We start from the raw sequence: 70,931 nt of genomic DNA, 5'->3' as shown, positions 1-70,931 counted from the left end.
GCCATCTGAAAGCCCCAGCGACCCAACCCTTGCCCCGGTCACCGCAGCTGTGTGTAAACAGTCACACCAGGACTGCTGTCTGTCTTTCTGATGAGGCAGGGCTTTGCGGTAGCCTACCCCCGTCTGAAGCTGACTGTGTAGCCCGGGCTTGCCCTAAACTTTTTCATCCCGTTGCCTCTTCCCCCGTGTACCCTTCAGTGCTGGGGTTATGTGGATCAGGCTGGTGAACTCACATAAATCTGTCTGCTTCTGCCTCAAGAGTGCTGGTATTGAAGGGTTAAAAGAGTTCCTAGTCGTGGAGTATGATCTCTGTCCCCCATGGCCTTCCTGTGTAATGTCCACTGATTCCTTGTAGTGGGCCTATTGGGGGAGGGCTGCTAGATCTGGAGAAGCCTATTTGAAGCTCTGAGGTTAAACCACACATCCAAGGTTATACAAATAGAAATAGGAGGTGGCGGGACCACGGTGAACCCTGAACATGGACCTCGCCCCTTTAAGGAACTGGAATGTAGCCTAACTGTCTGGCTGGTTCTGCTCTTCGTGCTTGTCAGGGCTCTGCCTGCAATCTGTGTTTCCTGTTTATTATTCCTGTGTCCTCTGGTTTCATTTTATGCAACTTGCAGTGCCTTGTAGGAAGCTGTATAGAAATAGCCTCCCCATAATGAATGTGATACCTGCCTCTGTCTCGCTTACCTGGGCGTCTCAGGAAGAAATGATTGGGACCTGGTGTGGTTGAGAAGACCCACAGCTGGAAGGGGAATTCTCCGCTGAGGCCTGGGGAAGGGTTTAGTTCCCTCTTCTCATTCTGAGAAAGAATTTCCTCAGTAGGATAGAAAGGTCAGCATTTAGACTCCTGGTGGCCATCCCTGGCCTTCAACTCTGGCCCCAGGGAAGGCCAGGGAGCCCAGCTCACCTTCTTTCTTGTGCTGTTTTTCATAGGCAAGTGGAGGTGAGACACTGCCCCAGCATGAACTGTACGCTCAGAAACAGGAAGTAGAAGCGGGAGCAGCTGCCTCTTTGCCATGGCCTGTGAGCCTCCCACAGACCCTGGTGGGACAGCTGGTCCCCTGCCCACCTCCATCCTGGGCTGCAGCACCCTGCCTCAAAGGAGCCCTCCTGACTGGGGTCCAGGTAAGGCCATGACCCCTACCCCATGATCTCCTTCTCACTGTGTCCCATTCTGTGCTGAACTCACACCTATAACTGGGGTCTCTGGATAACTGGGTGTCTTTGGGATTCAGCTCCAGGCCACTTTCTGTCATTTCTAGCCTGTTCTCAGTGCCACCACCTCTTGTCACCACCTTTCCTTCCCACTAGACAACCTTTTTTAGATGTGCAGCCTGCTGGCACGTTCTGTCCCTGGCCTACCATGGGCATGTTGTGAAGTCCCATCATTCCCCAGGCCAGCCATAGCTCTGCCTGCTGCCCTGTTCGCTGTTCTTTGCCAGGGCATTCTGTCTCAGGACCTTTGTACATGATGTTCTTTCCACCCATGCCTTTTTGGTACTTGGTTACCATCCATCCTTTGGGTCTCAGTTCATCCTTCCTTCCCATGACAAATTATTTGATGGCTTAGCCTTAGTTGGGATTTTCTGATGTATTCTTCCTGCACAATTTATTTAGTATACCAATTATCTATGTGATAAATATTGAGTGTCCAGCCTCCCCACCATAATGGAAGTTCAGGGAGGGTAGGGCTGGGTACTGTCTCACCCTTCCCATGTCTGCAGAGCCAGCAGGAGGCCTGCTCCATTCATTGTGCTGAATGCAGGGATGGATGGCAGCTGGGTGTAGCAAGGAAAAACAGCACTATAAACTGTGGGTGTTCCATAGAAGTGCGGGGCTTAGTAGTGGGCCTGAAACTCTGTTCAAAAACGCTGTATGACCGTGCTATTAATTGTTATAAAGCAATTTAAATATCTATCCATGCTGTAGTAGAAAGGAACAGGATGAAGTATTTTTTTTCTTCAAGACTTGAAAGGGATCCCTCTGCTGAATTTTAGTAAGCTCCCTCTTCCTGCTTTGTACATATTCTCTCTCTCTCTCTCTCTCTCTCTCTCTCAGCTTTACTTAGCTTAGGTCTAGAAGCAAGCATTTCTAAGTGCAGATCTCATATTGCCAAGAATCCAGGAACTCCTAGTAGAAAGGTAAATAAGAGACTCAGTGAAAGGTCTTTGTAGGGTTTGGGCAAATGCGTGTAGCCCAGGGTGTAGCTGTCTGAAGGTTCCAGACTCTTCTCGGGGAGGCTCATCCCCGAGGGCACCAATGGGAGACATTATGGGGTGGTGGCTGTGTTTGGGCACCACCTCTTCCTTTTGTTTGTTCCATCTCCGTCCCCCCAGGTCAGCTGTGTAGACTCTGCTCTCCAGGGGCCCTAGTTCTCCAGTAGGGGTCGAATTAGCTGCTCTGGTTTCTTTTCTGTCTCTCCCTTTCCATTTGAGTAGTCTTCAGTTTAATGTAATACTTTCATCAAGATGGGAGGTGGGGCATAAAAGATATATTAGTGTTGTCTTATCAGGACTTCTGAGTTCTGAACAGCTTGTTTCCAAGTTATGATCCCACTGGGGTCAGTAATTCACACACTGAGGTGACATCCAGGCTGTCCTCGGAATGGCTCACAGTCTTCCATGTTGGCTGTGATCATTGGTAGGTAAGGAAATAATTTCTCCTACACTTTCACCTTGTTAGTAATAGACGGGTTCACAGTGTGATCCCTCAAGGTTTCCCCTGTATTTTATCCACGTACTGCACTCCTTTCAAAAAGTAAGGGGGAGGGCAAAATCGAGAGTTCTTATGGAGAGGACCTAGAGTTTAGAATTCCATGATGGAATCTTTAAGAGTGGGAGTGCTGTTCCTTCCTGATCCAGACTGTGAGAAACCTATCAAGGTTGAGGATCAGAGTCCTATCATACTAACTCACTTATGTGCCAAACATGTATGCAAGGCACTAAACCAGCTCAGGCAATTTTATGATGAGCAGACCAGCATGGAAGCATGGCGTAAAGGAAGGGCTCAGTCTGAACAATTACACACGCGTATACCCATTCTCTCTGTGTGCAGACTGAGGCATTGGCAGGGCAAGGCTCTGTGTCCTTTCTCTTCCTCTTCCCAGTGGTACAGACTACCCACAGTGCTTAGCTTGTGACTCCTCCTCCCGTGCTCAAAGCTACAATGGTGTAGATCTGGTGACCTGCCTCCTCTTAAGGGCCATTGTGATTCCACCAGCCCCACTGGGTACTGCAAGCTGCGGTTCCTGCTACGGCCAGCTGATCCGCGCCCTGCATTCCATCTGCAGTGTTTGTTCCTCTTTGCTCTGGTAGCAGTCTGGGATGCAGGTGTGGCCATCTGGGCCTGATGTTTCATGGTAACTATTTAGATCTGATATTTGGCTCATTGCTGGGATTTAAATTCTTCAGTTGGACTTCGTGTTCAGGGTTTGCCCAAACATCAGGCCCCTGGTGTTTTTCAGCCTGTTTCCAGCCTGTGACAGGGACTCAATACCACCCACTCTTTGCTTGATGTCTTTCTGCTTTGGGAAGTTATAAATTATATAGTTAACCAGTGTGGGTCTTACTTTTGCCTCCCGGGGACTTCCCAGTCAAGCTACCTCCTTAGGCTTGCAGGACGGCTACCGTGTTCCTCATCATGAGGAGGTGTGATGCCTTCAGTTCTGAGCTCCTCCAGAGGTGCTCTTGCTTGGTCCATGATCCTCTGATCTGCTTGCAGAGCTGCACAATGGCCAGGTCCTCACAGTCCTCCGGATCGACAATACCTGTGCACCCGTCTCCTTGGACCTGAGCGCTGTAGAAGAGCAACTGCAGGCCTGGGGCATCCAGGTGAGTGCTGGCTGATTGAGTCTTTCTGTCCGCCTGGCTGTGTGCCCACCCGTCGGGCTCACCTTTACCTGTGCTGGCTGTGGTCAGGCGCATAGGAAAGGGTATTAGAGATATCTTTCCTTCCCAGCGTGTTCACTCAGAATGTGTGTCTTGGGGTTCTGTCCAGGCCTTGAGCTGACTGAGCTATGCACAGGTGACCAGGACCCAGTGCAGGAGCTAGACATGGACCAGTAAGCAAGGTCAGCCAGGCATGGATGCTACAGTAGAGGACCATGCCAGGTACTGACGGCATAGGAGGAAAGCTTTGTGGAAGGCTAGACCCTGACAGGGTTGTTGAGGGTTATATTAGGAATACTGGGCAGGAGAAAGACTGTTCGGAGGGAACTGTTGTGACAGTTCCTGGAGCTACCACATAATGATACCTTCAAACAGTGAATCCAGGCCTGCGCTTCACAGACCCGCTGTGTGGATATGGACCCAGGCTTGCTCCACGCTGCCTGTGTGACTTCAGGCAGGAGACTTAGCCTCTCTGGTCTTCACTTTTGTCTGTAAGAAAGGGTGATGTTAAGGCCTGGTGTGTAGGGCTTCCATTAGGATTACGTGTGTGACGCCAAGCACATTTGTAGATGTTCTGGAACATAGCAGGCTCTCACTTGCTGTTGTTGTGAAGGACAACGGTGTGGTCTCCTCCACAGAGCCCTCAAGGTGAGGTCTTCCCTGGACTAGCCAGGAGGGACTGATCACAGCCAGGGGTACAGGCAGCTCAGTACCCCGAAGGAAGACTTTGCAGACAGCACTGAGCCTTCCCTGCTCTGAATGGTTTGCCTTTGCCTTCCACGTTTTCATCCCATTTTTGTGTAGAACTTCCCCCTCCTCATTTTCTTCTCCCTCTACCTGCTTTCCTTCCTTCCTTCCTTCCTTCCTTCCTTCCTTCCTTCCTTCCTTCCTTCCTTCCTTCCTAGCTCCCTCCCTCCCTCCCTCCCTCCTTTCCTCCCTCCCTCCCTTCTTCCTTCCTTCTTTCCTAACTCCCTTCCTCCCTCCCTCCCTCCCTCCCTCCCTCCCTTACTCCCTCCTTTCTTCCTTCCTTCTTTCCTTCCTTCCTTCCTTGTGTGGTGTAGCATGTGTATGTGTTCATATGTATATGCATGTGCAGGTCAGAGGTCAATGTATGGTTTACTCTATACCTTGTTTATTGACACAGGGTCTGTTGCTGAATGTGGAGCCGACTGATCCACCTAGACTGGGTGCCAGGGATTTTGCCAAGGCACCCAGCTATTTAACACGGTGCTAGGAATCGAAACTCAAGTCCTCAGGCTTGTGCAGCAGATTTACCTACTGACCATCTCCTCAAACCCCAAATCTTTCCAAAGTTATTATCTTGAGATTAGTGAAGAGAGTTTGTGTGTATATTGTTGCACTGTGTTCTTGGATGACATATTTTCCACTTGGAAAAAGAATGTATTTATAATGATGTTAACATGTGTATGTAGGTGGATGGTGCATGTATGTGTGTGCCAGGGTGCGTGTGTGGAAGTCAGGACAACTTTATGACACCTGTTCTTTCCTTCTACCTTTCTCTAGATTCTGGGGGATGACCTTGGGTCATCAGGCTTGCATCATTTACTGGCAGGCTCCCTTACTCCAGAGTCCTTGAGAGGTCCCATGCCAAGATGTAATTCTTAAGTGGCTGGCGTGCTCTGCAAACACTCTGGTTTGGACAGGAAGACATGTGCCCTCAGTGTTTGGGATTGTGTGTGGAGTGTAAAATGCCAGCAGTGAGAGGCTGGCTCTGGGTGACTCTCACTCTGCCCAGTTCCCCTGTGCACTGCCCCACTGAACATGCACCCAGCCCCACAGTGCATCCATCTCTCCCTCATTTTAGAGAGGAGGAACCCAAGGTTCAGAGAAGGGTTCACTTGACCCAAGTCACCCAGCACTTGAATGACGTGACCGGAGTTTGGCCCAGGGCCTGTGTCTTGCCCAAGACTGCCTATGTTTCTTGGAAGGTACTGAGACTCAGGCTGTGTGGCTCCTCTGCAGGATGCCCTCATTCTCAGGCTCCTGCAGTTGGACTGAACCCAGGATTCCCAATCTACGCTCAGAACCTCCCTTGCTGCCTTCCATGGTGCCTTGAATTTGCCTTCCCTTCCTCCCACGGGCAGTCCTGTGAACTGGGAATGCCTTACTTGCTGGCAGGAAGGAGATGGGAGTGGCTGTCCTGTAACTGATGATCTCTTTATCTTGGGTAACATAGGTACCTGCTGAGCAATACAGGAGCCTGGCTGAGAGCGCTCTCTTGGAGCCTCAGGTGAGGAGGTACATCATCTACAACTCGAGGCCCATGCGGCTGGCCTTTGCTGTGGTGAGTAGTAGCTTAGGCCTACACTGCCTTCCTCCTCGGCCTCAGGCACACCAGATGCAGCAGTATGTTCAGGGATCCAAGTTGCCTTTGAAAGCCCCGTGGCAAAGATGTGGATTTGCTGTAGAAGGGGTCAATAGGGATGGGAGTAGGGACTGGGAGCCAGGCTTCTGAGTCAGTGTTTAACCTTGGCCAAAGCTTTTCTCCCTGGGACTTGGTTTCCTTTTGTTCACAGGTCGGTATGCTTCCTGTGTTCATAGAATGCACACACACACAAATGCATGCATGTACCTACCTACCTGTATGTGCATATGCTTGCAAACATATACCTGTGAATACATATCCACACACAGAAACATGTACATATGTGGCTAAGCAGTGTGTGAACCCAGGCTATATAGTTGAACCCTTAGCTATTCTGTTTTCTGGCTTCTGTATGTGTTTATGGCCCAGCTGACCCTGCCTCCCATTTCAGGGGAGAAAGGAAGGAGGGGACTAGCATTTAACAACCCCCTAACAAATACTGGACTTTGAAATGTTACCCTGCTAGTCCTGGGAAAGTCCTGTGAAGAAAGCGTGATTATTCCCAGTTCACAGGTGGAGAAACCCAGTCTTGGAGAGGTCATAGCTTGTCCCAGGCCATGCGGTAGCAAAGATAAAGGCATACCACAAGGGGTTAGATATAGAATTCTTTCCAGCCCTGCCCTTTTGTGTTTCATCTAGAATTGGGGTCGGTCAGGAGGATTTAGGAGTGAGGGGCTCAAACTTGAGTGCTCACACTTTACCCCAAGTCAGTTGTAACCACCTGTCTTCAGTAGGCCAGCTAAAGGAACTATACGGAAAGTGGGGTGGAGAAAAGGCGGCTCATCCAATATGGCCACAGTGGAAAGTGGGAAGTGACGGGGAGATCTGGCAAACACCCCAGAGGTCCTGAAGGGAGAGCAAAGTTGAAGTAGATAGCCAAGGCCATGAACCTCTGAGCAGTCCGTCACGATATGGCCCCTCCCACCACTGACTCATCTTTATCTGGGTCTCAGTCTCATCCTGTGAGGTGGTCTGAGAAACTGTGGTGAGCTGTGTAAAATCTCTTTCTGGGAGACAGGCCTCCTCTGGTGCCATTTCCCAGCATGAGATTCCTAGCAGAATTCCCATTTCCTTGGGATCCGTAGTTTCAACAGCCTGATAATCAGATTGAGAGACACAAGTGTCTCTAGAATACATTTCTGCTAGGCCAGTTACAGCCTGTTGTCATGGTTCACTTAATAAGCAGGGAGCAGGAGCTCAGTCCCAGGGTTGACGTGAATCCTCCCTGGCCCTGGGAGGCTGTTTGGCCAGTTGGGGCTGGGGGTCTCCAAAGGGGTACCCATGAGTGGCGCTCCTGTCCCTGACAGCTCCGTGCCTTCCTGTGTCTTCTGCAGGTATTCTATGTGGTGGTGTGGGCCAACATCTACTCCACCAGCCAGATGTTTGTCCTGGGCAGCCAGTGGGTAGGAGTGCTGCTTGCCACCCTGATTGCTGTCAGCCTGACCCTGACTCTTGTGCTGGTGTTTGAGAGACAGCAGAGAAAGGTGAGATGTGGGGCCTGTCTGCCCCCTTCAGAGGGCTGGGCAGTCTGATGCTGTAAAGGAGCTGCTCCAGACAGCTTTAGCTCCCTCATGGCTGCACACCCGTGACTAATAGAAATAGGGACACGTGAAGCTCAGTCCTCTTAATTGTCCCTCCCTCCCTCCCTCCCTCCCTTTCTTCTTTCCACAGGTTCTTACCATGTAATCCCATAATTTAGAACTTGCTCTGTATAGGTTGGCCTGCCTCTGCCTTCTGAGTGCTGGGATTCTAGGCACATGCTCCCACATGTTGCTCTTGTTTTGCTTCTTCTTTTGAGGTGGGGTCTTGTTATGTAGCCTAGGTTGGTCCCAAACTCATGATTCTTTTCATAAGTGCAAGGATTATAGGCTTGTGCCACACCATTTTCTTCCTTCCCTCCTCTCCCTTCTCCTTTGCTCCTTTGCTCCCCCAAAAGGTATGATTGATAGAATACAGACACGAGGTGTTGGCGCACGCCTTTAATCCAGTGGTGCAGGAGAAGTGTCTGTATTTTGTCAATCATTTCTTAAATAAACATTGATTGGCTGATAGCCAGGCAGGAAGTATAGGCGGGAAAACCAGACAGGAAGTAGAGGTGGGGCCATGAGAACAGGAATATTCTGGGTAGAGGAGAGCTTAGCTGAGAGTCCTGCCCAGATCATGGAAGAAGCAGGATGTGACCTGCCCCGCAGAGAAAGCTGTGGGAACTGGGTAGGACAGAAACCCCAACAAGCAGGCCCCTCATGTTACAGGTCAGGAACTGAACTCTCAGTGAGTGAGTTTCTGAAGAGGCGAGCGAGACCGCCCAGAGTTCTGATCAGAAACAGTGGAGGCATTCCAGTGCACTGTGACCCCTGGTGAACCCACAGTGGAGGCATTCCAGTGCACTGTGACCCCTGGTGAACCCATGTGTGCCTGGGAGTTAAGATGACATGCTGGAGAATTCTAGAGAGATTTCCTACCTCCTCCATGCCTATGATAGTTTTTCCATGCCCAGGTATGTCAGAGGACAGGCCCTGGGCATGTAGAGCTTTTTCTTGGGCCAGTCCTGCAGTGGGAGGCATGTTTTGGCCACCCTGACCCTTCTTTACAGAGTGCCTGTGCTGTCTGTCTGTGTGGCCATGGAAAAGCCCTGCACATGTCCAGTTCCCCGTGGGGCCTGCTCTTTGTGAGCACTTCCTTCGGCTGCTCTAGGAGTTGCTGCTAAAGACTTGGAGGGCCTCTTCCCCAGGCCACTGCTATGGGTCTGTCACACCTCACTGGTGGGAGTTGGAGGAGACAGCTTCTCTGAGGACTGCGGACCTGTTAGCTTAGCACGTGGCCTGGGAGAACACGCCTCACCCGTGGCTTGCTGGAGGCTAAGGCCAGGGGATCTTAAATTGGAGTTCCTGTTTCAAAAAAGAGAAAGGGAAAAAAGTAGGTGTGTTGTTAATAGAGTTGGTTCTGTCCATGCAAAACAGACCATGTGTCCCTTGCATTCCCTCAGAGACCACTACACTAGGGTGTCATCTAGCCTGGGGTAATAGAGACTTCCTTCACAGCTTAGTGAGCTCTCCCCTCACTCCCAGGAGGCAGGGGTGTGCTCTTTTATTAATCTGCAGCCTAAGACAGGGAGCCGCACTGGAGGGACATGGGCGGTCCAGCCAGGAAGCCAGAGCCAGGCTTTGTCTCCAGCTCTTTAACACCAAATTCACTGTAGGGGGAGAATGGAGTTGTCTTGAGCGTGAGGATTGATGTGTGGCCTTTAGGAGAGGGACAATTATAATGTCCATGCCTGAGGAGCTCCTGGGAACCTCCGTGGAGGTCAGCCTTGGGCCGGGCACTTGTCTTTTAGGCTAACACTAACACAGACCTGAGGTTGGTGGCCGCCAATGAAGCCCTTCTGAGACACCGGGTGCTGCTCGGGGTGACAGACACAGTGGAAGGATGCCAGAGTGTGATCCAGGTACTGTGTCTCAGAGTGTCCCCTCCTGGTGGCCCACTTGCAGGTGGCCTTGCGTTGTCCTGGCCTGCACTGTGAGGTCCAGTGTCTGCTGTGCTGCTGTGAGTGGCCCTGAGGTCTCCTCTGTGCTGAACCCTGCGGTTGGGCGCTGTAGGAATCAGTGTCCCTGTCCAGTATAAACCCGCATACCCATGAAGATGACAGCACACAGTCGCAGTGGCTTTAAAGGGACTGTGGATTCTCATGGTGGCCTAGGGCTGCAGACAAGTGACATGGTGGCAGGAGAGACGAGGCTGGAGAAGCTGTGTGATGCTCGGTAGCTTTCTGTGTCCTGCCTGCCTCTGCTCAGCGCTGAGTGCTTTCGGGCGTCCAATGTAAAGGCCTGGTAAGATCTCCCCTCCCTCTGTAGAGCAGCAGTATCCTTTATTCTTAGTCTCCAGCTGAAGAGCAGGACTTAGGGAGGGACACAGCCTCCATAGCCAGGAAGCCGAGCTGGTGCCTAGAGTGTGTGTGCTCTAGGGACCGAGGAGATGTAGCCTTCTGTGAGTCTGACAGATGTTTGTTGCACACTGCGCTCTGGGCAGAGCTGGGCTGAGGACACACGAGTCTTGGTTTTGTGGAGCTGATCACACCTGGGCTAGCATGCAATCTAAAGTTATCTTGCCTGGGATATTGCACAAGATACCTGGCCGTTCAAACAGGACTTTTGCGTCTCTCAAGTCTACAGCTCCTTCCTCACCTCATTCATTTTCCAGTCTTCCCTGTCAGCTGATGTGTGGGAGGGACCTTGGGATGTCGTTGAATCTGCTGGTTTCCAGGTGACTAATGAAGGGACACATCTTTTCAGAGTGGTTACTTCCATCATGACAGTGCCCTCTTGGGGTGAGATAATACAGTGTCTGGAGGTCTTTTAGGGTCCTTGGGGGTGCTGGGTGATGTGATGGGCAAGGAGAGAGGTGGCGCTCAACAGGGTGGGCATGAGTTGAATTCTTAAAGGAGGGTGATAGAGACTCCCATCTCCTGTGGATAGCTGAGATTTTTTCACAGTGAAAAGACTTTAAAAAGTTATGTGGACAGATCCTCCTTGGGGTGAGCTGGAGAGAGAGACTATGTGTCAGGAGCTGTGAACTTTGGTCTTATGGGTCAGTTGCCCTGAGCAGGGAGTAAGGTAGTGGATGCAGATGTTAGACTTTTCTGCAGAACTTGATTATTGTGAATGTGGCACCATCAAGGCATCTCAATGGATATGGAAACTTTGGGCCTTGTAAGGATGTCCTGGCCAGGGTCTTCTGAAGCTGAGGTGGAAGGGAAGGCTGGGAGTATCCCCAGGACATCTTTCTTACCTGCGCTCCTTTCATGAAGAACACTGTGTTAACATCTTTGAGTTTAGTTCTGGTTGGTGAAGATGTCATTTGTGAGGGCTTTTCTCCTTTGTGTATTTGGGTCTCAGACAAAATGGTACCCATACTCCTGAGGGTCCTTTGCTCCAGTGGACATGTGAAGGCCAAAGAAGTTGGGGTCCACCTGGGATTCTTGTGGGAGATGGGGCCTCGCCATTTTTTTCATGGTTGGACATATTCTGAATTTGGTTGCAAAGCCATTTGGGGGAGGCTGGGGGTGACCATGTAGCTTAGTGATAGTGTGTCCCCCTAGCAGTGTATCTTGGATTCAGTTCCAGTACCACCATTCTTACCCTCTGCAGCCATACAGATGAGTGCGGTCATACGGCCAGGTGGTTGTCAGAAGGATGGGCCCCGGGTGAAGGGCGGGAGCTCAAGGATAAACTGCTGCTTCTCTCCACAGCTCTGGTTTGTCTACTTCGACCTGGAGAGCTGTGTGCAGTTCTTGTCTGACCATGTTCAGGAAATGAAGAGGAGTCAAGAGGTAAGAAGACTGGCACCTTTCCCTGGGATCAGCCGTTTCCTGGGGTCTCTGTATCCTGAGGTCAGGATTGCCATGGCACCCTGCTCCTGGCTATCTAGAACCTGTGACTTCAGACAGGGTTTGCCCTCCAGGACCTTCAGCAGCTTCCCAGGACCCTGGTTTTGTGGGGAGTAGTATGATCTCACTGGCGTGGCTCACTGAGATCAGCTGTCTGGCTCTCTAGCTGGTTCCATCCTTTACAGCCTGCCAGACTCAGACCACACCTGTGTCCCCTGTGTTTCCTTTGTAGTCCATGCTGAGAAACAAATTAAACCAGCTCTGTGTTGTCATGGAGACAGGAGTGATGCCTGTGGTGGAAGGGCCCGAGGACTTGGAGGATGCCCCGCTGCTCCCCAGCACTCCCGGTCCTCCGGAGAGACCACTCATGCAAACTGAACTCTATCAGCTTGTTCCAGAGGCTGAGCCGGAGGTAATGGTACCACAGCAGCTGGTGTGGGCCTCCCTTGGGGCCCGTGTGTGGTCGTGATCTGAGCGCTGGCTCAAGGTTTAGGTCTTGGGTTGTAGCTTCTCTGAGTTGCTATGGACCATTTTACCTTGTAGGTCAGAGATGTCTTTACATTCCTTCGTTGTTGTTGTTCACCCCAACACGTATTTTGGTTTATTCTGACACCTTTCTTTTTTGAGACAGAGTTTTGCTTTGTAGCCAAGGTTCTGCCCTCGGGTTCTGTGTGGGAACTGGTTCCTTCCTGGTAGATATGTGAATTGTGAGGACAGACCCAAGTGGGGGGATGACCTTAGGTGGCATTTTCAGCTTTGGCGATTACTTGACTTTTCCTTTCCTTTCTGGGATTCAGAGAATCAAGGTCTAGCCCAACCCAGCCCCCCCTTTTGCATTGGTGGGATTCTGGGGCTTCCCAGAGGGTTATTTAAGAGAGAAAATGATGGGCATATTAGTCACATGCCTTATTCAAGGGTTTGTGTGTCTGGGTTGGCATGCAGTAGTTCATGAAATATGGCCCTTTCAAGTTCTTCTTTCAAATTTCCTCAAACCCTTAGAAACACAATTTCCTGTCCTGAATATCGTGTGTGTATGTTTCTGTATGCATGTTTTGAAAGTAGCTTCTCAGTTAGCTAGGGAAAATATAACCCCTACTCAGGTCTCAGTGGACAACTAGACTCCCTGTGTCTGCAGGAGTCCAGAGTCTGTGACAGATGGAAAGAATCAGAACTGTCTCTCACATTTTTAAGGATTTTTACTCTGTAAAGAACGTGTCAGCACATCCCTGAGGTCTCGATGACCTTCCCTTCTTTGGTGGGCGGAGTGAGACTGGCCTGGCTTTCAGAACGAGGGCGGGTGAGGGCAAGAGAAAGCATTGGTTCTCACAGTATTGACCTTGGGCTGATTGGCGAGGCCAGGCTGAGCGAATGCCGAGGTTACGGGGGTGAGCCTGGCTTCTGCTCTCAGTGTTGGTGATGATCCAGTGATATTCACTGAACTGGCCTTGCCCACCTCACAGCAGCAACAGCACGTATTGCCAGTGAAGACAATTCCTCGGTCAGGCCGACACTTGTGCAGTGAGCGCGGAGTGGAGGAGCTGGAATTCCTCTGTCCTTGATCTCAGCACCTGTTTTTAATTACTGTCTGCACAATGCAGCCTCTCTGGACCCCACACCTGATGTGTTGTATCCCACACCGAGCAACACTAACCTCCCTTCTGCTTCCCCCAGAACCTGGGGCCACTGTGTCCTTTGTGCACAGTATTGTTCCTTTGTGGTACTCAGTTTCCATCAGCAAATCTTTATTACGTCTGGTAGCAGGATGCCGACCAGGCACCATGTGTGAACTGAAGGTCTCCTGTCATGGGATGCTTCTACTCATCCAGCCCCATTAGTGATTTTCTCCAAGTGAGTCAGTCTGAACTCGGCCTGTACAGATTCATGGGCTTTAGAAAGTGTAAAGAGGGTGTAGGTAGGGCCAGGGTGATACTTCTTCAGTGTTCTGAGGGTAGTGGTCTTCTGGGGGCACACTAACATCCGTGGTGCTTGGGATGGAACCCAGGGCATCAGGCATGCTAGGTGCATGATTTGCTTCCGAGAAGAACCCGTGTATCTTGTTAGTAAGACCTCCTTGGGAATGAAGCAGCCAGGGCCACAGAAGCTCCAGTGAGTTGCAGAATGGGGGTTCTTAGCCAGACTGCATCTTCCAAGAGCCCTAGGCACTGGTCTGAGCTGTTCTCCCCCTGGAGCATGCCTCCTGGGTAGGGCAGGAGCCCCGTCACCCCCAGGGCTGTCCGCTGTGTTCATGTTACTGTCGTGACTCTTGCAGGAGATGGCCCGGCAGCTACTGGCAGTGTTTGGTGGCTACTACACTCGGCTCCTGGTGACCTCTCAGCTGCCCCAGCCAATGGGAACCCGACACACAGACTCTGCAAAGGTCCCATGCCCCTGTCAGCTCATAGAAGCACACATTCTGGGCACAGGATGCTGCCCATTCCTGGCCAGGTGACCTACGGACAAAGAAGTTCATCTTCCTCCAAGACTGAGAAGTGGGGGAGGAGTCAGGAGCCTGGTGTGGTTGACCCTGAGCTCAGATGAGATCAGCATTTGGGGGATGTCCTGTCGGCACCACATGCTGTCCTGGCCTTGCTGAATCTGGTGACTGAGCTGGTGGGGTGAGGAGACCAGGGCTGGTGGTCACCAGCAGGGCACTTGGAAAAGAAGACCCTGTTGGTGCGGCTCAGACTGATTTCGTGGGCGACGTGCTGACTTGTGTCATGCTTCTGTCCTGCGGAGCGGCAATGCTTCCTCACACTCCACTGTTCTGGAGTGAAGTATGGTCAGACACGTGGGGTTTGAGTAGGAAGCTCAGAGACTCCCCAAGAGTTTGAAGACTGCCCACAACCCCATGTCCACACTCATTTGGTGTGGAGGTCCAGCTCCGAGTTCCCCACAAATCACCATCCTAAGTTGGAACTGTTCCCCGGACTGGCAGGGGCATTTGCTCCTTCGTGTCCCTTCGGCTGCTTTCTGTCTCATGGAAATTCCTAGTGTTGATGTTTGTGTTATTCCACTTTTTCCTGTACATACTTCTTTTTCTGTCGAGACTGTAAACTCCTCAGGGTCCAACACTGTACCTATCTTCCTTCTGTGAATGACCTGGACTTGCTTAAAAATACTGCTGAAAAGTCCCATGGATCAGTTGCCTTGTCCTCTCCACCAGTTGTGGCAAATGGTTCTGCAAACGTGGTTGAATGATAAGACCTGGGTCGTGATGGACCAGAGTCCTGGTCCTGAGCTGCATCGCTGCATTTGTCCACCCTCCACTTACTGGATGGTCCTGGTCATTTCCAGCTTATCCTGCTGATATTCTTCCCTCAGGGCACAAAGTGCTCCCCTCACCCCCTGGCCCCAAACTATCCCTTGGTGATACGCCATCACAGGGAGCTCTGGTGTAGCTAGTGACCTGGATTCTTCTTGCACATCTACCATCTGTAGGGCGATGTGGCCATGGCTGAGTGTTCTGCCTTCTCAGTGTGTCCACTGACTCCTTTTAGAGCCGTGTGGTGGACTGAAGTGGTACAGTGCAGGAGACCTGCTGGGTAAGACACATCCTACCTCTGCTTTTCCTGTGTCCAAGATGGAAGAGTCCTCAGCCATATCCTGGGGTAGCTGTGCTTAGAGTGGAATTTTTCACTGTCTTTTGACCCACTGTGGGCAATGTCCCTGAATTTGATCAAGGGAAGCCTGTGCTTGTCATCTGGGCATAGAACCCTTCAGTACAATGATGGGGAATAAAACTGTGTGGTGAACGACTGAGCAGCTCGGCTTGGCTCATGGAGGCTTGGTGTGGTCCTTCCACTTTCTCTCTAGAACTTCTGCCTTCCTGCTGTTTGGGGAATATGGGGAGAGTCATGGTGGACTAGCTCTTGTAGACCAGGCTGGTCTCAAACTCACAGAGATCCGCCTGCCTCTGCCTCCTGAGTGAAGATTTTTTTTAAAAAAATATTTTATTTTTAATCACATCTGTGCATGTAAGTGTGGGGAATTAAACTCAGGTCCTCTGCAAGAACGGTCCATGCTCTTAACTGCTGAGCCACCTCTACAGCCCAGTGCACCGAGATCTTAAGGTTCTATTTCTATCTGAGGCAAGGGTCCTGGACACTGCCATGCAGGTAGGAGCGTTCAAAATCAAGTCCACTCATCCTTCCAGCCTTCTGGTCTCTGCCCCGTCATTCGAAAGGGGAGGAGTGTTCTGCCTGGAAGATGGTTGCGAAAACGATTGGTGTTTGCAACACCAAGTTGCAACTGCAGCAGGAACTCAATAGCCTGTCATGGTTTCTTGGTTAAATTCTTGCTGTCTGGGTTCGTAGTAGGCGCCTGCTTGTGTTTAAGTCGCCTTTTGTCTCTCACCTGTTGTCCCATCACCACAGACTGTATAGGAATAAAGCTTGGTCAGATCTCACCTTCAGGAAGGGTCAACGGCCTGGCGAGGGAAGGACGGGGCAAGCTGTGACTTTGCAGCAGACTAGCCTGCTCTGTGCTTCTCAACTTCCTCTTCTGTCAGGACTGGGTTGTGTAATGATGACAGAGACACTGTCACGTGACTCAAGACCTGTTTCCTGGTGTGTGTGTGTGTGTGTATGTGTGTATGTGTGTGTGTGTGTGTGTCTGAGGTTTCAGCCCCCGAAGCTTCATTTCTTTGTGGTGCTGGGGCTGAAAGTCAGGCCTCTGGCATGGAAGACTGTGGAGCATGGGACTGTTGCTGAGCCACACCTCAGCCCTCAGGGGCGGCTTTTTTTCCTTTCAGTAGCTGCCAGATGGTTTTCTACTTGAATGTAAACACAAGTTTTTAACAGGCTGTTGAAATCTGTCATTAATAATTTTATTTAGTACCAGTGAGGGAAAACTCCAGTCATGACTATAGATTTTGCCTTTCTTTAATTTCTGCTTTTTCTTTTTTTAAGTTAGGGTCTCATGTAAATGCGAGCTGGCCTCACACTCTCTTTGTGGCTGAGGATGACCTTGAATTCCTAATCCTGCCAACACATAAATGCTGAGGTGACCTGTGTGTCCAGTGCTGGGGTGGAACTCAGGGTCTTCTGCGCGCAACACAGCCACACAGACTCTGCCACCTCTCCTGACTTCAGGCACATTGTGTATGTGCGTGCGTGTGTGCGCGTGTGTATGTGTGTGTGTGGAGTGGTGCGTGTGCCTGTGCACATGTGTGGCAAATGGAGTGTCAGGTGTCCTGTCATTCTCTGCCATGCTCCTGTGACACTGATCTCTCACAGAGCCTAGAGTTTGGCCTTTGGCGGCCAGCAAGCCCCAGCAATCCCCCTCTTCCCCCTTTACCATGCTGTCCTGGCTTTTTAAACATGGGTGCTAGGCCTAAATGGTTCCTCACAACTGTCTGTAACTCCAGTTCCAGAGGATCTGACACCTTCTTCTCGCCTCTATGGGCCCCAGGCATGCATGTGGTGCTTAAACATACAGACTGTAATGGATTAAATAAAAATGCTGCAGATCCCCAAGTGGCTGCAGCGGCAGAAACGTTGCAGGTCCCCAAGCATCAGTGTGGGCAGCGGTCCTGAGAGCAGCCAGTCCCAGACAGGGATGACACAGTTCCCTTAGTGGCTGCAGCAGGCCATGAGTCCCTGTCAGGGAGCCGCATGGTGGATGAGAGACCTCAATGGGGCAGCCAGTCTCACAAGGAGAAACAGACAGGCACACCATGAGACCACGCTGAAGGTCTAAGGCGGCTGGTCCCGGGCAGGGAGCCATGTGGTGGGCGAGAGACAGAGACATATGTGTTCTGCAGAGGGTATGCTGTGCAGAGTGAGGTTGGATATTTATTTAGTGGGTTATGAAAGGGAAGAGAGAGGAGAGAAGAGTAGAGAGGCAGAGAGAGAAAGAGGAGAAAAACAGAAGGGAAGGGGAGACGTGGGAAGAGACAGAAGCTGCCTCTTCTAAAGGAAGACAGAAAAGGAAAGGACTCAGGCTGGAAGCTGAAGATCAGCTTGCCTAGGTGGACAGGGGAGGGAGTGGGCGTGGCTTGTTTCTTAAAGGGACAGGACACTGACAACACACATAGAAACATAAAAAAACTAAAAAGAGAGAAAGCATGAAAGCAGATGCCAGGGATTCAAACTTAGGTCCTCAGTCTTGTCCTGTTCACTGGGGTGCCGCAGCGCGGGGTGCTGTTCACCAGGGTGCCACGCAGCACGGGGTGCTGCTTACCACAGGAAGCTCGGGGTGCTCACAAATCCCTCTGCTGTCCTCTCAATTTGACTTTGAACCTAAAGTGGCGATCGAAATGTCCTCTAGCAAGACAGTGATCAAACTGGGAAAATAAAGGGTGGGTGATATTTCTCAAGAGCTAAGGGGAAGCTTGTGGAAAGGGAAGCTCGAGAGCTTGCCCTGGCTTCCAGAGTCTCTCGTTTGGATCCTGGCATCCACATCAAGCAGCTCACAAGGTTCACCTGCTTCTTACTCCAGCTGTAAGGAAGCCAAAGCCCTCTGCTGCCCACTTCTGGTACTGCATGCTTGTGGCATATACACAAACATACCTACAGGTAAATAAAAATTAGGTCTAAAAAAAAAAAAACAAAACTTGCTAGAAATGAATATCAAATGTAGGCTCTTAGAAAGTGTCCATCTATAAAAAAGTGTACATGACTATTAGAAGCAGCATTGCTCTTGACAGCTACGGAGCCCATGCAGCCCAGCAGCTTAACAAAGTGTAGTATGTGTGGACAATGGAATAATACTCAGCCATCAAGAAGAACACAATTGTGATACATACGGCAACATGGATAAACCCTGCAAACATGCTACACAACAAACGTGCTGTCCACTGCATTATTCCATATGTGAAAGGTCCAGCGTGAAAACCCAAGACAGAAACTGTGTTCATGGCTGTCAGAGGCTGAGAGAGAGAATGTGGAGCAACTGCTGCAGGAGCCATTTAGTGGGTCATTTCAAACGGTGCGTCTTACGGGGTGTGTGTTATATCTCAGACATATAAGCAGTGTCAGAGGACTGCGGAGATGGCTCGTGTAATTCTGGCTGGACTGGAACTCACTATGTAGACCTGGCTGGCCTCAAACTCACAGAGATCCACTCGCCTTCTGCCTCTTGAGACCACACCCCACTGATAGATGTTTGGACATGTGATGGACACCTTATCCACTTACTTGCCTACTAAAGGGCACCCAAAATGCTCCTGGGTTTTAAGAATTATGAATGAAAGCTATTTTAAACATCCATCCAACGTTTGCTCCTGCCCGTACGGGAGCGTGAGTGTTTCATTTATAATAAAAGTATAATTAGTTTTGCCAGAAGCTGTCGAGTCGACTTGTGGGTTTCCCACGCTGCTTCCCATTGCTGTCAGCTGTGGATGAGCGTCCCTGTTCTGCTTTGTGGGTGGCATTTGGTGTCGTTGGTTTCCGAGTCTCGCTGTGCTGACAGGTGTGTGGTGACTTCCTGTTTTAACTTCCATTTCCCCTGGCTCACTCTCCACCTGCATGTCCTCTTTAGTAGGATGCCTGTGAAGAACGCTGGCTTGTTTTCCTAATGTGGTCCTAGTAGTTTTTCATATCCTCTGGACCACAGTCTTGTACTCGGTGTAGTGTGTGCAAATATTTTCTCCAAGTTTGTGTATAGCCTTCTGGTACAACCTTGGCACAGGGATTTCTTGACTCTAGGAGTTTCCTTGTTGGTTATTTGGGGTTTTCTACATCAGCACTCAGGCCACCTGTAAACAAAGTGATATATTCCTAATCTGTATACCTCTCCTTTATTTTTCTTATTGATATAGCTAGGAGAATTCCCAGTGTGAAGTTGAAGAGATGTGGTGGGAAGGAACATCCTTGTCTTGTTTCCCGTTAGGAAAGCTGCTGGTTTCTAAATATTGAGTAAAAGATGTGCTTTTCTTTTCTTTTTTTTTTTTTGATATTATACTTTCTCAGGCTGCTTACGTTTCCTACTTCTAGTTTACCAAAACAAATTCTCTTCTGACCTTCAGCTTCAATTTATCTGCATTCTTCCGTCTTAGGTGTCAGCACAGTGGGCATGCAATATCTGAACTGTTTAAGAAATACTAGGTCACTTAAAAATATGGTTTACTATGCTATGTCTAAAGCATTTGACAGAAGTGCACCTTTGGTCTTGCTACTTTTCTGTCTTTAGGAACAGCTTGAGGGTAGAAGGACTTGTTTCGGATCCTGGTTTGAAGGGCCAGTCCTTCCTGGTGGGGCACACCCAGCAGAGCTCTCAGTGGCTGGAGTGTGTCGCTAGGACTCTGCATGTCTTAGCATCCCAGGAAGCAAAGAGAGAGGGAAGCTGACACCCATCCAGCCTCTCTCTTTCCTCTGTTAACTATGGACCCTGTGTTGGTGGCACCCATATTCAGGGTGAGGCTTTCCTCCCTGGTTAACTTTTCCTAGAAAAGGCCTCATGGATGCACCCAGAGGTATGCCTTCTAGGTGATTCTAGAACTGGTCAGGTTAACAATGAAGATTAACTGTCACATAGGATCTCATGGCATTGCCCAGGCTGACCTCAAACTTGCGATCCTTCTGCTTGCTGGGATTACAGTCTTACCCCTGGTTAAAATGGACCATCTTAGTTTTTCTATTGCTTTGCCTTCCCTGAGTTGATCGCTTTCTTCTTCAGTTTTGTTTATTTATGTAAATATAAAAAAATAACTTAGCCTCTGTGAGCTACTTCTTCTAGTTGTCCCTGATTTCAGCAGTGGCCCTGGCTGCCTGAGGTCTGCCATGTGAGTCCTCACACTGGCCGCTGGGCAGACAAAGCCCACACTGTCCTTCACCCTGCCCCTGGGGCTGCCCTTTTCTGGGATCAGCTCTCAGACACTATTACAAATGCTGTAGTCAGTACTCATTTATGTTTAACCATGTTTCTTTTTATTGCTTTTTATCACCTTTAAAAACTATTGTTTTTATATTTCCAGCTTGTGTCCTATGTCTCTTTCTCCTCCTGGCACTAATTTTAGACATTCTCTTAGTACAGTGTAGGTAGGATATTGAGAATTCCCTGTAATAGTTTTCTTCCTATTTTTTTTAAGGATTTTTAATTTTAATTTTAAAACAATCTTATTTTACATACCAATTCCATTTTCCCCCCCTCCTATCCCTCTCCTCCCTCATTCACATCTGTCTGTTACATCACTTGAGGGAGGACCAAGGCCCTCCCCTCTGTTTCTAGGATGAGCAAGGTATCCCTCCACAGGGAATGGGCTCCAGAGACTCTGTTCATGCACTAGGGATAAATAAATACTGGTTCCACTGCTAGTGGCCCCACGAGCTTCCCGTGCCACACAACTGTCACCCACCCACATTCCGAGGGCCTAGTTAGGTTTTATGTTGGTTCCCCAGCTGTCAGTCCAGGGTCAGTGTGGTCCCACTAGCTAAGTCAGCTGTTTCTGTGGGTGTCACCATCATGGCCTTGGCCTCTTGGCTCATCACTCCTTCATCTCTATGACTAGACTCTAGGAGTTCGTCGAAGTCCTTAGCTGTGGATCCCTGCCTGTGCTTCCATCAGTTGCTGGATGAAGGTTTTGTGATGACAATTAAGGTAGTCATCAATCTGATTACAAGGGAAGGGCAGTTTAGGTATTCTTTCCACTATTGCTTGGGTTCTTACCTAGGGTCATCCTTGTGGTTTCTTGGGAGTTTTCCTAGTACTTGGTTTCTTGCTAACCCCACAATGGCTCTCTCTTTCAAGGTATCTCTTTCCTTCCTCTCTCTCTCTGTCCTTTACCTAACTTGATCTTCCTGATGTCTCATGTTCTCTTCCCCCTCCCCTACTACCTCCCCCCATGCTGCCAATTTACTAAAGGAACCTTGTCTACTTCCCCTTCCTGGGACGATCCATGTGTGTTTCTTGGTGTGGGAAGTCATTCTGTATATGTGTTGCTTTTATTGATTAATAAAGAAGCTGCTTTTGGCCAATGGCTTAACAGAATATAGCCAGGCTGGAAGAGTTACATATGGAGAGAGTAGGCGGAGTCAAGGAGAAGCCATGTAGCCACCCCCAGGAAACAGATGCCTCCACCTGAGCCCGCCGACACTGGGTAGGCCACGGCCTCGTGGTGATGCACAGATTAATGGAGATGGGTTAGTTTAAGATATAAAAGCTAGCTATCAATATGCTTAAGCTATTGTCCAAACAGTATTACAAATAATATAATTTCTGAGTGATTATTTCAGGTCCAAGCAGCCAGGAACAAACTAACAGCCTCCGCTGACAGTTTCTCTTAGGGTTGTCTGTTTCTTGTCTTCTCTGGGGTTGTGGATTGTGGGCTGGTTATCTGGTTATCCTTTGCTTTATGTCTAATATCCACTTATGAGTGAGAACATACTGTGTTTGTCTTTCTGTGTCTGGGTTACCTCATTCAGGGTATTTTTTTCTATTCCTTCCATTTGCCTGCAGATTTCAAGAAGTCATTGTTTTTCACCACTGTGTAGCACTCCATTGCATAAATGTACCACATTTTCTTTATCCATTCTTCAGTTGAGGGGCATCTAGGTTGTTTCTAGGTTCTGGCTATTACAAATAATGCTGCTACGAACATAGCTGAGCAAAAGTCTTTGTGGTATGGATCTACATTGTTTGAGTATATGCCCAAGAATGGTATTGCTAGGTCTTGAAGTAGATTGATTCCCATTTTTTTTTGAGAAACTGCCATATTGATGTCCAAAGTGGCTGTACAAAGTTTGCACTCCCAAGAACATTGGAGGAGTATTTCCCTTATTCTACATCCTCTCCAACATTAGTTGTCATTAGTGTTTTTGATCTTGGCTATTCTTACAGGTGTAAGATGGAATCTCAGAGCCTTTTGGATTTGTATTTTCCTGATTGCTAAGGATGTTGAGCAGTTCCTTAAGTGCCTTCGGCCATTGGAGATTCCTCTGTTTAAATCTGTGCCCCATTTTTTGATTGGATTTATATTTTGATATTTAGTTTCTTGAATTCTTTGTATATTTTCAAGATCAGCTGTCTGTTCAAAGTGGGTTGGTGAAGATTTTTTCCCATCCTGTTGGTTGCCATTTTGTCTTGTTAATTGTGCCCTTTGCCTTACATAAGCTTCTGGAGATCCCATTTATTGTAGATCTCAGTGTCTGTGCGACTGGGATTATATTTAGGAAGTGGTCTCTTGTGCCAATACGTTCAAGTGTACTTCTCACTTTCTTTTCTATGAGGTTCAGTGTGGTTGGATTTATGTTGAGGTCTTTGATCCATTTGGACTTGAGTTTTGTGCATGGTGATAGATATAGATCTATTTTCATTCTTTTACGTGTCAACATCCAGTTATGCCAGCACCATTTGTTGAATATTTTTTCATTGTATAATTTTAGCTCCTTTTCAAAAATCAGGTGTTCATAGGTGTGTGGATTATCAAGGCCTTTGATTTGATTCCATTGGTCCTCCTATCTGTTTTTGTGCCAATACCAAGCTGTTTTCATTGCTATAGCACTATGGTAGATCTTGAAGTCAGAGATGGTGATGCCTCCAGAAGTTACTTTTTTGTACAGGACTGTTTTGACTATCCTGGATTTTTAATTTTTCCATATGAAGTGAAATATTGAGGTCTTGGATTTTGATGCAGATTACATTGAATCTGTAGATTGCTTTTGGTGAGTTTGCCATTTTTATTATGTTGATCCTACCTATCCAAAGTATGGGAGATCTTTCCATTTTCTGATATGTTCTTCAATTTTTTTCTTTAAAGACTTAAAATTCTTGTCATACAGGCCTTGCATTTGTTTGGTTAGAGTTACCCCAAGATATTTTATGTTATTTGTGACCATTGTGAAGGATGATGTTGCTCAGATTTCTTTCTCAGCCCATTTATCACCTATATATAGGAGGGCTACTGATTTGAGTTAATCTTCTGTCCTGCCACATTACTGAAGGTATTTATCAGCTGTAGGAGTTCCCTGGTAACATTCTTTGGGTCACTTTATGTAAACTATATATCATCTGCAAATAGTGACATTTGGCTTTTTCCTTTCCAATTTGTATCCCTTGATCTCTTTTTGTTGTCTTACTGCTCTAGCCAGAGCTTCAAGTACTGTATTGAATATTTATGGAAAGAGTAGACAGCCTTGTCTTTTTCCTGATTTCAGTGGGATCACTTTGAGTTTTTCTCCATTTAGTTTGATGTTGACTGTCAGCTTGCTGTATATTGCCTCTATTATGTTTAGGTATGTTCCTTGTATCCCTGCTTTCTCCAAGACCTTTATTATGAAGGGGTATTGGATTTTGTCAAAGGCTTTTCCCACATCTAATGAGATGATCATATGCTTTTTTTTTTCAGTCTGTTTATATGGTGGATTACATTGACAGATTTTCATATGTTGAATTATCTTGCATATCTGGGATAAAACCTCTTGATCATGGTGGACGATTTTTCTGATGTGTTCTTGGATTGGGTTTGTCAGTATTTTATTGAGTATTTTTGCATCCAGACTGGTCTGTAATTCTCTTTTTTAGTTGCATCTTTGTGTGGTTTGGGTACTAGGGTAACTGCCGCCTTGTAAAAAGAGTTTGGCAATGTTCCTTCTGTTTCTATTTTGTGAAACAATTTGAGGAGTATTGGTATTACTTCTTCTTAGAAGTTCTGGTAGAATTCTGCATTGAAGGTATCTGGTCTTGGCCTTTTATTGGTTGGGAGACTTTCAATGACTGCTTCTATTTCCTTAGGGGTTATAGGTCTATAGGTTATATGTGTGTGTATGTATATTTAAATGTACACATATGTGAAGCACAATTAATAAAAGTTCAGAGAGAGAAATTGAGGTTCAACCTGAAGATCCAAAAAGTAAAGCAGCCAGCTACTGGCTCTTACCTCTACCTCAGTCCGAAATGGCAACCCTTCCTCCAGGAATCTTAGAACAAGACCAAGAGTGTGAGCTGTCTCCTTCCATTTTATATTCCTCTCTAGGACTGGGATTAAAGGCGTGCAACCACTGGGATTAAAGGTGTGCACTGCCTGGTTTCTATGATAACTAGTGTGGCTACTGGGATTAAAGGTGTGTGTTACAACTGCCTGGTCTGTAAGGCTGACCAGTGGGGCTGTTTTACACTCTGATCTTCAGGCAAGCTTTATTTATTAAAATATAAATGAAATGAAACTACACATATGTATGTATGTATGTATGTATATGTGTATGTGCATGAGTGTATGTATACGTGTGTATGTATATATGTATGTGTGTGTGTGTGTGTATGTGTGTGTATGTGTGTGTGTGTGTGTGTGTGTATTTAGAACTGAAACTCCTCCATGGTAATAATCATTTATATCACCCCACTCTGAGTATGGAAAGTTCTCAGCTTTATGGCCTTGTGAACTCTGCTTAGGGTCTGACAGTTGTTGTGACAGAACATCTCTCTGACATGTTCAACAGCTTTGTGGAGTGCTGTGAGCAGGGGGATTGGTCAAGCTTAGGTTACTTTGCTGTGATCCTGTAAATCGGGCTTCTTTGACTTCTGTTGGATCTCTTTACTGATATTTGAAAACCCTTCATATGCTGCACAGAACCTGATGGCCCTTTAACAGCCACAGGCTGGCAACGTCTTCACAAGCTTTTGTGGAGGCTCTTCTAAATTAAGAAAAGTTTCTTTAGTGTTCAGAATGCCTACTGTCTGTTGCAGGAAGGAAAGTCAAAGGCAGAGCCTGGGATGTGTTGGGAAAAGAAGACTGGCCTGGGAGATGGTACAGAGCGCCTCCCACCACTGCCTGATTATGAGACTGGAAAGGAAGAGGAAGCTGGCCCTCGGTGAGGCCCAGGGCAGCCTCTAGACTGCTAGCTCCCCTCACATTGCTCCCAGGCCATATGTCCATCTGCTTTCCTACAGCCACTGTTCTGGTCTGTCTTCTAAACACCCTCACATCCTTGCTTGTTTTCTGTGAGGTCTTGCTATATACCCCAAGCTGGTCTTTAAATTGCTGTACTCCTGTGTCTGGAATTATAAGCCCACATCATCATTCCTGGCTCTTTCTCCTTCCCTTTCTCCTCCTCCTCTTCTCTTCATCCTCTTCAACAATCCTTCTCCTCCCTTCCATTTTCTTCCTTCCCCCCATAGGCTCCTTCACCTAGACACAGCCCAGAATGGAACAATGAGTGTTGTCAGATTGTCCCCAACACTATGAGAACTCATTCTCTATTTTTTTCCCCACATGGTCTGGGCTAGAGGTCAGCTGTCTCCAAGAAACACTGTGACCAGGGCTTCTTATCCAGTCTCATACGCTGCTGCTGTCCCAATCATGCCCGTGAGTTTTTCCTGTCTGCTCTGGTTTTATTTCTGTATTAGTCAGATCCAAACCACACACAAACGTGATCAGAGGTGTGAAGAGTGTGGATAGATTTCCTGAGTCTGAGTCTCAGCCTGCCACTTACTATTAGCAAACCCTCTAATTTCCTCACCCTGTGCCAGCTTCCTAGGCTGTGACACCTGTTTGTTTTGCTAACCTTTTGTCTTATTGTCTTGGTTGAACTGTTTTTCATGGAGTCTTAGAAAGGGAAGCTGTAGCCAGAAGTTGTTTGCATGAATACACTCAAACTCACCATTCACACTAATGGTTAATCTGCACGGGTGGATTTAGATCTACCAAAGAAACACACCCTTTTAAATAAGGAGGGCACACTCTTAATGTGGGCATCACCTTTGCAGGGCCTGGGATCCGAGACTAATTAAAAGGAAAGAAGGAAGTGAGCGAAATGCCAGCCTTCACCTCACTCACGGTCCCACCCTGGAGCCCCCGATGGACTGTGCACCAAGATCACCCTTTAAGTTGCCTTTGCTGGGTGGTTTGTCATGGCATTGAGAAAGAGATGTGATTTTAAGCGTAGATGTGAACACAGTCGGTGACAGAGAGTCGAGTTTCTTTCTCTGAGGCGGGACAGACACAGGGTGAGCGAGTACAGGGTGTTGACTTCCTACTCACCTTGTGACTGCCCCCCAGGCTTCATGTTGAAGTCCTAACTCTGGAGGTGATGACAGAGGAGTTGGGGACCCCTTGGGATGGCATTAGTACTAGTGAGTGCCCTTATAAAAGCTAAGCAGAGACTCTCTATCCCTTCTGCGAGGACACAGAGAGAAGTGCATGCTTCCTTGCCAGATGCTGTGCCTGTTGGTGCCTCAGCCTCGCTTCCAACCTCCAGGGCAGGAGCAGTTCACATATTCCTGTTGTTTATGCACCATCCCTTCCTGGTGTGTACTGTCAGATACTGCCACAGCAAACTCCAGGGGCAAAGACCCAAACTTCTCCTCCCTCCCTCCTTCCCTCCCTCCCTCCCTCCCTCCCTCCCTCCCTCCCTCCCTCTCTCCCTCCTTCTCTTCCTTCTTTCCTTCATTCCTTCCTTCCTTCCTTCCTTCCTTCCTTCCTTCCTTCCTTCCTTCCTTCCTTCCTTCTTTCTTTCTTTCTTTCTTTCTTTCTTTCTTTCTTTCTTTCTCTTTCTTTTTGAGACAGGTAACTTTGTGCCTGTCCTGGAACTAGCTCTTGTAGACCAGGCTGGCCTCAAACTCACAGAGTTTCTGCCTCCCGAGTGCTGGGATTCAAGGCGTGTGCCACCACTGCCCAGCTCAAAGACACAGTATTTCAAAACCTACAAATCTGACTATGTCATCCTGCTTCTATATCCCCTCATTACCTTCAGGGCACCCTGGAATACAAAGTTTTTGTTGCCCATTTTTCCCTACATCACACCCCAGTGCAGAATTTTACTTGAGTTAGTACAGAGTTTGAAGCTTGCGACCCTTGCACCTCCCCAGTTCTGTTTCCCGGATTTTCTGATTTTGCTTCTTCTTCTTCTTGGTCAGTTCCCTTTCAACCTTCAGAGACTTCAAGTACTGACTCCTCCAGGAAGCATTCCCTGAACCCCAAAGTCAGGTGCAAAATGCTCTTTCTTCTTTTGCTTTCAAAGTTATCTTGCTGTACCAGAGTGGCAGGTTTCTGCCTGAGATGGGAGCCCCTGGGGGCTCCTGCATCTGGCACTGTGCAGCCCTGGGGTTGCTGATGGCAGGGTGTCCCATGATCAACATCACCATTCACTGTGGCTTTGTGAGCAGAACCATGTCCCCTGGCTCTAGATGTTTACAGTAGTGCCCATCTACACAAGCGTCCCTACTACATGACATTCCTAGGTACTTGAGGGTTGGTTGAGAGAAGCTTAAATGTTGTAGAATAGTAAAAGTACCTCTCCTACAAGAGATGGCAGGCACATCTTAGTCCACATTCATGGGACTCAGAAGGAGTCTGAGAAGTGGGCAAAGAGGAGGGACACGTCATCTGATGCGACTAAGGACTTTAATTGCAAGCAGCCCCGCTCCCCAGCTGTGTCAGGTGCTGGAGTGTCGTATGCTGGTGGCACAGGGATGTCTCAGACCTCTTCTTCTCCTGTGGTGGAGTTTCTGAATCAGTCTTCATGACTCCTGGCCACTGCCTTCTTCATCCTCTGGACACCCTCCAGCAGCTGCACAGCTCAGAGCCTACAGGATGCTCCTTCTAGAACCTTCAGGGTCTCCCAAGGTTACATGCCTTAAATATTGGCCAGTTATCGGAGAAGTTGAGTAACTGTTTCCTTTGTAAACCGTTTTGATGAGCACTTGCGTTCATATCTGAAAGAACAGAGGAGAAGACAGCTTGGACAAAGTTTTTTTTATTATGAATAAAAAATCTAATCATACTCTACTTAGGATTCCTATGATTGTTCATGATTCTGAAAACAGGCCTGGAGACATAGCTTAGTTGGTAGAGTGCTTGCCTAGCACAGAGAAAGACCTGGGTTCAATCGCCAACTCTAGGTTAAATAGGTTTGAAGGTGCCAAGCTGTAATCTCACCATGGAGATGGGGGCAGGGCAATCGGAAGTTCAAGGTGATCTTGCTGGTTAGTTTCTGTCCACTTGACACAAACTACAGTTATTTGGAAAGAAGGTACCTTGATAGAGAAAATGCCTCCATCAGATTGGCCTGTCAGCAAATCTCTAGGAGATTTTCATGGTTAATGATTGATATGGGAGGAGCCTGCCAGCTGTAGGCAGTGCCATCTCTGGGCAGGTGGTTTAGGTTGTATAAGAAAGCAGACTGAGCAAAGCCACGGAAAGCAACCCAGTGGGCAGCACTCCTCCTTGGCCTCAGCTTCAGTTCCTGTTTCCAGGTTCCTGTCTTGAGTTCCTGCCCTGACTTCCATCAGTGACAGACTGTAAGCTGTAAGCTGACGGCAAACTCTTTCCTCTCTAGTTTGCTTTTGACATGGTCTTATCACAGCAATAGGAAGCAAACTAATATAGTCAATCCTCAGCTAAATAGTGAGTCTGAGACCAGGCTAGGCTACATGACACCCATCTCAAATAAAATAATTCCCCAAATAAAAATAATAGATTTTGTTGGTTTGAGCTAAGATTGATTCCCAAATTATGCTAAGTACTTGAGATTTGATGGTTTGTTACCACAGCATAACCTAACTTATTTTGACTTATATACATACATGTAACTTATTGCGTGTTGTTTTTGTTTGGGTCATAGTCTAAGTGCTTATATGTCTCAGTTCCAACCACCTGCACAGTAGATGTCCCTTTCATTTTGCAGAGAAGGAGGGCTGTCAGCAGCACACCCAAGTGGCTGACTTTAGGCTTCCCAGTAGGGTGGTAGCTGGGGATCGTCGCTAAGACCCAGTAAGTAATATCAAATATATTATCAAATATTAAATTATCAAATTTAATTATCAATTAAAATTAATTATCAAATATAGTATCAATTAAAATTAATTATCAAATATAGTAGAGTCTGTAGACAGTTGGATTATAGGTTTTCTGTACCCACAAAGTCTTAAAGAAATTATCCTGGCAAGAAGTGGCTGGGGAGACTGAATTCCCAAGAACTAACTCAGGCTTGTGCCCATTGTCCCAAGTAAGGACTTACTGAAGGTCCGAGGGTGATCCTGTTGGGATTTTCTTGGAGAGTGGTAGCCAGGAACGTTGAGAGTCGACTCACTGGCCTTGCAACAGCAACAGAAGATCTTGGAAGCCATGTGTTGGGAAGAGAAAAAGGTATTGGGCAGCTGGATGTGCAACCCCAATCCCAGAAACCCATTGTTGGCTAAGCGGTGGGTCACACTGGTCCGCTCCCTCCCATTGTCAAGTCACTTACCAACCAGCTCCACCTTTGAAGGCCAGAGTTGACCTGTCAGTAGAAGGGTGACAAGCCTGTACGCTGGTGCCCCTCCTTCAGCCAGCAGGTAGTGATGGGGTCCTTCCTTTCAGCTCACTGGCTGAGTTCTTTCTCGAATGAGCCCAAGACTCATAGAGCTCACATGTGCCCGTCCGTTCTTTGCCAGCTTCGCCGACAGCAGATCTTCAGCACATGCAGCCCGTGCACAGATTTTAGGTGAGTTATCTTCTGCTTGCAAGGATGCTGAGTGGGCCTGCAGAACTTGAGGTTCTGCTTCTCGTTGGGAGAGCAGGAAGAACAGTTTAACCCAGAGGAACACGTGTCTACCTGTCACCTGCTGCAGTGATGGTGGCGTGGGTGCTCACGAGAAGTCCCTCTGCTCACTGTCCTCTTCTCCCGTGGGCCTCATTGGCTCCAGTGTATTTCAGTTGGGCCTAGGTCTGAGGGAGCAGGATCATGGAGTTCATTCAAGTCCCTCCTTCACTGTTAATTGCTGTGTGACTGTGGGCTAGCTCATGCCTGTCTCTGGGCACATCGGCAAGACAGATGGTTCACTGGGTCTGATGATCCAAAGCATTAGTCTACCACATTCCAGTCTCCTTTCTCTCTTCCATGTCCTGCTCTAGATCCCTCTTTTCTATCACAAAGACCTTGGTAGAGAAAAAGGATGACAGATGGGTTGGTTGGTATGGGAAAGGAACTTGCATGAAAACACCCTTCACGAACGGACTTTACTAGAAGAGATGGTTGAGACTGTGAGATCATGGTTGAGCCTTGAGGTGGGAGAGCATTAGAAAGGGGACAGCATATTACATCAGATACTGCACAATAAGGACTTAAAGGGAGAGAGAGGCTTCCCTTTAAAACCTGGAAAGGAGCTTCATTGAGAGGGATGGCTTAAAGTAAGAGACAGATAACTGTCATAGACAACCTAAGTCAGGGAGGCCCAGAGAAGAAACCTTCAGAGAAAAAGTCCCAAACTAAGGGAAATTGCTGGCTTTTATATCTTTTTAGAGGATATCAGGAGGGTCTGTACTAGTGTGATTTAGGTCAACATAGTCTATGTGACAAAGCACTGGAGATGCCAGGTACAGGGCAAGATTAGAAAATTAGGTGATGTTCGACACAGCATGACTTATTAACTCTCTATTCCAGAGAGACAATGGTGGGGGTGGGGGTGGGAGTGCACAGACCTGATTTCAAGCTGTGGGATGCAGCCTCTCAGAGTGGCCAGAATCTTAAAGGCTCAGGCCCATGATCTCACAGCCCCACTCTGGAAATCTGCATCATAGTTGTTGACTGTCAATCACAGCACCCAAGTCTATTCTACGGTGTCATTGCTGGGCTCCAGCTTCGTATCTACCTCTCCAACTTCCTTCCTGGGTTATTGCCTTGGCTGCACATGCTCTCTCGCTCCTCCCATAAGGTCTTCCTTGAGTGAGGCCCATAGCCTGCTAGTAGCCACCATGATGACTAATTTTGACTGTCAACTCATCATACTTGGGAAGACAGAACCCTGATTAAGAAGTTGTCTCCATCAGATTGGCCTGTGGGCATGTCTGTTTAGGGCATTTTCTTGATTGCTGTTTGATGTAGGAGGGCCTGGCCCAGTGTGTGTGGTGTTATCCAGGACCATGGTTCTGGGTTGTGTAAGAAAGCTGGCCCAACACAGGCAGGAGGAAGCAAACCAGTATACAGCATTTTTCCACGTCATCTGTTTCATTTGTCCCTGAAGAATCCCCGCTTTGGCTTCCCATGAGGATGAACTATAAATCTGCAAACTAAAACTCTTTCCCCTAAGATGCTTTTGGTTATGGTTGTTTGTCATAGCAACAGAAAAGCCAAGTCTAACAGTTTCCCTGCCTGCGCCTCTTCGGGAGAAGTGCGGAAGCACCTTCAGCTTGCCTCTGCCCACCTGAGGGCTGTCTCCTCTTCTCCCTTTTCTCGGTTCCAGCAGCCAAGCACATCTGTCACCAGCAGTGCTTCCCCAGATGTCTTCGGGGCGGTGCTCCCCCTCTTCTTCGTACTCCAAGCCTGTGCTCTCTCTCAGGCTGCCTGGTCCAGCCTTGTCATGTTCCACCTCTGCTAGGGTTCAGTCATTTGTATGTGCTCAGGTGCTCTGGGAAGAGGTCTCTGCCTTCTGTGGTGATCTGAGTGTAGAGACATGTTCCATGGACATTAGGGAATGGATGAACGAACCTGGATTTATCCTGCTCTGGCCCTGTGCATAAGCAGGTGATGTCACCAGGCAGCAGCAGGAATCATTCTTAATTCAAGAATGCCACAACTAGTAACCAGCTATAGAAATGACTCCTAAAAGTCTAGTTTTAAGAATGCCACAACTAATAGGCCACTTTTTATCCATCTGCCAAATGTTTGGGTGACTCATGGGGGGATACATTTGTGGACTCTGTGGTAATTCATCTGCTTCTCTTCTTCCATTGGTCCCTCTTTGGGAACAAGCCCTATTTATATCTAGAGACTGGAATGGAGAACCTCCCTGGCTCCTTTGCCCTCCTCACAGTTAATTATTTTTCAAAGCCTTTTGATTCCAATTTGTACACATTTTCCCTCTGCCTTCCCATGCCTATTGCCCTCCCTATTACCCTATCTGCCTCTGGTTCACGATCACAGACGCCCCTCCCCCATCACTTTGGCTCAATTGCAGCTGGAAGATCTGCTACGCAGCAAATTCCACCACTCTGTTTTGTGAGCTCACAAGGGCTTCCTGTCCAGTTGCATTTGCTTCAGGCTCTAGCCTGAAGACATCACCTGTCCTGTGCTTGCTCTTGGCTCACTCTCTCTATGCTCACAGGAACTCCCTATGCAGGGGTCTAACCTGCTCTTTCCAGGACTCACCTCCTGGTCCTCCCCTCCCTCTGCCCCACATTCCTCCTCAGGAATGTACTCGGGTACATTCCTTGTATTCGGGTGAATCAGGTTCTCCTTTGTGGTCCCTCTGCTTTTGGCCCCCCTGGATTGTGGCCTTTACCTGCCACTGAACAGTGTCTGCCTAATCTCTAGCAAGTGTCCAGCAATATTTGCTGAATGGTTATTTGCCCATGAAAGAAATCTGTGATTTCTGTAATTGGCCAATTAGAGAGGGGTTCTGGCTATGCAGTCTAAGCTGGTTTCAGATGTTTTATCCTGCTCCTCCCCACCCCCTGCTGTGATTACAGATGTATGACACATGCGCAGCTAAAACTGATGGTTCTAAAAAATAATTGTGGACTCTGAATCCATGATTTCAGTCGGCTATGAATGAGAAAGTTCTGAGCAAATGTATATCTCTGCTGAGCATATGCAGACTCCTATCATTGCGTAAGCCGTAGGACGTAACAAGCATTTCTGTAGCTCTAGGCATTATAAGTAGCCTGAGATGGTTTAAAAGGTAGTGGCGTGTGTATGTGTGTGTGTGTGTGTGTGTGTACATGTGTATGCATATGTATGTGTGTGCATGTGTATACATATGTGTGTGCATATATGTGTACGTGTGTGCATGTGTGTGTGCGTGTGCATGTGTGTGTAGGTTAGATGCAAATACTATGACCTATTTATGGGCCTTGGATGCCCATGTGCTTTGGGACTGATCCTCTTTGGGTAGCTGGGGACAAGCGTTTCTGGAGGATTTACTGCTGTCAAGTCCTGTGTGAAATCCTGAGGATCCTCAACAGGAGCAGGATTTTTGCTCTCAGAGACAAGATGGATCACCAGTGGCACCTTCAGATCTCTGGTTACACCCTAACTCAGGGCAGAGTGGGTGTCCACTCTGTGTTGGTAGAATTAATGCCTGGAGCTTCTTTGTTGAGTGACAGACAAACCTCCTCAGGTTCCTTTCTGCCAGTGGGTTTTTACTCTCTAGTTTTAAAACAGCTTCATTTGGAACTTCGCTATTCAAGTTAACGGGAAGTGAGCCAGCATGCTCGTGTTCACTGATTAGCTAGGGCAGGTCCTTTGACATTTGAGGATCCTTTTTCTTTTGTCTCTTCTGTATCTATGATGCAGGATGGTGACCCACTTTGTCAGAGGGAACTGTGAAGCATTATTGACAGATATTGGGGTTCAACCTTTTCTGAAGGTCAGAAAAGCAAAACAGCCAGCCACTGGCTCTTGGCGGCCGTTTGTAGCATAATTAAAAAAACTGAGAGACAGATACTGAGCAAAGCAACCAAGCCACTAGAGAACTTTTACCTCTTAGAGAGCTGAGCCTCAGAAATGTGACTTGTTCAAGGTGTCACAGGCAAAGGAACAGCTTGGACTTCAGTGACTCTGTTTTATTTTCCATTACTGGGAACAGAGCCTGTACCTTGCCTACGGTAGGCAGATTCTCTACCACAGAGCTGATCTACCTAAGTACCCTTAGTGTGGTGATGTGGGAAGCCAGCGTTGCTGCTGTCTACCGCCCCCTGAAGGCTGTCCTAGGACAGCATGTTCAGAAGCATCTGAGAGCTGATGGTGGGGGACTTAAATAGCAAGACTTCACCTGGAGATGGACAGAGTGCACATTTTTTACTTAAGTGGATGTGGGGGTGGGTCTTAATTTCTATAACACCTTTCTGTGTAATCTAGAGCAATTTTTCCTACTTGAAGTTCAGCGCATCTCTGTACAGTGGGGATAAGACCTGTCTGATGTGAAGGTCATGTGGCATGAAGGTCACATGGCTTAGCATGGCATCTTGCATACAGTAGGTGCTTACATCACCAAAATACAGTGACATAAAGAACATATAGGCTTTTTTGTGCCACCTGTGCCCCCTTTAGATGAATATAGGAGCCAAAGAGGAGAATTTCTGTTTTATCTTCAATAGACTGTAATTCTGAGGTCTCTAGAGACCCCACACCACATTGGCCAGATGAAACAAGGTCACTGACGTTAAACCAGCAGGTTTATAGATTTGGGGGAACCCTTTGGGGCCATCCAGTACAGAAGAGGAGCCAGGAGCCAGAAGGAGAAGCAGTTGGTGGAGGCGGCCCAGGGGCGTAGTGTTCTGCTGTGGGTGTTCAATGTGGACACTGCCAACCTTTAGAGCAGGGAGATTGCTCTCTCCTACTCTTAGGTCTTCCCTTTAGTCTGGCCAAGTGGATAGGAGACTGTGATGTCACAGAACTGACAACTGGGAATGGGGGTGACAGGGGTTCTGGACAGGACCACAGTTCTGGGAGGAGGGGGCCGCTGCTGACCTATGCAGTGGTTTGTTTCACTGCCCAGTATGTGTTAGGTTGTTAGAAGAGAATCTCTTGTCCTTGGATTAGTGGGCCAGCTAGGATGTGTTCTTCTGAGACAGCTGGACCTACTACTGTGTAGACGCAGGTGTAGGCCCTGGCTACTGTCCCATCTCCTCAATTTTCTGTGTGAGGCCACCTGGACACCTTTCATCTTCATGGCTTCTGCTGTTGTCCTAGGTCAGACATCTTTCTTTCCATAACTCAAAGACATATCGCCCTGGCTGAGCCAGTCAGAGCACAGGGCACTCAAGAAGATACAGCAGGGAAGGGGATGGAGTTCAGGTCAGCTTTGCCTTGTTCCATGCACTCACTATTGCGTAGTCACTGGGGCGCAGTATCAGCGCTGAGCATTTCAGTGGGTTAGGCACTGCCCCGTCTCGTGTTCTAGCTAAGGTTGTCTTCCACCCTGGAGGGAAGGTCTGGATTGCCTGCTACGACCACTTCAATTCTGTCCTGGCCTCTGTTCTGTCAGGAACAAGCTCGGAACCGGATGGAAGATTGTCTACACTGACGGGACTAGGCCCATTGGACAGCTGGCTTTATCTTCATCTGAAGGTCACACTTTAGCACCCGTGTCTGTTTAATCTACAGTGTAAAGTAAAATGCTCCCAGGTTCCAGGAAATGGAGGAGAGGCGGCCTTGGTTTTAGGCCGTTTTGCCCACCATACACTTTAAATACTTGTATCAGGAAATGAAAAGAATGAAATAAATTCCCAATTCAAGAATCAAGAAAAAACACGTGACTATTGAGATGGCTCAGTAGGTAAAGGTGTTTGCTGCCAAGCCTGATGACCTGAGTTCAATCCTCGGAACTCACATCATGAAAAGATAACCAATTCTTGCAAGCTGTACCCCGATCGCCACTTGTACAACCTGTCCTGCCCCCTCTCAATAAACAAATAATGGAATGTAATGAAAATCAAAAGATAAATACAACAAAGTAATAAAGATTGTCTGTGATTGAACCCGGAAATCACACAAGAGCCGAAGTAACAAAACCAAGCTAATAAGTCTTTTGGAAAAAAATTACAAACCAATAAAGTGGAAAAATTTGTTTAGCAAGAACTGAAATCTAACAAGTGACTTTTGTTTTTATTTCTGTAGTATTAGGGATCAAGTTTAGGCCTTCTGCATGCTGGGCAAGTAGCCTGTCAGTGAGCTCCACACTAAATACCTTCAGCAAGCAATCTATATTTTACTCATGTGATGCCCTATGTGCACTGTACCTCCTGATACCACCCATTAGGGAGGATACCATACTCCTCTTGGGCCATTCCTACCCCAAATGGGAACCTTGACTCTGATCTAATAGAAATACCAGATAAATTTAAACAGAGCACTTGAAATATGTGAAATTCGTGATGACTGCATGGAATCCATGGTCTTGGGTGAGAGAGCTCTGAGGCATTTTGGGTAATTAATGACATTTGAATAGGGTGCTCTTAGTGTGAGCAGCTTTTGTTTTGGGCCCTGCTGGAGTTAAAGGAGGACACCCTTTGTCTATAAGAATAGCTCATGAGGATTTAGGATGGGGGCTGGATTCTCTCAGATAATTCAGAAAAAAAGATAATAATTATAAAATGAACAGGGAGATGTGCAAAACACTGATGAATCTGAAAGAGTTTTTCTTTTTATCTATTTTTTCTATTAAGACTTTTCTATAAATTTGAAATATTTTCAAAAGCTATTCACAAAGTCAAGTATTTAGAAGTGACAATATAAGAACAGATAGGATATTTCTAAGGTGTGGGGGAGGGACAAAGAGGAGGGACACATCCTCTGATGCAACCAAGGACTTTAATGCAGGCAGCCCCTCCCCGGGCTGTGTCAGGAGCTGCAGTGACTCTTGTAGGCACAGGGATGGCTCAGACCTCTTCCCTCCTCTGGTGGAGTTTCTGAATCAGTCTTCATGAATCCTGTCCACTGCCTTCTTCATCCTCATGGAGACCCTCCAGCAGCTGCACAGCTCAGAGCCCCTGGGATACTGCCACTAGAACCCTCATGGTCTCCCAATGAGGCACGGCTGGAAGGTCCAGTGTTCCTGGCAGTAGCGGCTTAGATTTTTTTTAGGGTATCCTGTTTGTATGTTGTATGCAGTCAACTCTGAAAGAAGGAAAGCATGCTGGTGGGTGAAGCGCCTTGAACTAGACTCGGATGGACTGCTGTGTCCCTCTGGGACGGGCTGCTGGGACTGTATCCCTCTGGGACAGGCTGCTGTGACTGTATCCCCCTGGGACGGGCTGCTGTGACTGTATTCCCCTGGGACGGGCTGCTGTGACTGTATCCCCCTGGGACGGGCTGCTGTGACTGTATCCCTCTGGGACGGGCTGCTGGGACTGTTTCCCTCTGGGACGGGTTCTCAGATTCCATGAGCTCTCTGGGAGCCCAGGCGCACCCCAGCTTAGTAAGTCAGGCATGGTATTGTTTTGCATGGTGGAGTCACAACAGAAAGTCTTGCAAGGAGACAGAGATCTTGGGCATGGATGGCGTTTCCTGGTACAAAGTCCCTTTCTAGTGTGGATCTCAGCCTCCTCGGGCATGGAATATCAGAAACGGAGGGATTGGTGAGCCAGTGAGACCCTCAGCTAGATTCAGATAGAAAGGTAGGCTATTGTAGGAAAATTTACCCTTCAATGAGCTCCCGTTTGCAACAAGGGATTGAGTGACAGGTGGGGAGATGTAAGTGATCCTGATCTATCTGTGGTCCCTGGGGCATGGCGAGCTTTGTGAGGCCATCTGGGCACAGGATAACTTTCCTTCAACACGACTGCCTTTCTTCTTCATGGTGTGTGCTACTGAACTAGGTTGAACATTAGTTCTTCTTTGACCCAAAGACATGTCATCCCAACTGAGCTATGCTCAGTTCATTAGCGTTTTCAGATATTGCTCATTTGACCTGCGCCTGGCTGGGTTTGGGGGATATCAGAAAACAAACCCAAGGTGGACCTACCAGTCTGGAGCTCAGTGTGTAGCCCCCAAAGTAAAGATTAAGCAGTGTCACACAAAATACACATTCCAGACCACACTGTGGTGCCCAGAAGAGTGTGTGTGTGTGTGTGTGTGTGTGTAGCTCCTCCCAGAGCCGCTCCTTCAAATACAGTGTCTAGCATGGAAAATAATGAGCTAGGCCAAGTGCTGTAGGAGGCACAGCGCCCTCTGGAGTGTGAACAGCTAACTCACATACCTGTAGGGTCTGGCCATCAGGACAGAGACCCCTGCCCTGAGGCCAGTGTCTGGACCTCACTCGGACTCACCTTCAAATTCACTGCTGCTGGAAGAGAATGTCTTTTCTTGTCCAGTGAGGAACTGTGCATTAGTGTACTTGAGATTTGGTTTGTTTAACTCATTCTTCTGAGACTGTGAACCTGACAACGAGAATTCCGTGGGTGTCATGTGGGAAGGCGTGGCCAATCACAGACATGAGGGCATTCAGCTGACAGAAGCAGCGCACAGGAGAATGAGGGATACTATGGGATGGGGAAAGTTTCAAACTTCCTCCTTTAAGCAGCTGCTGAATTTAGAAATACATATTTTCAAAGAATCAATGTTTTTCTATTTTTAAATGTAATGCATATCCATTACAAAAGGAAAAATGATCCAACTCCTCTCCTCCCAGATACTATCTTTACCTAAGCATATTTTAACATAGTTCATCAGATTGTGTGTTCTATGTATGTGATTAATTTTCTTCATATAAACAGTTTTTCCCATGTCACTACATTAAAGTAATAATTGGATAGTATTTTCTTTTATGGATAATTCAAGATTTATTTATCCAATGGACTATTGTGTGTTTAGACTTTTTTCTAATTTTACTACTGCAGAGACAGGCATGAATTGTATTTAAGCCTTTATGTATATCTAGAATAATGACAAAGAACTTCAGAGACAGGTGAAGGTCTCGGGAGCAGGGGTAACAGCTTTGACACTAGATGTGTAACTCAATAAATCGCCTCTACTCATACCTGCAACAAAATAACATGGTTTGCTTTGGATAGTAGTGTCCACCTAGAGCTGCAGTGTAGACAGAGAAATGGAGGTGGGGGACCCACCTAGAGCTGCAGTGTAGACGGAGAAATGGAGGTGGGGGATCCACCTAGAGTTGCAGTGTAGACAGAGAAATGGAGGTGGGGGATCCATTAGAGCTGCAGTGTGGATGGGGGAAGGCAGGTGGGGGATCCACTAGATCTGCAGTGTAGACGGGGAATGCAGGAGTGGGGGATCCACTAGATCTGCAGTGTAGACGGGGAATGCAGGAGGGGGATCCATTAGAGCGGCAGTGTAGATGGGGGAATGCAGGTGGGGATCCATTAGAGCGGCAGTGTAGACGGGGGAATGCAGGAGGGGGATCCACTAGAGCTGCAGTGTGGATGGGGGAATGCAGGAGGGGGATCCATTAGAGCAGCCGTGTAGACGGGGAATGCAGGAGGGGGATCCACCCAGTGCTGAACAGCTGCACAGAGGTGTGGGTGTACTGGCGAATCATAGTTTGCACTTCACTGGCATCGTCAGCGGAAAGGGAATTTGTATTTTTAAGATTTTGCTCTTCAGCCGGACAGTGGTGGTGCGCGCCTTTAATCCCAGCACTCGGGAGATAGAGGCAGAGGCAGGCAGAACTCTGTGAGTTCGAGGCCAGCCTGGTCTATGAGAGCTAGTTTTGGTTGCAGGGTTTTTTCCTGCTCTTTGTCCAGTTTCATCTGTCAGTGCGAGTGTGACAGATTTCCACCAGCACTCTGTCCTGCTATGTCCCCATGAGTCTTAGCTTCGCCTGATCTTCATAATAATGTTCTTTCTCTCTCTCTGAAATTGCTAATTTTGACTCCTGTCTTTTTTTGTCCTGGGCCATCAAGAAGTTTGTGACACAAACTGGAGGCTGGGATGCTTCAATGTTCCAAGGGGTCTCATATTTCTGAGGGGGAAGACAAGAAGGCGTGGTGATGTGGCCTGGACTTTGTCCATTGGAGCTCCGAGGCTCCTTAACAGAGGCCTTGCTGGAGTCTTTCTGAACTTACCTGTCTTCATTGCTTCTCCACCTGTTTTGTGCTAGGCACCTATGGACCTTGCTTTATTCCACACACCCATGATTCCCCAAGTGTATTATTAATATTCCTATTTTACAGAACAGGCTAGCTGAGTCTAAGATTAAGTGACTTGCTCAACCTCTGTGGCAGAACTGAAACTCAAAGGGGCATGTCAGCTCCGAAGACAGGAGGCCTTAACTATTGTCTTAGAGTCTTTAGCCTTGTTCCTTAAATTGCAAAGTACATCCAGATTTACCTGGAGACCATACTAAAACACGGTTCTAACTCAATTGGTTTTTAATGGGGTCTGAAGATGCACTTTTTAAATTCCGAGAGTCTCATATCTCCTGAGCTGACTTCCAGCTCACTAAGTAGTAGAGGGTGGCCTCGAAGCTCTCATCTCCCCGACTCAACTTTCCCAAGTTTTAGGGGTACAGATGTGTGCCACCACACTAATTTTGTTTTATGTGTGGGGCTAGGATTGGACCTAAGCCTTAAGGAATGCTACGTTAACTGAGTTAACATCCTCAGCCCTAAAAATGTGTTCCAAGAAGCTCTCTGGTGATGTCCGTGCTGCAAGACCTCAGTTCACACTTTAGCAAACTTGAGCTCACTGGCTGTTTGCACACAGCCATCTATCCTTCAGCTCAATTTAGCTTGGATTTTTTTCAATCAAAAGATGAATGATATACCTACAAAATCACTCCCTAACCTAAGGCTCAGGGGACATTGTGGAAGAGAGGGAGGAAAGACTGTAAGAGTCAGAGGACCAGGGAGTTGACTATGTGATCGTGTCTTCTAATAAAGTCAGCCAGAAGCTACACCCATAAAATCTCTCCAATATGACTGCCCAAGCATGAGCTGAACAAGGAAGAAACTGATTTGTGCGGGTGGATGGGGAGAGCCCACAGACTCGTCCTAGACAAAGCCGGCAACTAAGGAATGCCGAGAGATGGAGAAAGTCTTCCTCAGGAAAGAGCACACACAATTGGTTATTCAATACCAAATAGTCAGCCCTTAATAGCATACAGGTAACATCATACAAACTGAGCAGGTTGTACTTATACGTATTTAGGAATATGGATGTATATACTTATATGCACGTAACAGTTAATGAGTATGAGAGAGAGCCATGAGGGCTTGGGGTGACAAAGGGGAAGGTGAAAATGATGCAATTATGATCTCAAAAGATAAAAATAAAGTAATGACAAAGGAAATTTGGGGTCATTTCAGGAGGAAGACGGTAGAGAAGCCGAGGCTTAGGGAGGTCAGGCAGGGTGTTCTTGTTGGATACCTACTGTAGGATGGTGGCCGGTTCCCTTGAGTTTGACTGGGAGGCTTGGAGCTCTCGATGACGGCTTCCTCACAGTCCCGGCAGCACAAACAGAATATCTTCGAGGCCAGGTTTTGGTAGGTTGCTGTAGGAGGTAAACAAATGGGGACGATGTATTCTTGGATCTGAATTCATGTATTTGTTAGAAATTGTCTGTGACTCCCTGTGGTCAGGAAGTTCATGTTGGTTCTTTCTAAGCTGCTGCTGCTGCCAGTGTGTGTGTGTATGTGTGTGTGTGTATACACGTGTTCATGTGTGTATGGGGAGGCCAGAGGGCAACATCAGGTATCTGTATCAACCATTCCCCACCTCAGCTTTTTGAGACAGGGTCTCTCAGTGGACCTGGAACTTGCCTCTTGGACAGAATGGCTACTCCAGGAATCTCTCTGTCTTTGCATCCCCAGTGCTGGGGTTAAGAGACACATTGCTCCACTTTTCATGAGGGATCTGGGGTCCAGACTCAGGTCCTTCAGCTTCCATGACAAGTGCTTTACTGCCCGAGCTGTCCCCCCAACCCAGAAGCCCTCATTTAAGGACATTTTTTCCTATTTTATACAAAATTTCCTTACCCATAGAGAGGAATTGAAGACTTTACTCTGCCAGCTTTGTTTGCAGTGGAATCACTGGTGTTAATTTGTGCTCAGTTCACCAAGCAGGGTTGTTTCCTAGATGAACAAGACCATAGCTGAAAAGTGTTACTCCTTCATCTGTGTCTGCGCTCTAGTCAGGACCTGCTGCAGCGGAATCCTATAGGAGTTCCTGCAGGAGCAGGCCACTGGGGAGCAGACTCCTGCAGGAGCAGGCCATTGGGGAGCAAGTTTCAGATAGCTCTGTGGTCTTCCCCATTTCTAGGGACATGTCCTTGGATTTTTCTTTAGCCTTTTAGAGCCTCACTCTTACTACATGGAAAACAGGAATAGTGGTGCCCATTTTACAGAAACAAAGTGTTAACTATATGCAGGGTGACTCCGTGGTGGTAGGTATGCAGGAAGTGCTGAGCCCACGGTCATTTCCTTTCCTTCCTCTGATTTCCTCTTCATAGTTCATTGCCCCTAAGTTAATCCACCTCCCTGGTCCCACAATAACATGGTGAGGAAGTGTATAGACCTGTAGGTTTAATTCCTGCTGTGAACATTCGCCATATGGCTTTGGGTAAGTCCCTCAATGGTAAGGGGAAGTTAACCTGGGAGGTTCCTCCAAAAATCTTTCATGTGTCAATGGCACAAGAATATAAAGTTTTGTTTTAGTCTCAACTTCTTTTATATGTCAACTTTTAAACCTTTAGATATGTTCCATCCATGTTCTGTGTCAAAAATTCCTTTTAAGATTAGTTGTCTGTCATCACAACCAATTCACCATGTGAGGTGACCTTCTTGCTGGCACTTGTTTCTTTTGTTAACTGCTGTACTGGTCCGAGCTGCTAACATCTCCTGCATAGGTTATTTCAATAGTCTCTTAGCTGGTCTCCCTGTTTTTTCTACCAATAATGATTCATGCAAAAGCTAGGATTCCCATGGTAATATGTATTATGTCACACTTTTGGTCAGTGTCTCTGGTGGCAGAAAGAAATGGATATAGTAGATGAAGAAATGTAGTGTTGAGGAAAGAAATGGTAATTCTGGAATACTAGAGATTCTAGTTATAGAAAACAGCAGTTGGAGCCCAAGAGATGATCAGTGGGTAAAAGCACTTTTTCCACCCGACAGTCTGAGTTCCATCCCCAGGACCCACATGGAAGAAGAAAACCAATGCCCATAAGCTGTCCTTGATTTGTATGTACATATCTGTGTGTACCCGTGTGTATGTATACACACACACACACACACACACACACACACACACACACACACACACCAGCATCTGAAAGGAAAATATAGAGAATGATCAACAATAAACTTGACAGTAGATGATATAGTGAATCTGAGGGAACAGAAAGGAAATAGAAGTTGTACACATAGAAGTAGAGAATGAAAAAGTGTTTAAAAGATTGAGAAGAGGCATTGGTCTGGGACATCAAAGGAACAGGCAGGAACCTGGAACCTCTGTGGGTCCGAGGGTGCGTCTGGGACCTCTGAGGGAATAAGCAGGTCCTCTGTGGGTCTGGGCGCACCCGAACCTGGGACTACGGGAATTGCAGCCTCGAGTTACATTTCCCTGCCCCCATTTGAGGTGCTTATCTGCAAAGAAAACATAATAACTTCCCTCTGCTCCTGGAATTGGGAAAGGAAGTTTGAGTGCATGGTGATCATTCCTTGACCCCTGCAGTCCCCTCCCATTGGTGCCATGGTATAAAGCTAGCCCCAGCAGAACAATAAAGAAGCTGTTCCACCTCAACCTCGTGCTCTGTAAATTCATTCAACCTGGACACCCTCCGCCGAGACTCTTGGTTCCAGCCCATGCTTGTGCGGTATGGGATCTCTGAGGCAGTAGACCAGAGCCAGAAACCTTTCCAGGTACAACTTCAACCCAGGGACTTCTGCAGGAGGGAATCCAGACCAGGATTTACAGATACAGGTCAAAGCAGGTAACCTAGGCCACATTTGCCCCAAGGCAAGGAACTCCACCTCAGGCAACAAATTCCACAGGAGTGGCTCTGAACAGGCTACCTCAGACAGAGAGGGCCTGAGGAAACAAGCTCCACAGGGAGCAGAAGCCAGGAGCAAATTCAGTCACAGGAGCCAGTCCAGTCCCGGGACACTGGAGGATCAGGATTGAGCCAGCTATCAGATCCAGAGTCAGCGATCTCTATCAGAACAGGCTCAACTCCAAGCCAGGGACTTCTGCAGGAGGGGATTCAGACCAGGATTTACAGAAATGGGTAAAACCGGCAGCCTAGGCCAAAGTAGGCCTTCCACAGCAAACTGCAAGTGAGTAGAGCAAAGCACAGGAACACTGAGCTATCTCCAAGAACAGGAGTAGCCAACGGGGTAACTAGAACTGTGACACTGACTGTACCATGAGGAACAACCATCTGAGCTTAGGATTCACTGGCACCTAGAAGATTATTCAACAGAATCTCAGACAGCCCCAACCACACCTATTAGAGGAAAAGATGAATAGAAAAGGTAAGATCACATGCTACACCACAAAGAGCAACACAACACCAGTAAAACCTAAAGACCCTACAAAAGCGAGACCTGAACAACAAAATATGGATGAACCAGAAGAAAATGACCTAAAAAATACCTTCAAGAGAATGTTTGAAATTCTTAAAGATGAAATGAGAAATTCCCTTAAAGAAATTGAGGAAAAGACAAACAAAAAATTGGAAGATATCAGCAAATCACTCAAAGAAAACCAAGAAAAAGGAATCAAACGTGAAAGAAACTATTCAGGACTTGAAAACTGAAATAGAAACATGTTATGAGTCTGTAAGGACAAACAAGTCAAGAAGTATTAGAAGGAAATATTAAGTGAAATGTTATGAGCCTGTAAGGACAAACAAGTCCAGAAATATTAAGAGAAATATTAAGTGACACACAAAATGAAACTAAAAAGTATGAAGCAATGTGTGCAGTGGTGATAAGAGTTTGAGCTGAATGAACAAGTGTGACGTAACTATATGATAAGCAGACATGTGTGCTAATCTAGAAGTAAGAAGGTAAAGCAGCCAGAAACAGTATAAAAACTTGAGGCTCACGTCCAGAAGACATTCTCAAAATGACTTGCTAGACACACTGTCAGAGCAGTCATAGAGAATCCAACGAACCAGCAACTTGACAGCTGAGACCTTCCAAGAGCCAGAGAACTAGCTCTTGCCTGCGGATCAAGACTTGCTGATCCAGAGGTCTACGTCGAGAGCCATGAACCATTATCAGGTCCTATACACCAATGCCTCAGTAAGATAGGGTAGAAAACCTTGCCTAGGGCATATAATCCTTGCTGAATGTGCGATGTGATTGATTGACTAAGTAAGGATTGTTATAGTTTTGATGTTTGCTTATATCTGCCATAGGAATAATTAGAGATTTAAATAATTGTTATAGTTTTGATGTTTGCTTATATCTATCTGCTATAGTAACAATTGGAGATTTGACTATTGGCATAATAAACTTGTTCCTAGAATAAAAACTGTGGTCATCCTGAGTATTTGCTTGCAGACCTCGAAGTAAGGGCAGAATGCCTGCTCAGGAATAGGGCTCGCGACAAAACAATAAAGAAAACACAAGCCAAAGGAATTATAGAAACAGAAATTATGAGAAAAAGATCAGAAACCACAAATGCAAGCATGAACAGCAGAATACAAGAGATGGAAGATAAAATCTCAAGCTCTGAAGATACAATAGAAGAAATAGACTCATCAGTTAAAGAAAACATTAAATCAAACAAAACCTTAACCCAAAATATCCAGGAAACATGGGACACCATTAAAAGGCCAAATCTTAGAATAATAGGTATAGAAGAAAAAGAATTTGTCCAACTAAAAGGCACAGAAAATTTATTTAACAAAATCGTAGAAGAAAACTTTCCCTACTTAAAGAAATATATGAAGATACAAGAAGCTTACAGAACACCAAATAGACTGGATCAAAAAAAAAAGTCCTTTCGCCACATAATAATCAAAACACTAAATATACAGAGTAAAGAAAGAATATTAAGAGCTGCAAAGGAAAAAGGCCAAGTAACATATAAAGGTATCAGAATTACACCTGAATTCTCATTGGAAACAGTGAAAGCCAGAAGGTCATGGTCAAGCGTTATGCAGACATTAGGAGACCACGGATGCCAGCCCAGACTACTATCCCCAGCAAAACTGTTGATCACTATAGAAAGACAAAACAAGATATTCCATGACAGATCTATATTTAACTAATACCTAGCCACAAACCCAGCCCTACACAAAATACTAGAAGGAAAACTCCAACCCAAGCAAGATGGCTACACCAATAAAAACACAGACAATTGATGATCTCATAACAGCAAAATCCAAAGAAGAAAAAAATGCACAAATTAACACCACCAATGATGAAAATTAAATTAATAGGAGATAGCAATAACTGGTCATTAATATCCCTTAATGTAAATGGATTCAACTCACTCATAAAAAGACACAAGCTAAAAGATTGGATACAAAAACAGAATCCATCCTTCTTTTGCATACAAAAAACACATCTCAACCTCAAAAATAGACATCGTCTCAGAGTAAAGGGTTGGGAAAAAATATACCAACCGAATGGAGCTAAGAAACAAGCATGATTAGCTATCCTAATATCTAACAAGATAGACTTCAAGCTAAAATCAGTCAAAAGAGACAAAGAAGGTCATTTCATATTAATCACGGGAAAAATCCATCAAGAGAAAATTTCAGTACTGAACATCTATGCCCCAAATACAAAGTATCCTCATATGTGAAAGAAACACTTCTAAAGCTTAAATCACATATTAAACCCTACACACTAAGCGTGGGAGACTTTAACACTCCCCTCTCACCACTGGACAGGTCAATCAGACAAAAAACGAACAGAGAAATAAGAGAATTAACAGATGTTATGACTCAAATGGACTTAACAGACATCTATAGAACATTCCATCCAAACAGAAAAGAATATTCCTTCTTCTCAGCACCTCATGGAACTTTCTCAAAAATTGACCACATACTCAGTAACAAAACAAACCTCAACACACACACACACACACACACACACACACACACACACACACACACAAAATCAGAAAAACCCAGTGTACCTTATTAGATCACCATGGTATAAAACTAGAAGTCAACAGCAATACTAATTCCAGAAAACCCACAAACACATGGAAATTAAACAATGCTTACCTGGGTCAAGGAAGAAATAAAGGGAGAAATTAAAGACTTCCTAAAATTCAATGAAAATGACCACACAACATACCCAAGTTTATGGGACACATGAAAGCAATGTTAAGAGGAAAGTTCATAGCACTAAATACCTACATAAAGAAGCTAGAAAGGTCCCGTACTAGTGAATTAACAGAACATTTGAAAACTTTAGAACAAAAAGAAGCAAACTCACCCAAGAGAACTAGATGGGAGGAAATAATCAAATTGAGAGCTGAAATCAACAAAATAGAAACAAAGAAAACAATACAAAGAATCAGTGAGACAAAAAGCTGGTTCTTTGAGAAAATCAACAAAATAGACAAACTTTTATCCAAACTAACCAAAAGCAGAGAGAGAATATCCAAATTAATAAAATCAGAAATGAAAAGGGGGACATAACAACAGACACTGAGGAAATCCAGAGAATAGTCAGGTCATATTTCAAAAACCTGTACTCCACAAAATTGGAAAACTTAAAGGAAATGGACAACTTTCTGGAAAAATATCATTTACCAAAATTAAATCAAGACCAGATAAGCAAATTAAACAGACCTATAATGGCTGAAGAAATAGAAACTGGTGCGGGAGAATTCTCTGTAATCTGTCAATCATATTTTAAATAAATGCTGATTGGCCAATCAGCTGATTGGCAGGAAGTGTAGGTGGGAAAACCAGACAGGAAGTAGAGGTGATGCAATGAGAACAGGAGAATTCTGGGAAGCAGGAAGTTCCCTTGGCAGTTCAGCCCAGATCACCAAAGAAGCAACATGTGAGCTACTGAGCTAGAAAAGGTACTGAGCCATATGGCTAATGTAGATAAGGATAATGGGGTAGTATGTGTTATAAGAGATAATAAGTAGCTAGAGCTAAGGGCCAATCAGTTTATAATCCTATGGAGTCTTGTGTGTGATTTTCTTTGGGGTTTGCCGGTTGTGGGGTACTGGGCAGGACAGATACCCCAACAAGCAAGCCCCTTCATGCTACAAGAAACAGTCATCAAAAGTCTCCCAACCAAAAAAAGCCCAGGACCAGATGGTTTCAGCTCAGAATTCTACAAGACTTTCAAAGAAGAACTAATACCAATACTCCTCAAATTGTTCCACACAATAGAAACAGAAGAAACACTGCCAAACTCTTTTTATGAGGCGACAATTACCCTGATACCCAAACCACAGTAAGACATTACTAAGAAAGAGAATTACAGACCAATCTCACTCATGAACATTGATGCAAAAAATACTAAATAAAATACTGGCAAATCGAATCCAAGAACACATCAGAACCATCATCCATCATGATCAAGTTGGCTTCATCCCACAGTTGCAGGGACGGTTCAACATATGAAAATCTCTCAACATAATCCACCAAATAAACATTCTGAAAATAAAAATCACATGATCATCTCATTAGATGCTGAAAAAGTTTTTGGCAAAATATAACATCATTTCATAATAAAGGTTTTGGAGAGAGCAGGGATACAAGGAACATACCTAAACATAATTAAGGCAATATACAGCAAGCTAACAGCCAACATCAAACTAAACAGAGAGAAACTCCCAGCGATTCCAATTGAAATCAGGAACAAGTCAAGGTTGTTCTCTTGATATCAATCCATATCTATTCAATATAGTTCTTGAGGACCTAGCTAGAGCAATAAGACACAAAAAGGAGATCAATGGGATACAAATTGGAAAAGAAGAAGTCAAACTCTCACTGTTTGCTGATAATATGATAGTTTACATTAGTGATCCCAAAAATTCTACCAAGGAACTTCTACAACTCATAAACACTTTCAGCAATGTATCAGGATACAAGATTAACTCAAAAAAGTCAGTAGCCCTCCTTTACACAGATGATAACTGGGCTTGGGAAGAAATCAGAGAATCAATATGCTTCATAATAGCCACAAATAGCATAAAATATCTCAGAGTAACTCTAACCAAACAAGTGGAAGACTTGTATGACAAGAACTTTAAATCTTTGAAGATAGAAATTGAAGACACCAGAAAGTGGAAAGATCTCCCATGCTCTTGGGTAGGCAGAATTAACATAGTAAAAATGGCAATCTTACCAAAAGCAATCTACAGATTCAATGCAATGCCCATCAAAATCCCAGCAAAATTCTTCAAAGACCCTGAAACAACAGTACTTAACTTCATATGGAAAAGCAAAAAACCCAGAATAGCCAAAACAATCCTGAACAATGAAAGAACTTCTGGAGGTATCACAATCCCTGACTTCAAACTCTACTACAGAGCTACAGTACTAAAAACAGCCAGGTATTGGTATAAGAACAGGCAGGAGGACCAATGGAATTGAATAAAAGACCCAGATATCAATCCACACATCTTTGAACACCTGATTTTTGACAAAGAAGAAAAGAATATCAAATGGAAAAAAGAATATTTAACAAGTAGTGCTGGCATAACTGGATATCAACATGTAGAAGAATGAAAATAGACCCATATCTATCACCATGCACAAAACTCAAGTCCAAATGGATCAAAGACCTCAACATAAAGCCAGCCACACTCTGAACATTATAGAAGAGAAAGTGGAAAGTACACTTGAATATATTGGCACAGGACACCACTTCCTAAATATAACCCAAGCAGCACAGACACTGAGAGAAACAATTAATAAATGGGACCTCCAGAATCTGAAAAACTTTTTTAAAGCAAAGGACACGGCCAATAATACAAAACGACAGCCTACAGAATGGGAAAAGATCTTCACTAATCCCACATCAGACAGAGGTCTGATCTCCAAAATATAAAAAGAACTCAAGAAATTGGACACCAAAGAACACATAATCCAATAAAAAAAATTGAGTACAGACCTAAACAAATAACTCTCAACAGAGGAATCTAAAATGGCTGAAAGACACTTAAGGAAATGTTCAACATCCTTAGTCATCAAAGAAATCCTAATCAAAACAACTCTGAGATTTCATTCTACGCCTGAAAGAATGGCCAAGACCAAAAACACTGATGACAACTTATGCTGGAGAGGTTGTGGGGAAAAGGGAATTCTTCATTGCTGGTGGGAATGCAAGCTGGTACAACCCCTTTGGATGTCAGTATGATGATTTCTTAGAAAATTAGGGAAACAACCTTCCTCAAGACCCAGTAATACCACTTTTGGGTGTATATCCAAAGGATGCTCAGTCGTGCCACAAGGGCATGTGCTCAACTGTGTTCATAACAGCTTTGTTTGTCATAGCCAGAACCTGGAAACAGCCTAAATGCCCCTCGACTGAAAAATGAATGAGGAAAATGTGGTATATTTACACAATGGAGTTCTACACAGCAGAAAAAAATAATGACAGCTTGAATTTTGAAGGAAAATGGATGGAGCTAGAAAACATTATTTTGAGTGAGGTAATCCAGACACAGAAAAATAATTATCACATGTACTCACTCATAGGTGGTTTTTAAACATAAGCAAAGAAAACCAGCCTACAAACCACAATCCCAGAGAACCCTGACAACAATGAGGACACTAAGAGAGAAGTAGAAAGTAGAAAAAAACAAGATCTCCTGAGTAAGTTGGGACCATGGGGATGTTGGGGGAGGGGAGCAGAGAAAATATAGAGCTCAATAAATATCAATAAAAAATTAATAAATTTAAAAAAAGATCAAAAAGAGTGGCAGGGAGCTGAGAGCTGCTGCACAGCTAATGTGTTCAGGGCAGGGGCAGGAGGGTCAGTGGACGCATTTGAAGCATGAATGACAAACTCCCCCTCCCCCAAGTTGGATGAAGAATTCTGACTCAAGAGTTCATCAAACATAAAAATGTAAAGTTATTCTTTAACACATAGAAGTCCAATAGCCAAAGAAGAAATTAAAAAACCTTTAAACTTTAAAAACCATCAAAATAATAATAATCCAATGGTTCAATTGCATATTAAAAAAAGAATGACAACCTATTTTTCATCAGAAACAATCCAAACTAAAAGACAAAGGAGTAACATCTTAGAATATATTTTTGAGAGCCTGCTATGTGTCAGGTACTGTTTAGTGCTGGATGTCAGCAGTGAACAAAATAAAGATGGACAGTATCGCACTCACATGAAACCAGGGGTGATGGGTTCTTCATAACTCATCTTCATTTCATCTGTCCTCAGTGTACAGTCTGGTCGTTTGCAAATGCTTGAACAAACATGGTTCTTCTTCCCTTCTCCCATCTGGTCTTTAACTTTTTGCACATAAGTGGTTCCTCATGGTGAAACACATGCAGCAGGAGAGACACATGTGTCTTTATGGTGTGGGACCTTTGGACTATAGGGGACACCTCATGATGAACTTTACCCCATTTCTAATTATCTTTTTGGATTTGTGGCCTCTTGAGTTATTTTTGGCAAGATCTGAGCTCTGGTGTAGTTCACTGATCTCCCGTTCATAGATTTGTTTTTCAGGACTCATAGCAATAAAAATGGATATAAGATGGTTAGATCTTGTGTTTAGGAGATGCATCATTATCAAACACCCTTGCCTTTAACCTGCCTCATTCTTCTAATTGTTTTACTTTCAATTTTCTTCACTTATCCAGACACGTGCCTCATGTATACAAGTGTTTTGTTCCATGTTTGATGTGGGATTCCCCTCTGTATGCTGTGAATACCGTTGGTTGATAAACTGCTTTGAGCCTATAGCAGAGCACGGCAGAACAGAGCTAGGTGGGGAAAACTAAACTGAATGCTGGGAGAAAAAAGGCAGAGTCGGGGAGCAGCCAGAGCAGACATGCCAAAACTTTGCCTGTAAGCCACACCACGTGCAATACACAGATTAACGGAGATGGGTTAGTTTAGGATATAAGAATTAGCCAGAAATATGCTTAAACTATTGGCCAAACAGTATTGCAAATAATATAATTTCTCTGTGGTAATTTTGGGAGTCTGGGCAGCTGAGAACACACAAGCGGACTCCTACAACACATGTTGCCTTGCACATGTGACCCGTGAAAGAAGCCCTTTCCAAGGACAGTGGAAAGAGTCTGACCAGCTGCTGTCCCCCCCCTCCCGCCCTGCTCAGTCAGTCTGGAGAACCCCTGACTGAACTTCTGCTAGTCTGGTGGCCTTTTGCTTAAAGGAGATTGTTGACCCTTTATCTTGGGCTTTCTGAGCCCTTCATAAGTACACACTCTGTCTTGTTAAATCACAGAACAAAGTCGCTTCACTTAGCCTGTGGCCTGAGTTGGCTTCCAGGTCACAGATCATGTGGTTCTCTCTTGGATACTAATAGTTAAGTTATTTAAGACTGAGCAGGTACATGATTTTTGAACTGGTGTGGTGTGATCTTTTCTGTTTGCCATAGTCCCTCTGCATTGGACTTGTCACCTCTTCTGGAAACACAGCTCCTTCACACTCATATTCTCACTGTGTATTCTCGAGTTTACTTAATAGGTGTCAAGAATTTCACTAAAAGATGCGGAATTACCATGGCTATTATTATGAACTTGACTTTGTTTCTTTCTTTTGAGACAGGATCTCACTATGTAGGCCTGACTGGCTTGGAGCTTACTATGTAGACCAGGCTTGACCTTAAACTCATAGAGATTTGATCTTTCCTGCCTTTGCCTTCCAAGTGCTGGGACCAAATCCATGTGCCAGCTTCTGGTCTTTGATAACCTAGGATATTAAAAACAAGGGATTTCAAGGGGGACACTAAACATGAGAGAAGAAAACTCAAAGTAGCAATTCCTCCGCACAGGGCTTCTCTAGCAAGGAAACAAAGGAAGAAGAAAGAACAAAAGAGAGTGAAAGGTCACACTCCTGCTCAATCGTGGGGAGCCTCCTTTCTCTGCCCCTTTCGCCACCCAGCTTTTCCTTCACACCTACTTACACTTCTGCTATTGCTCCCCATGGCTGTCTGCTCAACCTTAGCACAATAATTCCTGAAACTCTTTTGCCAGATGATGAATCCAGTGAGACTGGATTTTAAAAACCAGGTAAGAGTTGACAGAGTGCAAATATTTAGATTCTTCTCGAATTTTAGAGCAGTAGAAAGTGATTGCACCTAATTCAGGCTTTGGTCAGCCTCTTGCTGCCAGAGAATTTCATATCCTGATATATTGATTGAATACTTGACCATCAATGATGGGGAAAAGGTATTTAAAAACAGGGTGGAAAAGACCAAGATTTCTAATTAACCAATTTTGTATAATTAAAAGCAAAAAAGACTTGAGAAACCTCTTTGAAAGTCTCTCTTGAGGACGCCGGCTCAGAGTCGCTAATGAAATGAAAATGGGTCAATGTGAAGCACTTTTCAGGACTATTCTGGGGCAACCAAGTGTTTTACAAATATATACATATCTATCTATACATACATACGTACAAAAATAAAAATGGCTAAGATCTAAGATAGATGTGATGGTTTGAATAGGAATGGTCTCCAGAGGCTTATAAATCTGAATGGTTAGTCACTAGGGAGTGGCACTATTAGAAGGCATGGCCTTGTTGAAGTAGGTGTGGCCTTGTTGAAGTAGCTGTGCCCTTGTTAGAGGAGGTAACTTGTTGGAGTAGCTGTGCCTTGTTAGAGTAGCTGTGCCTTGTCACTAGGGGTGGGCTTTGAAGTCTTAGTCGTTCAAGTCCGGCTCAGGGTCACTTTCTGCTGGTTGTGGTGTTCAGGGTCCTGCTGGTTGTGGATCCAGATATAGAACTCTCAACTACCTCTGCAACACCATGTCTGCCTGTGTGCTGCCATGCTCCCCACCGTGAAGATAATGGACTAAACCCCTGAAACAGAAGTCAGCCCTAATTAAATGATTTCTTTGATAAAAGGTGTTGTGGTCATGGTCTTTTCATAGCAATAGAACACGGACTAAGAGGGAGTGCAGGGAAAAATAAATCAGAATGAGAAGCATCACCATAGACTCCTGCTTGTTTTCTAAGAGCCCTTAAAATGAATGACTCCTGAAATTAAAACACTTGCTCTATAAGAATCTGGAGTCTGTTGGTAAAGGACTTACTAGTAACAAACGTCTATTGGAAGAGCCAGTGCAGTGCCAGAGGTGGTGGTGGCTTTCCAAGTCCGCCCAGCAGTGGGAGTGCGCTCCTACCTGTCCGCAATCTAATAGTCTTGCGCAATGGACGGGGAGTAGAAGTGCTTACTTGTGGACGAGGCACAAAAGCTCTTAGGTTGGGCACCAGTCTTTTCAAGGCTGTCACGGGTTAATTGTTCTGGGCACCAAATACTTAGGCGATTCTAAGTGGCTGACTCCCCAGTATGTCTAGTGGGCCGTGTCTTCTTACACAGTGTGAAGGGCCAAGCCTGTGACCATGCTGCTTATTTTCCGCACTGTAGCTGACATAGCCTTGCAGCCTAAACCCGGATGTATCGGCCTAACAGCCTGGCAGTTATGGGTTGTATTTTAGAATGTCTTTGGATTTTTATTTTGGCTAACTAGGGTGCCTATACCATTGACAATACTTCATGTTTTATCTTCACAGGGGAAGTTGACCTGGATCTCAGCAAAAGAAATAGACAGCCTGGATGGGAAGTAGATGGTTGTGTTTAGATGTCTAGACAAAACTCCTTTTCTTTTATTCTGTAGAGAATCTCCTTTTATAGTCCAGGCTGGCCTACAACTCCCCAACCTCTCACCTCAGCTTCTTTATTGCTGTTTGCAGGTTTTCTGATTCTTCTTAAGATATGTAAATCATGGCTTGTTTCCTGAGACTGAGTATGTGCTTGTGTAGAGGCAAATGCTCCTTCAGCACCTCTGATCCAACACATGGCACAACAAGAGATTAAAAAACAAAGTCAAGAGGGAACTAAGGCGCTTGGGTCTCAGCCTGGAAACTCCATCTTTGCGATGGAAAGATGAAACTGTTTTTAAGGACAGCTGGCGACAGTGCTGGAGATTGGACATGCTTGGAGAGTCTTCTTACAGCTATGATTGAGGGAGGTAGGGGAGGTGAGACACAAGGGGAATAAGGCACCCACAAATCCTAGTAAAGACCCATTTCCCTGTGAACATGGTGCCAGCTTGTCATGAGTCATCAATTAATGAAACGGCCACTGGGCCTTCTGCATGCTGGTGTCACCTCACATAGACGGTCCCAGATGCCCAAGCACCCCTTGCCTCTGGAATCTGTAGCCTTAGTGTAGCCTTAGCTCTGGCCCTTAAGCTCTGCCCTGGGGTGCACACACAGCTCTCTACGTAACTGGGAACAAACTCCATTTCTGTTTCACACATTGAACAGGAATTTCTCCTCCAAAATAGTTTATGCATATATAAGAAAAATACAATACTCCGGCTCCCTCTCTCTCAGACGCTGGCTTACTGCTCATTGCATTGGCACCTTGTCCTTTGCAGTTGGAAATCGTCCTTGACGACCACAACTGTTGCCACTGGGAGCTTTGAGTGGAGGTTACTCCAGCTGCCGGCTGCGGTGCTCTCCATGTCTTTCCTGGGCAGTCTTGATGACGGAGCTGGAGCTGCCTATTCCTCTTCAGAATTTCAGGGAAACAAGCGATGCACTTGCCAGAATGTTATTTGGAAAATAATTTGTTTTCTGTAGCAGGGTCTTATGTAGACCAGTCTGGCCTTGAACTCTCTCTATACCCAGACATGACCTTGAATTTCTGATCCTCTTGCTTCTACCACCCAAGTGCTGGGATTGTAGGTGGGCACCACCATTCCTAGAGTACGTAGTACTTGGGAAGGAGCCCAGGGCTTCATGTAGGCCAAGTAAGCACTCTAACAATGCGCTAATCCCCAACACAAACGTGTAGCTTCTCATAACTTAGTGTTTTGTCTATAGAATGGGAAACACTGTCTGCAACAAAGGGCTGTGAGGATGAAGGGTGTTGGAAAATGCCGAGCTTTCTGGCACACTGTGAAGCTTGGGAGTATAAAATGACAGCAGTGTTGAGGGGACAGGACGGTGAAGGCATTCATGCAGTACTACGACCTGCCTCTAGATGGGGGCAGGAGTCAAATAGAGGCCCCTGGATTGTCCCCAGAAAACTGTGAGCTTCAGGTCTCTGAGGACACCAGAACACGCTGACCAGATAAGCCCAGGTCACTGAAGTGAAGCAGGCAAGATTCTGGAGGAGTCATTTAGGGTCAACCAGCTCTGGTGGGCACGTGGCACCAGAGAGAGAAACAGAGGGAGGGCCTCCAGGAGGAGTGGTGTCTGCGGCTGGGGGACAAATGAGGGGCATCCACAAGTGTGCGGGCACTGCCAACCCTTTAGTGCAGAAAGGTCACCCCTCGCGGGTTGTTTCTAGGTCTCACCTGTGAGCCTTACTTACTCACTTGCTGCTGGCAGAGAGGACAGGAGGCTGTGATGTCATAGAACTGGGAACCAAGGAATGTTGGTGACAGGGTTCTGGACTGGACCATAAGGCGAGGAGGAGAGAGACGATTGCTTCTGTTGACCCTCCCTATAGTGGTCCATCCCTCTCTCCATGATGCCAAGCTTTCCACCATTGCTGTTCCTCAGGGCACCAGACAACTTGTCTCTGTGGAATACTTTGAGGGTGTCCTGCCAGAAGGGGGCACTACAGCACTAACTGCAGAAGGCCTGGGACAAAGTCTGTCACCTGATGCCTCGGGCTAGTAACCTCAGGCAGATGAACTGCAGGCCTCAGATTCTCCTTCTGCAAAATAGGAATAATAGTTATGTGTTCTCTCTATATTTTCAAGATGAAATGACCAGCGTGATGAACATTGGGAAGCTGCCTAGATCCTGTAGCAACTACTCCATGGAAGGGGGGTGGTGACAACATGTGTAAAAGTAAATGACATTTCTATCTTCCAGAAAAAGGGGAATTGATTCCTAGTGGATTCCTGCAAAATTTCTCACCCTGTAGGGTGGGCTTTCAGTTCCCCCACTTGGTACATCTTGGTGCTATTTAGGGAAGTCACATTAGGTTCAAACCCTCTATCAGTGTAGTCTTTGGTTGCACGTCGAGGTCATAGTACAGCGGAAGGAGAAGAAAACAAGGCAGTGTTAGGGCTGTGTGCTGTGGGGGTGGTGATCAACAGCCTTTAAAAGCAGTCGCGGCCAACAACACCGCGCAGCGGCAGCACTAAAGCGGTCTCAAGCCTGGCTGCCAGTCAGGTTCACTTGTACCACTGGGGAAACGTGAACTTCCTGGGGTTCTTTCCCAGAAAAGCCAGATTCCTGGGGTTCTAGAGAGCAGGCATTAGCATGGCTTCAAAGCTTTCTTGGTGATCTCTGTGTGTAATCAAGAGCTAAATTGGGTCTAGGGAGATGGCTCAGTTGATAAAGTACATGTTATGCAACCAGAACCCAGCCAGGAACACCTGGGTTCAATTCCCAGAACTTATGAATAATGCTGGTGTATGTATAACCATCCAAAATACATAAATATGATTTACTGAGCCTGTTTTCTGCTGTTTTTGTACATATGGTTTTAGGACTGACCTCATGGTATTGGATAAGCAATTAGGGATTCATCCCTTGGGGGAGTTAATTCTCCCTCATCAGTCATTAGTTGCCTCAAAAAAAACACAACTTGGTATTGGACCTTATTGTTCTTTTTTAAAAATAATGATGATGGGATGGCCCTGGGCGGCTCGCGGAGCAGCTTCTAGTCTCCAGGGTGGCAGCGCCATGCGGCCGGGGGAGTCAGGCGGGCGGTTACGGCGGATAAAAGGCTCACAAGACATAGTAAATAAACATAAGGGTAAACATTTATTACTTAAAAGGAAATAGAAAAACAGAGAGACAGAGATAGACAAATATAAAGACAAAGACACAGAGACAGAGAGAAAAGTGTGCACACGACAGGAGACAACCACACAAGAGAGAGAGAAAGATGGCGAAGGGGGAGGTCAAAAGTGGCTGGGGTGGGCGTGGTTAGTTCTTAAAGTGTCCCAAAGGAATAACATTCCTGGATCCTTTTTATAATAAAAAGTAGAAGGTTAGACATTACAGTTTGAAGGAATTGGGGCGGCGAATTCTCAAGGCTGCTTCCGGCTGATTCATGGGCATCGTCTTTGGGGGGGTGTAAGGGAGATCCGAGAGAAGCTGGGTGCTGGTCACATTTTGGCATAGCTGGTTTCTGCTCCCGACAGGTGTCTGTGGCATGGAAATGTTTGGTGTCCCTTGTACCTGGTTAGGGTGTTGGCAGAACAGAGGACAAAGTTAAATTGAGAAAAAATTTTTAGGACCAGGGAATTGAGAGGTTTGTATCTGACCTGTTTATGATGGGTTCTTTAATTTGGCTCCCTGGAACTTATAAGAAAAACAGAAGTTTTAGACATATACATTGTATTAAGAACTCCTTGGGTTTGTAAAAACAGAAATTATAATGAAAAGTATTTTTATTTGGTGAGACAACCTGGCAAAACCTCTTAGCTATCAGACTGTCAGAGATCTTTGAGAAGGATAAGATTTTACTTGAGTTACTGATTAAACAATGAGAAAGAACTTACTTGGTTGGCATCTAGAGCTACTCTTTGGTCCTCCCTGGTCGCTGAAGGTTGCATTTGACCTTTGTTGTTTAATGTAGAGCCTGCCAGGCTTTTGAAGACCCTGTGGACTAAGAAATCTTTAGGAAGACAGGCCTACCTTGACCCTGGGCAGCTAGATTGTCGATTCCAGTGATTTTGTCCATGTTTGGAGGTCTGCAGTTTAGGTGATAGGCAGTTTTTGCCCAATGGTCAGCGCTTGGTAGTCGAAGCAAACTGCAGATGGATGGTGGTCAGTGACGTGACCGTCTGTCTTCTGTCTTCTTGGAGGAAACAGAGTGCTTGCTAGGAGCCAACCTGTCTCTTTTTGTTATGAAAAGTTTTTTAAATAATTAAACATTTTAATATCGCATTCCCCAGATCTCTGAGCAGTTGAGGGCTGATTATTAGGTACAGCTGCAGTAATTTGTCTGGAAGGTTAGGTTTGAATTTGACTGTACTGACTCTTAACAGGTAAGATCCACATTTGTAAAAAGACAGACAAAAAGAAAAAAAACTGTTTGTAACATTAAGATTAGTGGCAGAACTGACAATGGTAGAAAACAGTTTAAAAGTACATACCAGTTTAAAATATGAGACTTATGATTTTGTAGTCTGAAATGAGATGAAATGAACAATCATTATATACAGAGAGATTGAACAGGAATTAGGCAGAGTGCATGTTTCTGATGGGCCCTATCTGAAAGCATGTCAGTATGCACAACACCTGTCATCACAGCTAAGGAGAGATTTCAGTGAACACTGAGGAGGGGGAGGGGAAAGCGGGACATACATAACAGTGGGAGGGCCTGGTCGCGTGATCTGGCTCTCAGTGAATCTAGCGATAAAGTCACCTGACCCCAATGAACATGGCGGCGGCCACGTGTTGTGGGGAAAAGTTACAGTTTTTGAGCTGCTGTTGAGCTGCCATGCCGAACCATGAGCCGCAGAGGGGAGCAAAAGTCTGGAACCGAAAAAAAAACTGCACTAGGTCATGGCTGGGATGGGAAAGCCAGCGGCTGCCTGCCATGGACGATTGTTATCCAGAGTCTGAATTGTGAAAACCCGCGCAACGAACGAGCGCCCAGGACCACGTGAACGAGCGTCCCCAATTCACGGGTGGGGAGCTATGGGCCTAGCTGGATAAACCAGAGGCCGGGGCCACTCCATAGCGGCGGTATGACGAGAGGAGAGAAAAAGGAGAGAAAAGAAGTGAAAATGAAAAAAGATAAAGAAACTGAGGACCCGGTCCCCAGACGAATGTCGAATGCACAGCACAGGATGCAGTGCTAACGCAGGCGGACCAACCCCCGGGGTCGTCCAAACACGATTCCAGCAAAGGAAAGCAACCTTCTGTAGCAGAACGAGGAGCAACTCACCAAGTGAAGACAGTGTTGGTTGTAACAGGTGGGTCGGTGTTGAGACCTCGGTTCCGATTCAGTCCCAGAAGTTGGAGCTCAGAGTCCCAGACGATATGTGAAGCCGGGACCGGCCCTTGGCGGGTGAATCTCTCAAGTCCGCGGCACCAAATATTGTTTTTTTTTTTTTTAAAAATAATGATGATGGGATGGCCCTGGGCGGCTCACGGAGCAGCTTCTAGTCTCCAGGGTGGCAGCGCCATGCGGCCGGGGGAGTCAGGCGGGTGGTTACGGCAGATAAAAGGCTCACAAGACATAGTAAATAAACATAAGGGTAAACATTTATTACTTAAAAGGAAATAGAAAAACAGAGAGACAGAGATAGACAAATATAAAGACATAAAGACACAGAGACAGAGAGAAAAGTGTGCACACGACAGGAGACAACCACACAAGAGAGAGAGAAAGATGGCGAAGGGGGAGGTCAAAAGTGGCTGGGGTGGGCATGGTTAGTTCTTAAAGTGTCCCAAAGGAATAACAGAGCTTATTAACTCAAAACAAACTGTTTTACTTAAAAAATTTCTGGGTGCAGTGGTGCACATTTTTAATCCTAGTATTGGGGAGGTGGAGAAAGGGCTTGCTGGATGGCCATTCTAGCCTAGCTGGTGAGCTCCAGGCCAATAGAGACCTTGCCTCAAAGGTAGATAATAAGTTGAATATGATGGCACATGATTTTAATTCCAGGGCAGGCAAATCTCTGTGTTCAAGGTCAGCATATAAGAACTTGTCTTAAGGTAAATAAACAAACAAGTGCACAACAACAACAACAACAAACCCAAAGTCAAGGCTGATGCTGTTTCTGGGGAGGACTCCTATGTCCTCTGGACTCTTATCTATATCTGCACATACACTTAAAAATAAAAGAAAAAGAAAAAAAAGCACTAAATTACAACATGGGAGTCATGTGACACACCTACGTGGTGGCTTTCAACTTCAGATCATTTCTTAAACCCTCAGAGAAGCTTTAGAAAATGCTAATTCTTGAACCCAGCTCAGTAAAGTCACTATTGGTGTGTGTGTGTGTGTGTGTGTGTGTGTGTGTGTGTTCATGCACGCACTCAGACATGCATGTAAGGGTGGAGTGGAATCCAGGCACTACTAGGCTTAAAAATTTTTCAGACTACATTGAAAGCTTGGCTTACAGAATAATTTCAAATTTTTGTCTTTGGCAATTTCATACACGTATTTTGATCACATACATCCCCCATTATCGTCGTCCTCCTACTCAGGAGGCGCCCCTTCTCCCTCTGCACTCCCCAGCCTGCTCAGGAGGCGCCGCTTCTCCTTTCAGGCCTTTCTTTTTTTCCTTGTAGTCCTTGTGACTTACTGAGTTTGATTAATGCTTTTTACGTAAGAATGGGTTTGGGGCTATCTATTAACATATGGCTACGCCACTGAAGAAAATGACGCCCCCATCCTTGGTAGCCTTTAACTGCAAATGACTTCTCAGGGACAGGTGGGGCTTCTGAAGCTTTCCCTCCTTCATGAGGGAATGTTGAAGGCTTTGTACAGAGAGTCACAACTGCATGAGTTATGTGTGTGATGAGTGTGTCATATCGAGGAGACAGCCTTTTATGGCTCTGTTTCCATTATCAGTGAGTTCTTCACATCCTCTCTGTCTCCTTCTCCCATGCTGCTCCTCTCATCTCGGGATGGGTGATACAGATGTCTTACACAGTGCTCAGCACTCAATTCTAACTTATTCTGAGAATTTTGACAAGTTGTGCATTAATTATTACTTCAACAACAAAAAATTCTCTGGCTAAGGTTGAGAGCAACAATAGTCAGTGACTATAAATATAAATATTTAGAGGCAGTTTGACAACACATCTGCTTACTAGGATCTTCCCTAGGCCTCTTGACCCACCAAGGCATGGACTTTCGGTTTTATTTAGAGTAATAATGGGTTTAAATTCCCTCAAATCCAATCCCAAAGAAATTCGTTCTCATAGTGGTTTCCACAAGGCTTTTTCTTATCTCTGAAATTTTGGTTAATTTCTCACATCCTCTCCCCTCCACCTCCGTACTGTCATCCCTGCTTAACCCTTCCTAACACCAATATTCCCACCTCTCTATTTTCATATCATTTGTCCAAACAGTTTTTAAAAGAGCCCACATTTTCCTGTGTCATATGAATGTGCCCTTTCAGATGAACCTTGCATGGAAAGTATTATACATGAGCTTAAAACCATGATTCCCCAACCATTCAGACATGAAGAGAGTCCACCCTTGGATAAACCCATCATTCCCAACCTTACAGATACAAAGAGTGTCCACCCTTGGATAAACCCATCATTCCCAACCTTACAGATACAAAGAGTGTCCACCCTTGGATAAATACATCATTCTCAACCTTACAGATGTGAAGAGAGTTCACCCTTGGATAAAACCATCATTCCCAATCTTACAGACACAGAGTCCACTCTTGGATAAAACCATAATTCCCAACCTTAGAGATGTGAAGAGAGTCAACCCTTGAATAAAACCATCATTCCTAACCTTACAGACGTGAAGAGAGACCACCCTTGGATAAAACCATGATTCTCCAACCTTACAGATGTGAAGAGAGTCAACCCTTGTGTAAAACCATCATTCCCAACCTTACAGACATGAAGAGAGTCAACCCTTGGAAATCCATGTTTGCTATAATTGTGACAACAGTTAACAACAGTGCTGTGAGCACTGATGTTAAAGAAGTACATAAAGCATTGAGTGGGAATGCTTTGGGACCTGAGAGTACAGAGAGTCACATTTCTACACTGTTTACTATGTGTGTTTTAAATGTGGAATGTCTGAATCCTAGTAAGCTGGCATTTCATGTTTCAGTCACAGCACTGTTTGTATATTCATGTTTCTTGCAGGATAGTTGCTCAAACTGTGACACTGAGAATATTAATAAAGTTAACCTTGAATCAGGGGAAGAGTCAATAACTATCTGACTGGAATTTAGCCATAGAGATTTTGAATGGCCAGGATATGATACTATAGAGAGGCACAGGAAAAAATAGGGAGGGGCTTAGAAGGATTCATGGGGCTCTTTCCAACGGGGAAGTGTGGAAAGAGAGGGTCAGCTGCTTCTTCCTCCTTTCTTGATCTATCAGGTTTTTACTCCAGTACCTGACTCCCGAGTGTTTATTAATAATAGGACCATTTAGATAAATCTTCACAAGTTGGTGAAAATACTGAAAAAAATATCAAAACCTGGGAATTGGGACATTGTCTTCTGTTTGGGTGTTACCATTCAAAGATGTATAAGACTCTTTGTTTCTTCTTGGGTCTGGGGATGGGGGTTGGCTACAAGTCTCCTGGATTGGTGTGGTTCAGGCAGTGAGTAGTGAAATCTTGAGCTGAGTCACTGAGTTAGGATGAGTGGTGTCTTTGAGCCAGGTCTGGGGACAGATCACATGACTAGGAAGCCTGTTATCTATTAACTTACTGTTCAACTTTGATCATAACCATTAACCCATCTGATCATCAGTTTGCTGATGTTTAGACTGGAAATTATTCACAGAACTGCTGTGAGTTAGAACAGTCATGAAAAGCTGTAGATGTACAACCTGGGAGAGGAGACCCACTCAATACACTGTGTTAGTATTAGTATTATTTGGTGCCAAGAACTGTGAGTTACCTTCTTCATTACTGTGACAAAGAACATGACAAATTTAATGAAAGAAAGACTTATTTTGAATCATGATGTGAAGCTAGAATCCATCATGGTGAGGAAGGCATGGCTTGTGAGATGGAGGCAGCTGGTCACATTGTATCCACCATCAGGAAGCAGAGAGATGAATGACACAGCTGGTCACATTGTATCCACCATCAGGAAGCAGAGTGTGATGAGTGTCGGTGCAGAACTCTGTTTTTCCTTTTTATGCAGTTCAGGATTCAAGCCCTGGATTGGTGCCAATTGCATTTACAGTGGCTCTTCTCACCCCAGTTAACTCACTTTAGAAATGTCCTCATAGACATTCCTAGAGGGTTGTCTCTAGATAATATTAACCATCATGAGGGTCTGAGCTAATATCTTTCACATCTGCAGCTGAGAAATCAGGGAATTGGGAAAGAGGAACAAATTTTGGAGGAGGATAAATTCAAAACAAAACAACAACAAACCCTTTATTCTGGTGAGATGGCTCAGTGAGTAAAAGGTCCAAGCCAGATGCCCTGAGCTTGATCCCCAGGACCTGCACAGTGGTAGGAGAGATCGCATTCCCCATTCCCACAAGTTATCTTTGAACCTCTGTACCATCCCTGTGGTTTGTACTTCCCTGAGAAATAAATGCTATGCATTAAAAAAAACCAAAAATAAACAAAAACAGAACAAAGCAAACCCCCAAACCAGAAGCCCCTATTTCCTGAGAATGACGGAGTTAATAGGAAGTTGTGAGGAAGTGTACAGAGAAGGGCCTGAAAACATCCCAGTGTCTCCCTGTTTTACGCCTTCAAGATCAAAAGCAGGAAAATAACATGGTATGATGTATGACCCACAGAGCTTCAGCAAAGCTGATAGTTATACAGGTTCTCATTTGTGTGTGTGTGTGCGTGTGTGTGTGCGTGTGCGTGTGCGTGCGTGTGTGCGCGCGCGTGTGTGTGTGTGCACGTGTGTGTGTGTGCGTGTGTGTGTGTCTGTGTGTGTGTGTGTGTGTGTGTGTGTGTGTGCGTGCGTGTGTGTGTGGTGGGCACAGTGACTTCTGAGTTGATGGTGTCATTTCATATGTTTACCCCACAGAAAAGATACTATGTTATGAGTTTCTCTTATGCTTGCCACACCTACTCTCTTCCTAGGGACCGGTTCTCTATTCTCATAATTATATCACTTCATAATTGTGACATGAATGGGAACATGCTGTGTGCTTGAGATTGGCCTGTCTTACTGAGCACACTTTCCCGTGATCCACTTCAGCTACTACAACATTAATAATGGCTAACACGCAATTATTTTTCCTTGTTGAGTATTAATCTGCAAAGTGGATACACGACAGGTCTTTGGGACACATTCTGACTGAAAGCTATTTGGACAAATTCCAATTTTTGACTGGTCACAAAGCTTCTGTAGCCTAATGTCTGTATACTGGTTTCAACATCAAAATTAGCTTTTATTCTATGAGAGAAAGTGGACAAATTTACCATCTCATTCTTAGAGTGTACAGCAATACTACTTTAGATTTAGAAAAAAAAAAACTGCTAAATTATCCCGGAGACTAACAGTGCCCCTCTATCTTCCTAGATGCAAGCTGAGTGGCTGGGGTTCTCTGTGTCCATTCATGTAACTTTGTCATTTCCTTTTTGTATAAGCATTCTGGAATCCCCCCATAGTCTAAAGAATGTGCATTTCTCTAATGAATGGTGCTGTTGAATGTCTTTTTTGTTATGCCCAAATTCACGAAGTCCCCCAAAAGTCAACCAGGAGACTGAGTCCCGTATGTAAAAGCAAAGAGCCTTTATTTTATGCAAGTTTGCAAACTCGGTCTCTCCGTATGTCCAACGTATTGGAATAAACAAAGAGTCTTGAGCTCAGTTAAGAGTTGGGTTTTTATAGTAGTAAAGGTGGGGGTGAGGGCTTTCTGAGGTTCAGGACTCCTGATTGGCTGACATTTGTCTAGGGGTGTCCTGGTGAGTGTGTCCTGGCAGGTGACCCTATCTACAATGGTTGGAATGTTAGGCATTTCCTTTGGATAGTCTGTTTTTGTGTAGTGCTCAGGTAATCTTAGTTTATGGTTCTTCCTGCAACCAGGTATTGCTTCAGGGTAAACTACTGAGACTCGGGGCTCCATTAAACTTATGGATGGCTGAGTCCTACTCTGGCAGGTGATAATGGTTGGAAGTAAAGAACTTCCTTTGGATGATCTATTCAAATTTAGCTTATCATGGCTGGCTCCTACATTTTTCATGTACTACAGTTTTTAAAGTGACAGTTTTACTGAGATCTAATTAATACAGTATTACAGTCTCACTTTTAAGGCTTAGAATTTTAAGATGTGCGTGCTGGCATACCCTTGTAATTACTGCGCTTGTTAGGCTAGCTAACTCAGGGGCTAGCCTGGGCTACATGGTGAGACCCCATCTTAAAAACAAAACAAAATAAGCACATATATCTATTAGTTCCTACAATATTCAATTTTACAATTATCATCTAACTCTTAAATATTTTTGTCATCTCAATAGAAAACTCCACATTCATTAGCTGTCCCTTCCTTCCAAGTTCAGGCAAATAGCAATGAATTGTTTTTCTTTATAGATACACTTATTCTAGGCATTTTCAAAATGCAGTCCTGTGGATCAAGTAAATCCAGTGCTAGATGAGACCATTTATGTCTTTTCTCTACTTGTAGCTGAATGGCATCTATGTAAGCCAGGCAGTAGGTAGGGAGTTTCTTGGTCAGTCAATGTTGATTTCTCCATTTCCTGTAACTAAAGTGAGTGATAACTTTACAATAGGGTCTTACCATCTAGGTATGGTGAGCAGCCAAGAGCAAAGGCAATAGCTTGTGTTGTTTTAGGTGTCTCTGGTACCTCCTTGACCAATAACTTGTAAGGAGACATCCCACACCTGACACCAAGAGTTCAGTAATCCATATCATCTGGGACCATTGTTGTCCACCCATTGAGTGTACTTCTGTTCAAAGTCCCTTGAAAAAGTACATTATCTTATTTAATTACAAACTGGTGGATTTCTACTTGGCTTTTTCAAACTACCTTAGCTATGGTTAACCCACCCCTGAAACTGTGTCTTGTCTAAATTGTGAAAGAGAAAAGCTACCTTCATGGCAATTACTCGGTATTAGGTATTATAAGTAACCTAGAGACAATTTGACATACACAGAAGGGTGTGAATAGGCCATCTGCAAGCACTGGTTCTGTGGTGGTGTGAATTGAAATGGTCCCCATAGGCTCATAGATTTGAAAGCTTGGTCATTAGAGGGTGGCATTATTTGACAGGGATTAGGAGGTGTGGCCTTTTGGAGTAGGTGTGGCCTTGTTCAAGGAAATGTGTCTCTGAGGGTAGGTCTTGAGGTTTCAAATGCTCAGCAGGTGCAGTGTCTTTCTCCTCCCATTGCCTGTTGGAGTCAGATACTGAACTCTTAGCTACCTCTTCAGCATGGTGACGGCCTGCACTGCCACCATGCTTCTTGCCATTGATGATAATGAACTAAACCTCTGAAACTGTTTCAGAGTTCCACTGAGATTCTAAACCTCTGAAACTGTAAGTCAGCCCCAATGACTTGTTTTCCTTTAAAAGAGTTGCCGTGGTCATGGTGTCTGATCAACTAGCAATAGAATACTGACTCAGATAGCATTGTATCATTTGGTGTGAGCTTCTGTAGATTTGGTATCCAGGCAGAGAGTCCTAGAATTTCCATCGTTACCCGGAACAACTGGAGAGGCATTAGTGAACTATTCTTCACAACCTGGACCCAGTTGACTCCTGGGAAGTGGGTGATTTAAGGCCAAACGTGGACTTGACGTTTTATATTATTGTATAATATCATGGGGTAACTCTGTTTTGAGTCCTTTATTTCCACAAAGGAGAAAAGGGCTTAGGTGCTACCTATTCAGAAACTCACGAACTTCCCTTCAAAGAGATCAGCCTATGGATTCAGGACCTTTGGCAGGTAACTATGTCAGGATAAAATTGAAGTACATTATTTTATTTTTCTTATAGTTATTTTTGTGCTGATTTTTTATTATGGCAATGCCATGTATATGCATTTTAATGTAAGAGAGTTAGATGCGTTAAAGAAAAATATTAACAAAATAACATCATTGTAAGCCCCTCCCCTGAGGACTTTCAACTGTCAGGTTCTACCCACAGAACACCGTGATTGCCCTAACAACTGGACCTACCCCTTTCCTACAGAATAAAAAGCCTAAACTCTAGACTTAAAATCCCACCAATTCCCCACCCTAGAAAGCTTCACCCTGGAAATTTCTGTCTCCCTGCAAAGCTATATAAACCCTGTTTTCTGCTCAGTCTTCTGCTGTTAATTGCCTGAGCAGAGGCAGCCACCCTCATTTTCCCCTCTCCCAGTCTCTAGTGTGCAGTGTGACTTTGTGGTATTCTTTGACCCACAGCTACCAGGATACCTTTCCATCTGAGCCGAAACACTTAAGATTATCCTAGGCAGAGTTGCAAAGAGGTGTATGGCACACAGGAAACACTGATTTGATGTGTATCATTGTTTTGGTCAGAGTTCCCAAGAATTCTACAACTAATTGGAAATTGACTTACCTTCTTCTGTCTCTTGGTCTCCCTCTCTCCCTCCTACCTTTTGTCTACATACCTACTAACAAATCATCTGTCATTACCTATCATCTATGTATTATCTGTAATTTACTAGTATTTATCGATTATCTATCATTTAATCATCTGTTTATACATATGTGCTATTTAATGTTTACATTTTACTTATTTATCTCAATATATAATCTGTTACCTATCTTCTATTATTATTTATTTTTAGGTGTATGAGTGTTTTGCCTGCATGTTAATCTGTGCACCATGTGTGTACAGTACCCATGCAGGACAGAAGAGGACATTGGATCTCCTGGGACCAGAGTTATAGACAGTTGTGTGCCCTCTTGTGTGTGCTAGGAATAGAACCCTGGTACCATAGAAGAGAAACCTGTGCTCTTAAACCACTGAGTCGTCTCTCCAGCCCCATCTGTCATCTTTTATCTTCCATCCATCCATCTATCCATCCATCCATCCATCCATCCATCCATCCATCCATCCATCCATCCCCCTCCATCTATTATCTATCTATCTATCTATCTATCTATCTATCTATCTATCTATCTATCTATCTATCTATCTATCCATCCCCCTCTCTATCTATCTAATCTAGTCATCACGTTACCTATCTACTATCTAGTTAATATTTAACTTTCATCTGTCTCTTTATCTGTTTGTTTGACTGTCCACCCATTCACCATGTGTCTTATTATTTATGAACTGGAGACCTAGGACAGCTGGTGGTGTCGTTCTGAGGTCTGAGGGTGAGGAAATGAAGGGTGAGTTTGAAGGCCTCAGAACCAGAAGAAAAAGAGCAGCACTGGTGTCCATTTTGAAACAGGCATGTGGTGGTTGAATCCTCCCTTCCCTGATTTATTTGGTCTCTTCTGGCCCCTAACAGATTGGATGAGACCTGCCACATTTACTCCGATACTATCCTTCTCTAGATGTAACTGGAAATAATGTTCATCTAGATAGCTGGATATTTAATCAAGTTGACCCATAAAATTAACTACCACACCATAATAGCAATGACCTTTCTCTTAAATGTTATGGTTTGAATAGTTGTTTTCCTCCTTAAAAGCCATATATCACCGTGGTATAAACTCACCCCAGTCATACTTTATAAGGGGAATTTGCTTTGTTCATTTAAAGGATCTTGAATGTCTTCAAAGCCCCTTGGTGACTGTCACAAACAAAAGAGTTTTTGAGGCTCTTACAGCCTGAGGCAGGTGGGAGAACTGGCCCTGAGGTCACAAGAGCAGGAGAGCTGTCTCTGCCCCTCACCAGCAGCTGCACTCAGGAGAGCCAGTCACAACGTTGTGAGCATGGGAGAGCTGTCCCCGTTATTTGTCTTGTGGCAGCATGGGCAGGGGAGAGATGCCCTCCCCCTAGTATGACCTATCAACTCCCGAGGCAGGTGGGAGAGCTGGCCCTGAGGTCATAGGAGCACAATAGCAGAAGAGCTGTACCTGCCCCTCATCAGCGGCAGCACCACCCCTGGACAACACAATAGAGCTGGCCCTGAAGGTGAGGTGTGGAACTGACTCTAAGGACAAGTCTGGCCCCACACTAGTCAGCAGTGCTGGAGGGCTCACCCGGGAGCCGAAGACGTGGAAGACCTGGCAGGCTGACCAACCTTGCAACAACCCAGGCCCAGAACAAGGGTTCTGTGTTATCCCACCCTAACATGCACCCCGCCTGTGGTCTTCTGGGGCATGGGTGTATGTCTGGAGGTGGTCAGTCCTGTGGACCCAGGGCTCTACGATCTCCATTATACAGAGCAACAAGGCAATGTTCAGGATTAGTCCCAGTGAAGGCCCAGCATTGATGGTGTAGCAGAGACCAGGGGCTTTTAGCCAGAACAAAGATCCTTTGGGATGAACACCTGCAAGTAATAATGTATGGATTAAGGGGTTCACTGCGTGACTCACTGTATCACACTGCAGTTTCTATGATGAAATTCTCCCTATCTTCCTTTTCCACTTTCTTCTCTTAATTTTATTTTGTTTATTCTTTTTTGGGGGAAGAAAAAAGGGTGCAGGAAGAGAAATAGGTGGATCAGGAGATATAATGTGGAGACAAGATGTCAAAGACACAAAGAATAAGTAAAAAGAAAGATAAAAAATTACCCATAAACCTTTTGGTAAAAAAAAATCCCCTCTGTAATCTCACATTCTAAGAATAGACTTTATTTTCAGATTTTTGCTCAACAAACTATATGTTCTTCACTGAAGTCAGAGAAGAACATTTGCAGTATCGAGTTAAGACTTGTGGGAAACAGAGAGGCGTTTCACCGTGTGTGGAAGGGATGGGGGAAGGGTGAGGACTGCTCCAGCCATGGAAGCTGTCTGGCACCAAATAGAAAGGCAAAGTTCATATCCCCGTATCTATACTGTGGCCATGGAGGTCATTGGTGAGGTACTGTGGCTTCTGAGTAATTACTAAATCATTTCTTTAATGAAACATCACAGTAGTGGTGTTTGTCACGGAACATGGTCAGACAGCAGCAGTCTTTACCCTCTAGGGTAGCGTTGAAAGGTCTGAGGTTCCACTGGTAATGCTGGTCCCTTTCAAGGGAGCTTGCTGCCACTGGGTAATCCATGGAGCTATGCTATGGTGGCCAGCCACCTTCAGGAACACCTGGTGAGTGGCTCCTACCAGCCCTGGC

General features: G+C 45.5%; 2 protein-coding genes and 1 long non-coding RNA gene across 12 annotated transcripts in view; 2 read left to right on the top strand and 1 right to left on the bottom strand.

The window, feature by feature from the left end:
* Positions 1-15,443, top strand: part of Tmem268 (transmembrane protein 268) — a 19,135-nt gene extending 3,692 nt beyond the window's left edge. For 4 of the 6 annotated variants that reach the window (XM_048459048.3, XM_048459044.3, XM_048459045.3 and 1 more), the window contains 8 exons: positions 940-1,131; positions 3,727-3,836; positions 6,091-6,198; positions 7,614-7,763; positions 9,614-9,724; positions 11,525-11,605; positions 11,895-12,074; positions 13,932-15,443. In XM_048459048.3, coding sequence (XP_048315005.3) covers positions 1,023-1,131; positions 3,727-3,836; positions 6,091-6,198; positions 7,614-7,763; positions 9,614-9,724; positions 11,525-11,605; positions 11,895-12,074; positions 13,932-14,111 — 1,029 coding nt within the window. In that variant the 5' untranslated portion in view covers positions 940-1,022 and the 3' untranslated portion in view covers positions 14,112-15,443. Of the gene's footprint in view, positions 1-583; positions 838-939; positions 1,132-3,726; positions 3,837-6,090; positions 6,199-7,613; positions 7,764-9,613; positions 9,725-11,524; positions 11,606-11,894; positions 12,075-13,931 lie in introns of those variants that run through there. The other 2 variants (XM_048459047.3, XM_048459049.3) reach the window with 2 other exon arrangements.
* Positions 15,444-27,106: 11,663 nt separating this feature from the next.
* Positions 27,107-36,099, top strand: LOC146895047 (uncharacterized). The gene is made up of 2 exons (XR_015000803.2): positions 27,107-30,018; positions 35,501-36,099. It is a non-coding gene; the product is annotated as an uncharacterized LOC146895047 (long non-coding RNA).
* Positions 36,100-36,808: 709 nt separating this feature from the next.
* On the bottom strand, positions 36,809-56,565 carry Tex48 (testis expressed 48). 5 transcript variants are annotated; one of them, XM_048459304.3, is made up of 5 exons: positions 56,443-56,565; positions 41,952-42,047; positions 41,348-41,467; positions 38,283-38,393; positions 36,809-37,131 (listed from the first exon to the last, which is right to left on the bottom strand). In XM_048459304.3, the coding sequence occupies exons 2-5, from the start codon at positions 41,953-41,955 to the stop codon at positions 37,028-37,030; spliced, it is 339 nt and encodes a 112-aa protein (XP_048315261.1). In that variant the 5' UTR covers positions 41,956-42,047; positions 56,443-56,565; the 3' UTR covers positions 36,809-37,027. The 5 variants fall into 5 exon arrangements, with proteins under 5 accessions (XP_048315261.1, XP_048315260.1, XP_048315259.1 ...); XM_048459303.3 differs by having other exon boundaries at positions 56,447-56,504; XM_048459302.3 differs by having other exon boundaries at positions 56,426-56,503.
* Positions 56,566-70,931: the final 14,366 nt, after the last annotated feature.

The sequence above is a fragment of the Myodes glareolus genome, chromosome 3, assembly GCF_982192425.1.
Source record: "Myodes glareolus chromosome 3, mMyoGla1.1, whole genome shotgun sequence".
Taxonomy (NCBI): Eukaryota; Metazoa; Chordata; class Mammalia; order Rodentia; family Cricetidae; genus Myodes; species Myodes glareolus.
Note: the sequence above shows the minus strand (reverse complement) of the source record. Positions and strands in the feature narration are given on the sequence as shown.

What these genes read in the sequence shown, in the direction of transcription:
- Tex48 (XM_048459304.3), bottom strand. An exon ending in GAACCGGCCACCATCCTACA is followed by an intron (nt 38,394 to 41,347) that starts GTAGGTATCCAA and finishes TCTCGTTGTCAG; the next exon opens with GTTCACAGTCTCAGAAGAAT. An exon ending in CAGCAGCAGTGAATTTGAAG is followed by an intron (nt 37,132 to 38,282) that starts GTGAGTCCGAGT and finishes TCCTTCTTTCAG; the next exon opens with AGTTGACTGCATACAACATA.